Here is a 72,089-nt window from a genome sequence, read left to right as displayed (position 1 = left end):
TCTCGTTTGCATTTTGACTATTCCTGGATTGAGTTTTATTGTTGAAAGTTGAAACTTCCTGTGATAGACTAAAAACATGTTTTCACACTTCAAAGCTCTAAAAGTAATGGGGATCGCGCATATTTATAACCATCTGAAAATTAATTGACGGTCTGGATAATGTATTAGAAGTGGTATACAAAAAATTGACGGTCCCGGGTACCCTTGCCAAGCCAAGAAACTCGATAATGTATTAGAAGTAGTATACAAAAAATTGACGGGCCCGGGTACCTTGGCCAAGCCAAGTAACTCGACCACGTCCAGTATAGGACCTTTTGGCCCTGAACAAAAAATAGGATCGTATACAATGAGACCATTTAATTTTTATATAAGGTGGTTACAATTATGGACAACCATCCCATGTGAAATCCGGAACCATCCCATGTGAAATCTGGACCCTTGGGTGTATTGTAAAGTTTAATTTGGGGAATTTTTTCTTTGAAGTTTGAGCTTGGTCAATGGAATAAATGCTATCACCTAATTTCACATCTAATTTCACATCCAATAGTCAAGACAAGATTTTTTTCTTTGAAGTTTGAGCTTGGTCAATTGAATAAATGCAACCACTTAATTTCACATCCAATAGTCAAGATTATTTGTGACTAGTTGTAGCAAAGATAAATGTTCTCATTGAATATTTTTTCAAAAAATTAACTTTTTTTTTTTGATAAAATAATAAACATGTAGTAAAAAGAAATTAAAACTCACTTACAAAAGTTAAAACAAGCTTTTACAAATGTAGAGGAAAAATGAATTCGAGAAAAAACTAATTTATAATGTAAGATTACTATCATAAAATCTACGTTCAGATTCATGAAAAGATTTGATAAAGGTTTAGGTTGTTTATTTGCCTAATATAATCCGCTTCCTGGATTAAGGATTGGCATGATTGGCTAGAGGTCAACTAATGCGGAGTTTGACTTACGTTGTAAAATATTTAAAAAAAATTTTAAAAAAAAAGAAAATATAAATATAATGATAATGGCAAATGACACTCGTCAATCTTTACAAAATACATCTAAATCGTATAGAAAAGAGATTATAAAACATGCCAGCATTTTTTAAATTTTTTAAGAGCGTTTATGAATTTTTTTTATATCCCTCCGTTGTGCGCCCAACTCGGAGAGGGCGAGGCTGAGTTAAATACTTCGAAAAATATTTTCCTCGAGGGGTCTACCATATTAAAATATCCCTTTTTATAGCTTTTTAAGTACCACTCGGTTAGGGTTGGCACTTTGTATAAACTATAAACCTTTCCTTTTGATAACGGATGCCCCAAATGGCCATATGCCATACAGAACTCTTCGAATCTCTCTCTCTCTCTCTCTCTCTCTCTCTAAATTTAGCAACATTTAAACCTTACAATATGGGCATCACGATCGAAGCTCCACATTTTCTTAAGGCTGCTGTTTGTACAGAGCGGAGGTTCTAAACAACCATATGTAAAGCGCACATTCAAATAGTGTCCACGTGTAGTTTGTATAGAGCCAAGGCTCTAAACAATCAAAATAAATCGCACATTCAAATAGTATCGAGAAATATGGTTTTATTACTGAAAATCTTGGTGATAGCTTTAAAATGAATTTTCATCTCGAATTATAAAATTTAAAGCATAAAAAACAATGTAGATCGAGTAGATCTATGAAAGTTTGAAAATCTTGAAAATTGACGGCTCAAAAATGCATTACAAGATGTACCATTTCCAAAACTTGAAATCTATTTTTTTTCATATCTATGTATTATGAGGTCGAGATGGATCAATTTGAAGATATTTGAGCATCAAAAGAACCTCTTCTAGTGAAATTTTTGAGGTGTGCTATAATTTGATTGATTAGAGACTTGCACTTATATACATTTTTAGTTTTTTAAAGATAGAAAAGTTATCATGACTCATTAGAGATGAACAATTTGCACATTGCTTATATTTTTTTATTTATTTTTGAAACACCTAGAAAAAATATGATTTTGAGTTACATTAGTTGCAAATAGATAGAATGACAATTCATCTGTCAAGGGTATTTTGATAAATTTTCCCTTAAAAGATATATCTTTCTCGATTTAATAAGTTATTGTTTTAAAAGTGAGAATATGGACAAAACCCTTTGGACCCAAGGAGCCCATGAAATTAATTGATAAATAAGGGGAGTAATTTCATGCAACGGTTATATAGTAATAGAATAAATAATTTTCAAAAACACTTTGGAAAGATATAATTTTCCCTTAAAAGATATATCTTTCTCGATTTAATAAGTTATTGTTTTAAAAGTGAGAATATGGACAAAACACTTTGGACCCAAGGAGCCCATGAAATTAATTGATAAATAAGGGGAGTAATTTCATGCAATGGTTATATAGTAATATAATAAATAATTTTCAAAAACTATGTTAAGCTTATTTGTTTGGCCGCAAAAACAACCAAATTTGAAAATGTACCCCAAAGTGTTTTTAAACTATCTTAAAATAGGCTATCTATTTGGTGAGATGCTTAGTTCTAGGTTTTAAAAGTTCTTTTTTCTTTTTCAATTTTTTTAGATGGTTTTGTAATTTTGAGTTCTTAAAAGTATACATATTGAAATCCATCAAATGGATAATCAAGATTCATTGTTGAAAGAGGTTATCGTACAAAGCTATAAATTAACTTTTATTATTTGGAGCTGATTGTTGGGATAAAGAGAATGAAAAAGGTTCTATAAGGTAAAAACCTTATATTGTTGAAGTGAGGTGTACCTATAAAATGCTATACTTTTGAGTTGTTCGATATTGGAGAACCCTCTAATTTATCATTTCAGCCTCAAAATGGGTGGATATGAAGAAAGAAAAAAATTTCAAGCCCTAAAAATATTGCATATTGTCACAAATTATCTAGACCATCTATTTTCAAGATTTTTATGTGTTTATAGATTTAATCGATCTATATCATTTTTTGAAATTTTTTTTTTAAAAAAAAGATTTTGAAGCCATTATAGGGTTTATGACACCAAAATTATTTCTCCAAATAAATTTTAGATGTGCACTTTACTTTCTACAGTATAAAGATGGTGTCTTATACAAATCTTGCCTATAAAGAGAATGACTATACAAAATTTGGGGTCATACAAATACCACACATAATTTTCTAGAAGTGTGATTTCATTGTTTTGTAATGAAACGGTGACATGAAATCACTCCCCAATAAATAGTTGTGAAGAATCCCGTCTTATGGCGTGATATTCAACGGTATCAAAATTGGAGTTTCTGGTTTACTCGTCGTAATGTCAGCCATTGAAAGCCTTAAACCACAAGCTATGAAAGACCCATTTTTCTTCATTTCATCGATCTAGAGAGGCCAAACTCAATAATTGGGTGCGATCATTTTCATTCTAATGTTTGAAAGAGAGAGAGGCCAATTCAATAATTGGTTGAATTCGGTTTCTATTTTACGCTTCTCCTTTATGTAATTTAGAGTCATGTCTCTCTTTTACTGCCGGTGTCTCTCTTTTACTACCGGTGATTTTACATGTGACGATCTAAATGGATGACCCAAAATCAATAAAATGGATTACTCAAATTTATATTCATAGGATAACCTCAAAGGAGGAGTAATGTTCAATATAGGGCACCACGCTTTGCCTTCTAAAACCGGGCAATTTGTGATAAGGAATTTGCCCATTTGAATTAAGTTTTGGTGGGTGGCCAAATTTCTCCGCCTTCCAAGTTTTCCAATTTTATTTTATATTATTTTCTTAACGAAAAATTTCACATGTTCAACAAATAATGGGCTTTTGGATTTAACACGATTCAGGCAGGGAAATGGTTGAATTTACCAGTAGTGTGAAAGAAATAACGTTGAATCTTGAGAATAAGAATGCAAGTATTGTAGTCTTTTGATTGTGATACCGCTATTAAAGAAGGAGATATTGTCTAGTACACTGCTGTCATAAAGTTTCATTGTTTGTTCCGTCATCAACCCTATCTGTGTTTCTACAATGTCTTAAGAACACATTCATTCTTCAGCAGTAGAGAGATCGTCTTCTTTTCCCAGATTCCTCACCCCTCCTAGTACTTTGCCTAAAGTCCCCGAAGTCAAAGAAAGTGGTAGAAACAACAGTTGTGGGGGCAGAAAATCAGCAATCTTGTTGGCCCTTCTCGTATTTAATCACCAATTCAAACTCTTGCAGGAACTGAGCTCACTTCATATGATCTGCCTCTTGAAGCTTGGCCTGCGTCTGTAGAAACTAAGGGGGCTTGTGATAAAAGTGAACAATCATCTCCTTCTGGGCATGTTTGATATCGGTGAAAATAGTTTTGTGAATATTTTTTCACATTAAAGAACTCTCCCATGTAACTAGGTGTGGGAGTTTTTTCACAACATATATTCCAAATGCATTTTTTCCAGACAAATTAGCAGCCAATTGGTGTGAAAAAAAATCCTACACTTAACCACACGAGGGAATTCTTTGATGTGAAAATATTTTCATACATACCAAAAACTCCCACACCTAATCACATGAGGGAATTTTTTGATGTGAAAATATTTTCAGACAACATGAATAGTTTGTCAAGTCCGTATGAAAAAACTTCCATGAAAATTTTTTCATATGAAATAACTCTCCATGTCATGAGGCATGGAAGTTTTTTCACACCAATTGGTCCACAGTCGAAAAGTTCACTATGAAAATGGACTAATTGGTGTGAAAAATCTTCCATACCTCCTAACATGGAGAAGTTCTCTCATAAGAAAAATTTTCATGAAATAATTTTTATATGAACCAAACGTACCCTGAAATTCCTAATTGCCGAAGAATGATTTATTCCATGATTAGAGAGAATAATCAGAGGATAATACGTAAACTTGATTTCAAGAAAGGCTTATTATAGAGTCGATTGTATGTGTTGTTGTAGATGATGGTTATAGTGGGTTTTGGCGATAGATGGACGCTTGGATATGGGGATCTCTTTATAATAACCCATTTTTTATTCTTGCTAATGAGAGTCAGAAAGGTTTCTTTTAAGCTAGTAGAGGAGTTTGACATGAAAATCCTTTATCGCCCTCCTTATTTACTATCATGGCTAAAACTTTTACCAAAAATGCTGATATGTGTTGAAAATCAAGGTTCGTTTTCAAACGTTTTCTATTATAGACAAAGACTTAAAAGATTTTGCTTCTACAATATGTTGATTACACCCTTAGTGATTCTTACAAAATGAAAATTTGAAATCCAAGACATTTCCTAAAATTTTTAACGTCTCTGACTTGAAGGTAAATTTGGGTAAGACCAAGATGGTGGACATTGCTTGTGGCGAGGAGGAAGCCGGGAAGTCGGCAAATATTTTGGAGTATGGAGCTGATCAACTGCCAATTAGATATTTGGGTTTGCCTCTAAGCGAGAATTCCAAGAGTAATTAGAGACCCTTTCATTCAAAGATTTCGCGTCAAACTTGATATATGGAAGGCCAAATATTTGTCATTGGGAAGAAGAATAACTTATAATCAAACCCATTGTGGTCTACTTCATGTCCTTGTTTTACATAACTAGTGATATTGTGAAGAAGTTAGATGGTGATGATGAGGAAATTCCGTTGGGGTCGGAATGAAGATACGAACGGTTTTCATCTTGTTGTACACAAAGGTTTGTACATTCAAAAGATATGGAGATTTGGGTGCTAGAAAGTTGAAGTATACGAATACTTCGTTGAATGTCCAAAAAAGTATATGAATATTGCTTTGATGGCAAAATGGTGGTAATAGGGGATGAACTATGGAAGGAAGTGCTTATCAACAAGAATGGTTGGATAAGGATTCTCAGTTGATAGGTATGATCTCTTCTAATCCGAGCGTTTCACCATGATATAGGGGCATAGCCATTGTGGAGTGGTATACTTAGTGTTGTAAGTCGATATTTTTCGAAAAATTAGACGAAAGAGTGGGTAGGGGACTTCTATCATTTTTTGGCAGCAAAAGTGGATTGTTGATAGACCTTTACAGTTCAAAAGGGCACAAAATAGATATGCCAAGGTTGTGGCGACCATGAAATCCTCTTCTATGATAAGAATGAGATGGAATGATCTGCAAAGTCATGGAAATTGCCCGTCCCTCTTAAGTTCAAGCTTTTATGTGGATTTTATCTTCCAATAAGTGTTTTAACTGTTTATCTATTGAGGAAAAGGAGAATGATTGTCACTAATGTCTATTTGTTATGTAAACAAGATGAGGAAACGACAGACCATTTATTTGTTCACTATGAGCATATTCGGAACACCTAGGAATCGGCCATGAAATCTTTGGAGCTTAATTTAACCTTTCCAAATCATGCCTTTCAAATTCTCAACTCACTGTGGGTACATTTTTTGCCAAAGGCAGGTATGTGGAAAATTATAAGAGCTGCCTTGTTATGGGAAGTTAGGAAGGAGATCAATAGAAGGCCTTTTGAAAGTTGTTGTCTTGAAGGGGAACAGGTGAAGAATAGGATTCAAGTGCAGGTGCATCACAGAGGAGTGTTGGGGACTCTGGTGAATGGACCTTATGTGTAAACTAAATGAGGTAGCCACAGAGATTAGGTGGTTTGAACTTCACCTCCTAGTGGTTGCTTCAAATTGAACTTTAATGGCCTAGCAGGAATAAGGGGGATTGATTAGAGACTCTATTGGTAACATTTTTAGCAGCATTGCTGGACCGGGGGAGATCACGGCCAATGAGGCTGAGTTGAGAGCAATATTGTCACCTTCTTTTTTTCTTTTTATTATTATTATTTTTCTAAGTGTTTCAAGGTGAGTTTCTTTAAATGTTCTAAAATGGTGCAGAAGTGAACAAGGAAGTCCATGATTTTTGCAGTTCATTGTCAATGAGATCGAGGACTTGTGCTTTGGTAGAAACATATATTTTGTCTATATTTATTGAGATGCTAATCAAGAGGTGGATATGTTGGCAAGGGAGGTGGCCTTTTTATCTATTACATATAATTCAATTTGATTCATAACCTGGCTGCTTAGAATATCTTGTATTAATGGTAAGTTTAAATACAATATAAGAATTAATGATTTATTTTCATATTTTTCTATATGCAATTTGTCTATTTAAGACAAATTTGTATATTCATATTGATTATTAGACACGATGAGTCTTTTTAGAAAAACTTGAGACTTCTTCACATAATATCAGAGCTAGAACCCTTTTATCTGTTTTCTTCTTCGGATCCTTTCTCCGTAATTTCTCGAATCCTGAGATTGATTGTGTTTTTTCTCCGCTTCTCTCTCTGCGTCCACTAAAACCCATTGCCCTGTTTTTACTTTCCCCCGTCGTACAAAAAGTGAGTTTCTTTTTTTTTTACACCGTGTCAACTTAAATGCAAAAGTAGGAGTGACTTTTGTGAAAAGTTTTCTTTTAACTTGACCGGCCATGTCGTTGGCTTTACCTTGAAGGACCTTATTGTGCTAAATTGAGCCTTAGGTTTCTCTTCACCTCTTTCTAAAGGGGCTTTGTGCTTAGTTTAGGTTTATGTTATTGTAAGGGGTTATAGTTAGATTTGTGATGTTCTGGGTCTATATGTGAGTGTGAGTGCTTGCTTATCTCATTGCTTTATTTCTTTTTCTTTCCCTTTTGGCTCTTTCATGTAGAGTTTTACTTTGGAAGAAAGTTACATGTAGACGCATTACATTTCTGTGAAAAAAAAAACCCTCTGAAAATTTGTTCAAAAAAGAATTTTTTTTTTTTTAGTTCATCTTCACGTGTCTGTTCTTATTTGTATGATCGAGTTTTTTTGTTCTATTACTCAATCATGTTTGTCCTGGTCTGTGAGCTACTGAATCCTTCTCGGATCCACACCGAGTTCTGTTGGCTCTTCCAAGTGCCATTCTGTTTTCTCAGGTATCTCGACTGCTTTGTTTAGAATTTTTGTTTGATTGATCTAGCCTACTCTAATATGACCCTCAGTTCCTGAAGCCATCTATTCTTGAAGCTTGTTAATCCGTCGTTGCTTTCTCTATTTGTTGATCAAGCAATTTGAGCATGGCAACCATTGCATCTACTGGTCATGTTATACACCTAAAGTTCCAACTGCTCATTTCAACAATTAGTATTCAAACTCTAGTTGTTCTCTTTCATAGCATATTGAGTTTGGGGTTGAGTGTGAAAGGCTAATATATATTATCTACAAGATTAATACGCAAGGAGCATATTTTAATGAGAATGGTAGATACAATATCTTATATTTATGGTAAATATGGGTATAGAAATGTGTGATTCATTTTATGAACAATATTTCCTTCTTTTTATGTGTACCGATATTAAGAAGGTGGTTCATTACATATGTTAGTTTCTTTAGTAGTACATAATTTTGTAACTCTATAAATTAGGGTGTTCACATATTCGATAACTCGGTAGCTTCACTGATGTATTCGTTCGTCTTGCGGTACTTCTCTCTCATTAGTTTGGGCCTTTCGTTCAGGCCTTCAGTACAACTCTTTCTCTGTTCGATATCTTTATCTGATCTCTTTCTCTCTCAGATCTCTCTTAGGCCATATTTTCCCTCAAATCTATCTCTCTACTTATCTCAATCTATCTCTCCCTACTTTCTCTCTCTCTCTCGGACTCTTATCTCTTCTCTCTCTACTTATCTATCTCTCACGATCTCTCTCTCTTTTATTTCTTCGGGTGCTTGGACATGGTTGCCCTCTCTCCCTTATCCCTCTCGTCTCTTATCTCTCTAGACTTTTTACTCTCTTTCCATCTTATGTATTGGGTTTTAAGTCTCACTCATATAGAAATCTTGGGTATTAGGTTTTCTTCACAAATATTATAAAACCTCATAAATCTTGGATATTGGGTTTTACTTTCTCTGGCATAAAGATTGTAAAAACTCGGGGCCTTCAAAACGTCAAATATGCTTGACGATATCCTGTCCATCTAGTTTTGTCTCTACCCAACTGAACGACCTTTTATCTTTTTGGAGTTTCTCTTTCACAGAAGGGAGGTGGCCTTTTACTATGTTACTTGTAATCCAATTTGATTCATAATTTGGCTGCTTAGTAGCCAGGCCTTCTTGTATATTATTGAATTAGTACTATGCTGAAGTATAAAGGAAAAATATTTGGCATGGACATATGCATAAAATGGATTTCAAGTCCTTGAAATAATGTATCTTGCAATATATAAACACCAAGATCTGCACTATTTTTGGAGCATTAAATTTTACAATTAGGTGTGTGTGAAAAATGATTTTCATGCCATCATATAGGTTTTCAACACCATAATTACATCTTCTGGCTTGAGTTGGAGGTGCACTTGTAAACCATACCCTTATGAAAATATACCACAATTGGGTTATCATCCAAACATGGGAAAAGGTAAAATGGGGTTACCATTCACTTTTAAACCATACCCTTATGGAAATATACCACAATTGGGTAGTCATCCAAACATGGGAAAAGGTAAAATGGGGTTACTATTCACTTTTAAACCATACCCTTATGGAAATATACCACAATTGGCTAGTCATCCAAACATGGGAAAAGGTAAAATAGGGTTGCCATTTTAAAAGCAAAAGATTATTGGAGGTGCACTTGTAAACCATAAACCCTCATGAAAAAATACCACAATTTGGTAGTCATCCAAACATGGGAAAATGGAAAATACTATTTTAAAACCAAAAGATTATGTGCTTCTGCAGGAGCATATTTCAGATTTACAGCCTTAGCCAAAACCCCTACTTAGAGTCTTTTGAGGAACTCGAATTTTTGGAGATAACCACCTCAAGTAGCCACCAACCAAAAAGATAAGACAAAATTCCGTGTGTTATAGTGTGCTACTCGGTATAAATTTTGGAGGGCTATATTTAAGTGTTTAGGAACTTAAAAGTCAATTACTCTTGTATAAAAGCAGTCATTTGCATGTTTTTAAGTGGATTTCAAATTTTCGGTTGGAGAAAATCCTCCAAGATAGGTATTTTCCCTGGGGATAATATGCACAGTATGATCACGCATGAGCGTACATGTTATGCATTGCTCTCTAAAAAAGTGTGGTTTTTGTAGAGTGGTAGCCACGTTGCGGCTTTGGTCGTGTGGAATACTTTTCCTTAGAATATTGCATACTTAAGATTGTTACCCGCGCCCTTTTGGGAGAAAGTTAAATGTATTCATATTTAAATGCGGCCCCCTTTCATAAAAGTCTATTTTAAGGTGGATTTAGGAGGTGACATAAATTCTAAGGAACTCTAGATGCATTTTGGCTTTAGATCTATGATTTGTCACTAAACATTAGTGATATAAATGGTGAGAACGATAAAAAAATAGAATTTTGGATACTATAATTTGATATTTAAAATATATATTCTTTTGACATATTCGCGATTGTGATGGTCAGATTTGTGAACACAAAACATCCAGAATCCATATCTAAGATAAAGTTTTCAAATGGTGATCCCAAACTCATCCTGATTTTTCTCCCTTTTTGATTTCTCAATCTAGGGACCTTTTAGCGTGTAAGCCAAACGGCCCTTACCCATTTGTCCTTAGATTCCCATATTCAAGCCTTGTGATAAATCATGTTTGGGATTAACTTTATACGCTTAAGGACTCATACAATAATATATCTAAGCATATCTGATGGTCAATATTGTATTTTGTATTTACGTTTTAGTTTTTGTTTTTTTTATAAACGCAAATCACCTAAAATTTGGAGCCTTCTCATGATGGTGCAACTAATAAAAACATAAAAAAAAGAATCATAAAAACTAAATTGATCAAAATTCCCCTCAATCTTTTAGATGTAGTTTAGTCAATTTATTTTTGGTGAATTATTTTTAAAATAATTTTATTAGGTATGTAATTTTCAAGAGTAAACATCTCAAATTTCAAGTAATTTGCATTTGTATAAAAAAATAATAATTCAAAAATTAAAAAACGATTGTGACCACTTGATAAGCTCAAATTCAATCTAAGATGTTGGGCACAAACTATTGCATCAGCCCTCGGGATGACAAATACTTTTTCCTCATGTCTTATGGTATAAAATAATCATGTTATCCACCGATGCATTTCCAACAATGGATGATGGAGATCTAGCATACAAAACACAAGCCCATACTGCGCTCTATCATAAAAAACGGTAGTCTACCCTGTATCTATTATACACAACCAGTGGCATATCAATGTAATATATTCTTTACTTCATTTATCCCCCTAGATCTTTGCTGCATTTAATTAAACATTTCAAATTTTTGCTAATCTTTTCTTGTGCGGGATCAATGAATTTGGGATGTTTTGGGTATTAAATCAGGCAAGAACCAGGAAGGATATGTTGCACAAAATAGTTTCCATGTATGTTTGATGAGCGTACAATGTATATGAGAGGACAAGAATGGTGTATGATAAATACATAGGTTAGATAACTTTTAAGGCTCATGATTGCAAAGGTCGGGGTGATCGATTTGCCGAATTTGAGATTGTAAATCCATCACCAAGATGGATTTTGAACAGTGGAGCATGAATCCATAAAAGCACTAGGTTGGAGAATTGGTGGTTGAGGAGACGGCCGTCTCAACTCAACCTCCACTTTCATCATAACATCATCATCATCAAAGCTTTTTTTCAACTAAGTAGAGTCGGCTACTAAAATTCTTTTCCGACATTATGCTATATGAAGCCCATCTATCAAAAAAACAAAAAAAAAAAAAAATCCGTAAAAGCACCCTACCGTCACCTAAGCATATCAATTTGATTTACGGGTAGCGTTTTCGCCCGTCCAAACAAAGGCACTTTTTTTTTTTGAAATAAAAAAAAGGCACTTAATTTAATGAATCTACCTTTCCAAAATCCATCTTGAACGAGGAATGAGGATCCAAAACTTTATATATCCGTTATATCAATCGTCACCATTACGAATCTAAAAAAAAAAAAAAAATTACTTTTCTCATATGATCCATTTAAGTTATTTACATACATAAAATCAATACAATTTATTTAAGCTTCAAATTCATTGAGCGGAAATGGAAATCTACGATGCGTTTTGAACCTTGAAAACCCTTGAAAACCAGGACGGATGCATGAACAGGCAGGTTCACCAAAAACTTTTGGTTGATTAAAACATTCACTATAAAAAAAAAGATAAATAACATGCTTAAAAGCATATAATATGATTTTCTAACGAAAAAAAACTCTTATCAAGAAGCGCAACTTCCACAACAGATAAAATTTATAATTCCACCCAACATACTCTTTTGGTATAATCTCTCGTTTTCCTCAAACCACATGAATAATTTGCACGCAATCCCACTGATTGCGGTATAAGCACATATATATATATAGAGAGAGGTTTTACAGGGAAGGTTATATAAAATTCCAAACGAAGAGAGAGAGGCTTAACAGTATTTGAAATGGCGGTGAGCAAACAGAACATATAAATGCCTGGTGCGCATTCACGTCACCCAATAAACCCGGTTTTCAAGGCCATGTCATTCTCTACTCTCGTTGCTTCCTTTTTCTCGTATACACGACGGATACCCTTTGTTCGGTAGCTCCAGAAGCAGCACTCAGCTTTTTGTGTTCTTTCAAGGTCCTTCAGTTTTCTTCTAACCAGGTGAGAGAAATCTCTCTCTCTCTCTCTCTCTCCTTACTTGAACATCTGCAAATGCGTTCTTCGATTATAGATATAGAGTAGCTTAAAGATTTATGGGCTTCGTCTAATGTATCCTAGGTTTTTCGACTCTTCGGATTCATCTTCAATTTTTTTTACAAGCCAGAGGTTCAGAAATCATCTTTGATTTCAAGTAAGAGAAGTTGAGAATTCATATCTCTTGTATTTGCTGGATAACCGGCCCATATTTGTGTTTTTCGCATTAAAATCCATGAAAAGTGTGCGTTTAGTTGTATCCTCCGTTTCCAAATTATGGTTCTTGTGCATTTTCCTCTTTTTCCGAGTTTGGGGCATGTTTTCTTCTGATCGGAGATGAACACGCCTAATAAATTAATAAATGCAATTGTATTTCTCAAAAGTAAGCTACCATCCTCTCTAAACTTTTAAACTTTAGACTGCAATCTCTGAAATTTGCCCAAGCCTTATTCTACACCTTTAGCTCATTCTACTTTGTTATTTGCTTTTGGTTCTCCCTTTTTGATTCGTTCTGCTTTATCATTGACTAAAACCTTTCAAAGTGATGGGGCACTTGGCCAATTCTGAGAGTTTGAAATGACTTAATACCCTCTTAGAAATATGTGTTGAAATTGGTAAATGAAGATTTGAAAGGACTCAAAGTCTTTTCAAAACCTGCTTAAAGATTGCCAATGCCTTCATGTGTATCGTAATTACAGGAAGATATGTAAACATACATTAGGAGCCCAAAGTACAACATGGAATTGCATCATCAAAGCAACTGAGAGATTCACTTGCACTCATAAGTAACCTTACTAGCTCATATATACAGTAGTTTGGGATTTCTTTAATGCTTGACCACCATGAAAGATGAAGGTGAAGATTAAACATGATGCACTTCCTTTCATTCTGCTAATCGTTCCTTTTGTGTCTTTTTCTTAGTATTGTGGATTTTTGCTTATGTATTTCAAAAATGAGTAATTACGCCATGGCCGGTCATGCTAGTCCAGAGCCCGGATAAAGGACGAGGGTTGTGTTAGGCAGGACAGCCAGCGTAAAACTTTGCCACATCATTTTCATGAATCTTGAATATATGAATGGCGGAGTAGGATTCGTGTAGCCAACCTCGAATAGTTGGGATAAGGTTCGGATGATGATGATTGTAAAATTTGAGTATTTTGAGTTTATGGTGATGGTACCATCAGATTTAGCAGCATGGAATTGAGATTTGGAAATGATATTATTTTTTATTCTCTATGGTTGTTACATCTTATTGTTGGATTCTATAGGCGAATTCTTACGCGGGAACATAAAAACACATACGAAATCAAAAAGGTCTAATAGAGGTTACATACATTTTTCAAATTTGATTGCTATTTTTGTGGCTGTTTTGGGCCTCGAGGTCCATGCACGCGGTTATAATAATAGGAGTACAATCTCACAACATTGCTCTTGAACCTTGATGCACTGCCTGAGCGTTCTTGCTCATTACTAGGGTTTCAAATGATAGAGAGCAAGGATGGAAGATAGAGAATCATGGGCTATAGAAAGAGCGAAATTACACATGAGGTCGCCCAAAAACAAAAGCTCAATCTCTTTACAACTCTTTATGTTAAGGATCCCATATCTCTCCAAGGGGATTATCCTTTCCTAAATAGAATAGGATTCCCTATTCCACCTCTATCCTTATTTGGAAGTCCTTGTCACAAAGTATTCTAACCTTTTTTGGACTTTCTCTTTCTCTAGTCTAAACAATGCAACAAATAACAAATGGGTCCCCCCCCACAAGTGGTGGACCCAAGAAATCCAACATTAGAGAAATGAGATCATTTGTTGCTGATAATTGGATTGCCGCCATGACTTAAGAGATTAGTTCCATGGAGAAGAATCAAGTTTGGGAACTCATGAATCTTCCTCAAAGTAGAAAGGGCATTAAGAACAAGTGGGCCTAAAAACTTTAAGAGGAACGCTGATGGAGCTATATATGAGAACATGACCCGATTGATGGTGAAAGAGTTCACTCAATTGAGTATGTGGATTATGATGAGATGTTCTCCTTGGTGGTGAGAATGATCTCAATTTGCCTCACGTTTGCCAATATAATGATTTTGGCTTTGGATTTATTATGTAATATTTATCAAACTTCTTGGTCTAAGAAGGGTGATGACCTTAAACTTTCCCTTAACTCATCCCATGGCTGGGTAAAAGGGCATGATTTTGTTAGGTAGACAACTAACATAAAATTTTGCCAAAACTCATCAAGAATCCTGATAAGCTTATAGTATATGGAGACTTATGGCCTCACTGAAGATATGGCTTTTAATAGAACAGAATGGAGAACCATGATTCATGTAGCTGACCCCTATTAATTGGGAAAAAGCTAAAATGATGATGATGATGATTTATAAAAGTTCCATTTTATCAATTGCTTTTGCCTTCTTCTTAAATATAAGATAGCGTAACGTATATAATCATCATCCGAGCCTTTATTCTAACTATTTGGGGTCGACTGTAACATAATATAATATAAAATATATGCTATATGTATTTATATACACACACATAGGATAATATAATATAGTATAATAGTCTCAAGCCCAAATGAGAAAGGAGGAGTGTTTAATTAGGTTGGCAGCCAGCAGAAAACTTTTCCCACCTCCTTATCATGAAGTCGACCCCAAATAGTTGAGATAAGGTTCAGATGATGATGATAATGATAATTGAAGATTGATGATAGTAATAATAGTTTAGTACAAACTTCATTTTTCCCACGACAAAGACTGAAAATTTGGTGAACAATTATCCTAAATCTTATAAGGGCCTTTCCCTTGGTGGTCTTTCTGGGTTTATGTACTATTGATAAAGTAAATATATATATGTAATTTCTATTGACATCTAATTTAACCATATGGTTGTTTGAGATGACATTCCTTAACATGGATATGTCATCAATGATAGCTGGAGAGTATTATGATCTTTTGATTGCAGGATGATGAGATACTAATGGCAAGTTGATGATTAATGCTAGTTATGAGTGAATGTCCTCCAAATTTGGTGTAAAGGACATGAAAGAGGTGCATTATGTGTTTGATGTGTGATTGAGGACGATCATTCTAAGAGGCTCCTTAGTTTGTCTCAAGAGACTTACATTGTGGAAATCTTAGAACGATTCAAGGTGCATGATTGTGAGCCCATCGATATTTTTGTCAACAAGGGCAATGTTCTTAGCCTAAATCTCTGTTCTAAGATGGAGGCTAGAAAGAGAATTAATGATCCATATAGCCTTATTTGTATATAAAAGTGCAATCTTATGGATGCCATGTTCTATATGCGACTCCATGTGCTGTAGGACTCATAGGCCTCTACCAAAGGAACTTGGGTTCTTAACGTTGGCAGGCTGTCAAACTGATACTTTGATATCTGCCAGAAATCGCAGACTACTTACATATCTTTTTGGGAAATGATCTTCCGTTGTGAGGATAGAGAAAGTTCTATTGAATGGGTGATCTCGATGAGTGATGGAACACATCAAAATATGTTTTCAATTTAAGAGTGGGAGCAATTCTCTAGAGGAAATAGTTACATATATGCGGGGTATTATCTATAGTAGAATCAAAGTATGTAACTTGTTGTGTAGTATCACATGAGGGGATGTGGCTCAAGAGGAGCTTCCGAAGCTTAGGGATCCATTGAGTGTTGGAGAGCCCATGAGCATGCACAACTTTGTTGGCATTTGCCAATGATCTCGAGTATCACATTATGATGTAGTATGTAGAACTTATGTATCACTATGTGGCGAGATGACACGAAGAGGGAAGAGGCAGGCACGACTCACTTGTCACATGCAAGATGGTAGCAGATTTCATGAGTAAGTCTACAACGTAACAAAAGTGTGGCACTCATGTCCAGGGATTCGAACCTGGGAGCCCTTAATTGGCTTTTTGGATTGGCGTTTACCAATTATTTGAAAGATTTATGGCATTTTGGTTTGTCAGATGCATGTATACATAGTTTGGATGCACATTCACACTTGTGCACTTGGATGCTTGTTCATTGTGAGATAAATTGTGGCAGGCAAGGTTTACTTTTCATGTGGCATTGACCGCCCTCAGTATTAGGGACCTCTAAGAATTAGATACATATGGGGTATGTGAGTATCGTCTTGATGAGAGATCAATATGAGATTTGGGAAGCAACATGATACACATGACATTCTAGCAGATTGTCAGCGTATATGATAGTCTGGTATGATCATCAAGGATGCTCAGGTTAGTTGCTTGAGTGCAACCGTGGGGCACATTGGTTGCAAAGGTATGCATAAATGTGATTGAAATAAGACCTACATGGTATAAATCATAGTACTTACCAGTGTTTTAAAATGCGGCCAAAAGCGTTAGGGGGGCTGATACGGCGATGCCGCTCGATGCGGTCTAGATGTGGGTGCATCGCGACGATACAGTTAATAAATATAAAAAAATTCTAAAAAAATAGGTTAATGCATAGAAAAAAATATGAAGATGATATATGCGATAGTAGATATTTAGATTATTCATTAACTCCGAAAGTATTAATTGTCGTAGATTTTGTATCCACTATCCTCTGATAGAAACTAAAAACTTGAAACTAGCTTCATAAAACATTCAACAATCAATAACCATAAGCACAAATCTGCCACCAAAAACTTTAAAATTACAAATTTTATAAATTCTTTAATCTTGAAAAGAATCCATGAAGTTCTTTGATTCGATTTGTATACTTTTTATAAACTTTATAAATTTATAAAAATGTTGTAACTTTACGATATTAGAGCATTTATGAAGATCAATAAATTTTATAAACTCATTAATTTGTAACTTTATTGTATTAGTCCATGAAACTCTTTAAAGTTACAAATTTTATTTGAAAAGTATTGGGAAAAGTTCTTTGATTTGTAACTTTTAGTTTGTAGTATCTCGTATTACAAATCAAAGAACTTCAACAAATCAAATTTCCGCCCAAATTTTTTTTGATTGAATCAATCCAATAAAAGCCACAGATGTGGCTGAAAAATGTTGTTTGGGTGGTTTAATATCTCCCCCCCCCCCCTCCCCCCCAAAAAACCCTTTCCCCCCATTTTCAAAGGTCAAAATGACCTTGTTGCCCTTGCCCGAGGGGTGCAATTTTGAAAAAAATGGTGGACAGATTATGCGGTCTGATGTGGTCGATGCGGGATTCGGCTATGATGTAGAGGGATGCAGCTTTGATGCAGGCACATCTCTGCAAACCGCATATGTGGGAAAGTGCGATGCGCTGGGTGGCGCATAGCGCCTATTGTGGCCGCATTTTAAAACATTGGTACTTACACTATTTTGACTATGGTATATGACTCATACCACATGTTCTTAGCGAAACCACTATTAGGTGATAGGATATTCTATTTTCCCTATTATATTGTGTGAGATTAAGTGACTCTGAGTATCCTCATTAACTTGATACTATATTAGGAAGTGGAGTTACTTTAGCGGTCCATCCCCATGGTCATGTATGATTTGGCCATGTTGGAAGTAGAGCTAGGAAAGCATCAAATCAAAATGGGAAAATAATAGGACTAGGGGAAGACTATTGGCATCATACTGGTTGGCTCTCGAAGAACCAATACAGACATGAAACTCTTCAGCCATGGCAATAGGAAAGTTTTTACTGAGAATTTTCTTTTGCAAAATTGTATTGGAAAAACCATAACATAATATATTATATTGTTTGCAAATGAATTTCTTGGGGCAATAGGAAAGTTTTTACCGAGAATTTTCTTTTGCAAAATCGTATTGGAAAAACTATAATATAATATATTATTTGCAAATGAATTTCTTGGCATGCACGAGAATGATGCTTTATTGAATGAGTGGAAGTGATCATAAGAGTTGAGTTGTATCTGAAGCATATAAAGCTCATGAGGGTTTAGTTAAGATACTCAATCTGGTGGGTTGAATATCTAGGGTAGGCTGAAGCAATTTTATATAGAGAGAAGATATATTCCACATTAGTTAGATAAAACTTAATGTGGTTTTCTCTACAGGTGCATTGCTTGTTGAGGTTTTATGGTATATTTCCTGTTAGAGTATTAGAAAGTTCTTGCACTATGGTGTATCATCAAGTGATGATGGGATACTGGCATCTTTATGTGCACCCATTGCAGGAATGTCGGATTTGTTGACTTGATACTATATTAGGAAGTGGAGCTACTTTAGCGGTCCATCCCCATGGGCCAGGTTGGAAGTAGAGCTAGGTTGGAAGTAGACCTACTTTGGCCAGGTTGGAAGTAGAATTAGGAAAGCATCAAGTGAAAAAGGAAAAATAATAGGTCTAGGGGAAGACCATTGGCATCACACTGGTTGCCGCTTCGAGAATTTTCTTTTGCAAAATTGTATTGGAAAAACTATAATATAATATATTATTTATTTGCAAATGAATTTCTTGGCTTGCACGAGAATGATGCCTTATTGTATGAGTGGAAGTGATCATAAGAGTTGAGTTGTATCATGAGCATATAAAGCTCATGAGGGATTAGTTAAGATACCCAATCTGGTGGGTTAAATGTCTAGGGTAGGTTGAAGCAATTATTTATAGAGAGAAGAGGTATTCCACGTTAGTTAGATGAAACTTAATGTGGTTCTCTTTGCAGATGCGTTGCTCCTTTAGGTTTTATGGTATATTTTCTGGTAGATTATAAGAGAGTTCTTGTACTATTATGTATCAGCAAGTGATGATGGGGTACTGGCGTCGTTGTGTGCACGCACTGCAGGAATGTTGGATTTGTTGGATTGGTTTCTTGTGGATGGGACCTATTTGTCATTTGTTGTATTGTCTACGTTATAAAGATAAAGTTGGAAAAAGGTTGGAATCCTTTATGTTTAGGATTTCCAAATAATAATGATAGAGGTGGTGTAGCAAATCCTATCCTATTTAAGAAAGGGTATCCACCTCGGAGAGATATGGGATCCTCTGTATAAGGAGTTGTAGAGAGAGAGAGCATTGTAGTCTTTTTTTGGGTGAACCCGCGTGCAATTTTTCCCTCTCTATAGAACCCATGTTTCTCTCTTTGCCATCTTTGTCCTCTCTCCCCTGAAAACCTAGTTAAAAAAATGGACCCCTTGAAGAAAAAACTCTTGAACTGTCCACAAGCTTGCGATTTGCATTGTAAAATTGTACTTCAGCTTCTAATCACGAGGCCAAATTGAGCATGCGAGTATCGAACTGTCAACCTAGAGTAGCCATGTGCATATTAAGAAAAAGGAGATCCACACCAACTGCGAAAAGGGCGATCAAACTCGACAATGGTATATAACCTCTTTTAGATCCTTATAAGTTTGTGAATGTTTTTGTGTTTCCGCTTAAAGGTTTGCCTACAGAATCCAACACTTACACATGTGAATTTTGATTCAACATTTACCTAGTTACTTTCAAACTCTAGATTTCTCGTTTTTAAATTGTTGATGTTCAATTGATTATACACATACTTTATATAAAGTATAAAATTTATTATATTTTACATGCATATATTTTAGATGCAATATAGGCATCTATTTTTATGTCCTGTATGTATGTATGTATGTATGTATGTATGTATATATGTTTTGGGTCTCAAGCCCACTTGGGCAGCTAGTCTCCTTGGCCACCTAGGAACCATCTAGAGGTTTTTAAAACATTGGCTGCAATAGCTTCAAGTGGATTTGATAGAAAAGGCTGCTTGCATGAAGATTTAACTGTAAATGTCAACAATCCATTCCCTTGGACAATTTATCGTGGACACTTGTAATTTAGAATCACAGAGAGTCAGTATTTTGGAATGCTGAATATAAGAATAAGATACATATTGTCATCTTCGTGAGAATGAGTCTTGCTTCAGAATATGTGAGGTTTTGGAAAATTGATATGGTTTATTTTGTTTTTGACTATATAGGATGAAGAATCTTGGGAGATTTACTCATTACATGCAGAAGATTATCACTGACAATGTCCCTTTATCATTGCTTGAAAAAGGCCAAAATCGTGTAATAGATGCTTCTCTTACTCTTATTCGTGAAAGGGCTAGATTAAAGGTATGATATCATGTGATGTTGATCAATTTCATTGTAATTCCACAAATCAGATCCAAGGGGACCTTTTATATACCCCTATGTACACACACTTGAGATTTATTCAAGTGACAAAACTCTCTTCCATATATTCATGTCTATCAAGCTTTCCGTTTCAATGTCCTTGTTAATTGATATAGATGGTCCCACCCACCGAGTAGTACTGGTGGTTGCATACAATTGGAATGTCAAACCTGCAGTATGATTGTTGTAATGTTAACAATGGGATTATCTAAATCTGATACATAATTTGTTGATCGTATTAGTGTTTATTAGAATCATATGGGTTCTTTTCTTTTACTGTTGAGTTACATGTTTTTATTTTTTGCTTATTTTCTTCATTTACATCACACCAAATGGCCCATTTGGAATATGCTTCCCTTCTTTTCCTATATAAAATGCCAATTACTTACCTCTTTGTTGTTCTCTAAGTTCTGTTATCAAACTATTATTTTATTAACCAGGGGGAGCTTTTGCGTGCTTTGGGAGGTTGTGTAGCATCATCTTCACTTCTTGGAGTTCCAGTTGGACACAACTCATCTTTCCTTCAAGGACCAGCATTTGCTCCTCCTCGTATTAGAGAAGCAATCTGGTGTGGTAGCACGAACTCCACCACTGAAACTGGTATGATATGATTGATTTTTCTATTCTCTCTCAGTAGACCTGTTCATCATGCAAAGATTATGTAATAGGACATAGCATTATATCCGTGTGTGGTTTCATTTTCCCTTACATATCTTGAAAGGCTTCTCATCCCATTTGCTCATCTTATTCTAACTTAAGGATATGATGTCAGGGTCCAATCATATGACCTGTGATTTAGGTTTGTAGATCAAAATGGGTGGTTACACATCCCATCCTACCCTAATTCACTTCAGCAAAGACAAACGCTCTTATACTCATAGTTCTTTATTGTCCTGTATTAGGTGAGAAATCATTGTCTCTTTGGGAAAACTGATCTTAGAGTTTGCACTATATTGCTCATCTCCTTTTATATTCTTCATGAATATCTCCTAGAGAAATTGGGAATGGTGAAATGAGTCAATTCCAATGCATATGAATAGAACCTGAAATCTAACCGATCCCAAACAACAATAGAAAAAAGTTCAATAAATAGTAATTCCTATATGTATGTATCAGATGAAAGACAAGAATATTAAAAGAGAATCACCATCTCGGTAGTGCTTGGGGTTCTTGATGCCTATTGTTCAACATGAAAATCATAATAACAAATGAATGACCTCATGAAAAGAAATAAACTCAAGAACCAAACTGCTTTGCATTTCTGATGAGCTGAAAATGAATAGATGAGGAAACTGTCCATAGTCCTACATAACTTGCTTCAGAGAACAAATAATAAGGCCTTGTTGTGTCAGGAATCCAATAATAAGTCTAGTGCACCTATAATAGGATGAGTCTGTTTGTCTGAGACTGCTGTTAGGTTATGTTTAGAAGAGCTTCTATGAATCCATTGGTTAAGGTATCATCAATGTCGTGGTGACCAAAATGATGGTCTAGTGTTCCAGTGTGTCTTCTTTTTTTCGAATTATTACCTCCAATGCATAACTGTGAATTAATTCTAAAAGATGCTCCTATTTTGAAAGTTGCGCATAAGATGTTTATGGTTTCAATTTTATGTGTTATTGGAAGAATACATGGTGGAGGGCTGATTTGGTTTTAGGTTAAATGGCTCAGTTGTTGGACCTAAGAAATTTGCAAAACGAATTGGATATACCACACGGCACTCATATGATGTCTATTGATGATGGATATATTACGTCCATGGCATTTATTATGATGGCATAATGTGATATATCTGTCTAGTTCAATATCTTCTCCCTTTGACATTTGAGTAGTCTATCTAATGAACCACACTACTTATTTTCCTATGTTTGCTCTTGCACTTTTTTATTCCTTTTACCACAAGTCATGGCATTGCAGGAAAAGAGTTGAAAGATCCACGAGTATTAACTGATGTTGGTGATGTTCCGGTTCAAGAAATCCGTGATTGTGGAGTTGACGATGATAGATTGATGAACACTATAACTGACTCCGTGAAGTTGGTGATGGATGAAGTATAAACCCTTGTACTACTTTTTGTAATAATAATTGATAGAGTATATGAAGAAGTGTGTGATTTATGTCTACTTGTGGGATGCCTATATAATAATCTCAACTATATAATATTATATTTAGATTATTTTGATGTTATTGTGGTTGTCAATTTGATTGCTTTATTGGGTCCTTCTGTAGAGAGCAAGGATGATTTGTGTACCTTGAGAGTTGTCTTTTCTAAAGCAGGAACTGATATATTTTTTTTCCTTTAATGTATACTTACTTATTATTATACTTATTGTTATTTCTTTGCTAACTAAGATTATGAACCATTCGAAATTGCCCATTATACCCTGTTTTCATTCAATTGAATTGGTTTTTTGACAAAATTTGCAATATAATTTTCTTTCTTTTTACAGTTATTAGACTTTGAAGTTTGAAACCTACTTCCATTATTCAGGGGAGACTTTGGTTTTCTATTTTATTTAAAATATAAAATTATAGTACAAGTAATAAAAATTAAGTAAATTTAAGGAATATAGAATAATATTTCTGAAATAAAACTATCCACACATGCAATTAATTAGTTTTAGTCACACAACAGTTTCATTTAAATTGTCACTGGTCACTTGTCATTACCTTGTATCATTGTGTGTATCAGCTGATTGTTGTCTCTGCCCTGCCAAGTCACATTTGCCACTGTTTATAGTTAAGGGGATTCCTTCACATTTGCGACTGTTTACAGTCAAGGGGATTCCTTTGTCATTTATTTATCTTTCCCTTTTATATGGTAGATGTGTAGATCACTTGAAGGCTACAGAAGCAAGTTAATGAACCATAAAACCTCATCTTCTATAAACTGCCATCTCCACTCCATATACATGGTAACAAAGCAAGACGAGCCCTAAACACACTCTTAGAATGTGTCATAAACATGTAATAGAAAAACTATTCCTTGAAAGAAGATCAGAGTACCCTCGTGAAAATATATGCGAGCATAGCCTAGGATATTTTCTAGGGAAAATTGCATAAAACCCCCAAAAATGAACTTTTTAAGCAATTTACCCCCAACCTAACTTTTCCTAGCAACTTTTTCCCCAAAACCATGTTTCCTAGCAAATATCCCCCCAACTCAAAAAAAAAAAAAAGAGACTAAAATACCCCTCCCTTATCTCACACGTTGACTATAGCCGTTTGGCACTTCGCCATGGCAGTCCGGCATTTGAAAGAGGCGGTTCGGCACTTAAGTCATTGATTTGGAACGGTCCGGCACTTCACCATGGCGGTCCGGCACTTCATCATGGCAGTCCGGAGTTTGGAAGAGGCTGTCCAGCATTTGTTTATGGATTAATGAATAGTCCGGCATTTGTGAGCTACGGTCTGGCAAAATTGAAAATTGTGTCTGGAATAGGCAGCCTGGCAGTGTACAGTTCCAGTCCAGCAGAATGGATGGGTCTGGCAATATACAACCGCGGTCCGACGTTTCCTTTTATTGGGATCCGAAAATGATTGTTATGTACTGCCTGTTGATACACTCACACATGTGCACGCGTGTTTCATTACACACTTGCTTGCACACACCGACCGAGGATCTCGTATCCAGCGTAACGCTGTGAGGGGCACCTAGCCTCGAGAGTTGGGGCGGGTGGGGATTGCGTAGCTCTAACTACAGAGCACCCCTCTGTAATCCTCGGACTCAAAGCAAACCCACACATAGTAGGACCCAAAACAAGCCTCCAACAAGGCATCCAGGAAGGGTATTTTCGTCAAAATGATGAACTTTTTGTTTTGGGGGGGTATTTGCTATGAAACTTGATTTTTGGAAAAAATATGCTAAGAAAAATTAGGGTGGGGGTAAAGTGTCTAGAAAGTCTATTTTTGGGGGTTTTATGCAGGTTTCCCTATTTTCTATGTCTGGTGTGGTGTTATGTTTCTTAGAGAATGATGGTTCATTTCTTTATATTATCTGATAACAAAGGATGAGTGTTGTATTTGTTAGTGATATGTACTTCTATTCCTTAGGCTCCGCTGCGCCCACTTGTATTGGGTGGTGACCACTCAATATCATTTCCAGTAGTAAGGGCTGTGGCAGAAAAACTTGGTGGGCCCGTAGATGTTCTTCATTTAGATGCCCATCCAGATATATATCAATCTTTTGAAGGCAACAAATATTCTCATGCTTCTTCATTTGCAAGAATTATGGAGGGTGGCTATGCTCGAAGGCTTCTGCAAGTAAGTTCATTTACTCTGTTTTCTTTTTTTGCATCTAAAACCTTTCGTTCTGTGTGTTCCTGATCTGGATCTAAACCTTGGACATTCATTCTGTGGCCCTTACAACCTACCTACTTGGCCAATGGACCAGCACAAATTTACTCTCTTTTTACCTTATTCCTTTCAAGAAATTTTACATTAACGGTTAGTGATGCATCAACAGTATATTGAAAGGGAAGTGTACATAATCAGTGAACTATGGACAACCTCCAGTCTATATTGGATCATTACTGTCCATTAAATAATGGGTGCTGTGAGGATACATAGTCCCCGATTAGGTTGTCCTTTTCTGAAGGGTTCCACTCTCTGACCATCACTGTACATTTCATGTGATGGTGATGACCTAATGAACTTCGATTTCTCTCAAGAGTCCATTTGATTGCAGTATACTATGAAGATTACTCAATACTAATCACCTCAGATCTGTCCTCTATAAAAGAAGGGTAACCCGTGTATCCATTGGATCCATGATTTTCAGCATTTATTGTCAGTGTCAAGCTCTAATAATATCATAAACTATACGAGAAAAATGAAAACATCGTTGCACAACTGAAGTGCCATTGTGAATTTCACATAATAACTCTCGTGTGCAAGAGAGAGTTTTCTAGTGTTGTACCTATGGGAAAGTCTCAGCTTGCTGGAACTTACTATTTACCACCTGATGTTATGCAGAGTCATGTCTTCTGTATGGATAGGTTTATGGTATATCTATTTTCAATTTATTTTCTTCTTTCTTTTTTTTCTGTGAAGAGATTTCTGCTTGGATTCAATATATATATCCATGAATATAAAATTGAGTAGTGTATTTAGCTTGACAATTAAAATGCCTGGTTTGAGAATAAAGGGCTGTACCGTTGCTGGTCTCGCCTAAGCAAGGTCCCAGGAGGGGTGGGCTGGAAACGGTCCTAACTTTTGGCTTATGCAACAAAGTGGCCGCTCCCAAGACTCGAACCCTCGCTCTTGTGTGGCTCCCTGAGCCTTTTACTAGCACACCAAGTGACAGCCCTTTATACTAGATAACGACCCAAGAGCATGACAATGTTCTTGTTTTTCAGGTAGGTCTTAGGTCAATAACAAAAGAGGGGCATGAGCAAGGGAAGAAGTTTGGTGTGGAGCAATTCGAAATGCAAACTTTCTCAAGAGATCGTGATCTGTTGGAGAATTTGGTCTCTCTCTCTCTCTCTCTCTCTCTCTCTCTTCATGGCGATGCTTATTTGTTTGTTCTATTTTCTTGGATGCAGAAACTAGGTGAAGGTGCAAAGGGAGTGTATATTTCAATAGATGTGGATTGTCTTGATCCAGCATTTGCCCCTGGTGTCTCTCACATTGAGCCAGGGGGCCTCTCATTCCGAGACGTCCTCAACATTCTTCATAACCTCCAAGGCGATGTGGTTGCTGCCGATGTTGTGGAGTTCAATCCTCAACGTGACACTGTTGATGGCATGACCGCCATGGTTGCCGCCAAGCTCGTTAGAGAACTAGCAGCAAAGATGTCCAAATGACACCCCCCACTACCCTCCGTACCGGCCCCACTATAATTGCCTGAAACCATACCTAAATCCTCATAAGCAATTCTTTTCTTCTCCAGTTTATTGTGTACTTCTAGAATATCTTCTTCTACCATCAGTGCGATGCATGTGCTTTTATCTAGTACTTAGACAGGCACACACATTCACCAAAGATCTGAAAATTAATTGCTGAAGAACTTTCATAAGGATGAAGAAAAAGAGAACATCCATGAATACATTCGAAGTATCAATAAATGAATTCAGTAATGGTCACTCTAAATCGTAAAGCATACTAATGTGTTATCATAGTTTGGAGTGAGTTGTGTCGTAGTAAATTTTTTTTGGCTTGGGCTAGTTTGGTTTGTGATATTTGCTGTTTAAATCTTTTAGGCTAAGTTCACTAATAAATGATTAAACAAGTCTGTCTGCAAAGGTGCATGACACAGGGTTTTTTTCACCTATAGTTTGATGTAAGGAAGAGTTGTTAACTGTCGCAATGAGAAATATCCTTTTGTTCCAATAAGAATATTTTTCAGGTTTTATTCTCTACCCTTTCCGTTCCTTTCCTCGCTCTCTTTTCATCACCTCCCATCTCTTCTACGTGCTGAACAGTCCCGTCCAACACCTGTTAACCCCACTTTACGTCCAAGGTTACCTGCTCCACTGGAGCAAATTGTAAACTTACTTCTCGGGTTTGCATCTCTTTCATCCATCTCAGCGATTAAAGTAGAAAAAAGAGAGGTCTTTACTTCATCTCTTCAACTAGAAGAAGAAAGAAGAAAGAGGAGGAAGAGAAGAAGAGTTGAAACCATAAAAATGAAAAACAACTGTTTCATGCGGGGCTGGATTGGACTGCATTTGTATAATATGCGGTCAAGAGGTATAAAGCATCCATCTTAAAGATGGACGCAAATAGGTTGTCTATCTAAAAACAATGGTAACTAACAGTCTAAATGTTTTTTAAATATAATTATTATTTTTAGCTTTCATTTTTTTTTTTTTTTTTCATATTCATGTTCTCCATGTTAAAGATTATGTATTATTTGAAAATTAGGATCAAGTTATATTTAAAATATATATTTATTGCCAAACCTGCATTTTTACATGTGCAGGCTTGTCTGCATGTTAATCGCGTTGGAAGTTGTGATACTTGGTAATCCCGCAATTATTTTACTAATTTTACCTTTGCCAGTCCCAAGCCTAGATTCGAAAGGAGGGTTGCGTTAAGTCAGCAACCATCATAAAACTTCTTCAACATCTCTATAATGAATCTCAATGGTGAAACATGATTCATAAAGCTTAACTCTAAATAATTAAGCTAAAGATCGAATGATTGAATGAAGAACCTTCCATTAAGTCTCTCTACTAAATTACCCACTTGCCGTTGGCCCACCAAAAGCAACCTTAGCTTAGACGTTCCCCCAAGAAACTTTATTTTTTTGCAGTGGTCCCACTTGATTAAATACGTCAACATGGTTAGGTAGCATTCCTTTAATACGGGAGGGTCATGCGTCGTAGGTGGACGCCACAATCACATCATGTACGACGTCTTTCCGTTTCAAAGTAGGCTTCGCTTTGTTTTCTTAGGGAGGTGCCTGGCAAATTTAGAGGACGACAAAAGCCACTAAGGTTTCTAATCAATTACAGTACTAAAGATTAGGAAGCTTCCCTTCCTTTTTGCCCTTCCAACATCTCCAAAATATCCCTATACATAGGGATTAATTTAGACCAAGGTTTTAAAAATTGGTGATCAAGAATGGAATTAGCCAGTCTTGATCCCACAAAATATCGGGCCGGTTCGCCTTATGAACTGATCGGTTCTATAGAGAATAGGTTTTATTTTATTTTTTAATATTGGTTCGCCTTATGAACTGATCGGTTTTATAGAGAATAGGTTTTATTTTATTTTTTAATATTTTTTTTAAATTTTTTTATTATCTATTTTTTAAAGTTTTTACTCCCTGGTTCATTAGGCCAAATCGCCCGATCCGGATCAATTTTTTGGAGAAGCTATCCAGGTCATCAAACCATATTTTTAAACCCCAAATTAGACCGCAAATCTCCTCTCTCTTCTAGTTGATTTCTTGTTTTCTTGGAACATGTACTACTATATTCCAAACATGCAATGTACCCACCATTTTCGGTAAACAACTAGGCACTTTCGTAATTTTCCAAGCACTAGTGGTAATTTCCAACCACCCCCATCTGTACATATATTGCTCAAATTCTTTGCCCCTAAGTGGATCTGATGCCTTACATTTCTCATGGGTTCCTCGCTCAAGTTTTCCATAGCGATCTTAGCCATAATTCTCCTAAGTGGTTTTCCGGTCAAAGGTAAGACCTCATTTCCCTCACTAAGCATTACCTAAATCTCAATTTTGGTACTAGACCACCTTAGAAATTGTGAGAAAATGGTTTTCCGGCCTTATTTCTTCCAATTTCTCATATATTGTATTACTGGTTACTATACTAACATGTTTTATTCTTTGTGAAGTACTTGGTGGATATGGGAGAGATGTACATCAACATAAAGCCTCTCACATGACCGGAAATTTTGGCCGGAAAGTTGGGGCATACCATCATTTTCCAATGGACTCTGTGATTTTAGGACGAGGTGTTGGTTGTTGCCCGCGTTCACCCGTTGCCAATCGACCGAGATCGTGGTTTGTACTGACACCACCACCACCGCCTTTAGAGTAACTTAAATGTTTCTTTGTAGGAAATCATATTGTTAGGTTTTATGATTACATTTCGACTGTTTAATGAGAGTCAAGCCTATGTTAGTTTGTGATTATATGTTAACTAACGATACTTATATGATTAAGGCTTTTTTTATGTTTTGGCATAAGTTTTCTAATTATTAATCGAAAATCTTCTCAATGTTAACTGAAATAAAGAGATATTTCAAGATCCAGGTTTATGAGATAGGTCCAATTTCGACAGTTCTGGTTTATACCATTGAAACAGAGAGAGGGAGAGAGAAATGGCCATGGACTTTGTCAAGATCATATTTGGAATCAATCCATATGGACATTCGAAGAAAAGGTTGAATGTGGTTTGGCATTTTAAGTTGGTAATTAGAAGAATGCACAGATTTGAACTTTTAAAAGGAGTCTAAGCATCTTCCTAATCTCCCTTTGAAGGGTCTTCTAAATCGAGTTTCAATCAATCAATCTTATTAATGGAGATATTTGTATTAATGACAGTAGCAGCCTTTCTTCTAATAACTTTAAATCCCCTAAGCTAATATCAAAGTTATGATAAATTGTTTCCTTGGTATAGTGCAATATGTCATTGAGAGATTTCGACTTTCGCCAGTGCTTTTGATATTCCTAAATTCTTTTCAAACCATCAAACCATAACCTAATTTGTCTGATATTAGGGGTCCTAGACCATTTTAGGGGAGGGGGGGGGGTGGGGGTTGAGAACATGCAGTTCTTCTATGCTAGATGCAGACCAAATGATATATCAAGATTATGATTTAATGGGGTTCCTGATGTTGATAGGGAGGGTTGGGAGAATGCAATCATAAGTGATTTTCAAAAAGCATTTTCTTGTGAACACTCCTTTGGGTTATACATGAATGGTGTTCCTTGTAAATGTCTTAGGGAGCATGATGTTCTTGATTTGGAAAGGCCGATCACCACAGAAGAATTGAAGTCAGTGGTGTTTTCGTTACCTAGGGATAAGGTACCGGGGCTTGATGGGTTTCCCTTAGTTCTCTTTCAAAAACTTTGACGGGGCTCTCTCTTTCTCTCTTATTATCATCATCATCATCAGAACCTTCAAAAACTATGTTAGAGGCATTTATATGAGTCCTATTTTAACATATTGTTTACACTCGATTTCAAGGCGACCGACACTTTGAATGCTCGACCTTGATCTCAAACATAAACAGAGTCACTCAAAGATAGATATGAGGTTTTGTCAAATTGTGATTCACAAGAGAGGTGAGCCATGGGGCTACTCCCTTATGGATCACCGGCAGTATCGGCTTGTGAATGCGTTAAAGCCGAAACCCACTAAAGTAAGTTTAGAAGATGAAAATTTTAGGGGAAAGGGGAGGAAAAAGTTCAGTTAAATTGTACTAAACATGCAAATATAACAAAACTAAGAGAAGAGAAGGAGAACTTACTTGGAAGCCAGGCCCACATGCTTGGCACTCGAAATTGGTGGCCCGGCTCAGATATGAAGTTGTTGCGCTGAACTCTTTCACTTCTTGGAGTTCACCGGATGGAATTAAATAGATTTGATATTGAGCTTTGTCTTTCGTAGTAGTTTGAATTGAGTGTAGATGATCTGAACCTACGGTCTAAGCGTGGAATCAAGGTTCCATGGGTGAGGCTTAGGATTTTTAAGGGGCTCAGAGTGGGCTCATAGGACTGCAGAAGGTGGGAAATAAGGCTTTGGTTCTAGGGTTTCTAAAGATTCAGGGTCAAGTGTGTAGTGCAGCAAGGCTTCTCCTATTTTTGCTATGTCAGGGTCCCTCAAAACTGTACATGAAGGGCCTATTTATAGGCAAATGTTCTTGAAAACTAATCCATCAAATAGAGATTCAATCTAGGCCGTCGATCTTCTACGAAATATTTTAAATCACAAGCATAAAAGATTTATCCGCTAGCATCAAAGGATATTACGCATAAGACGTTGGACCATACGATTCAGCAGTTTCATGCCACATATCCATTGTATCATTTAGAGCGTTTTAGCACGTTAAGGTAGTTGTTGTGGGTGCATTTTAGTGGGATTGTGGCTTTAAAGTGGGTTTAAGAGGATTAAAGTTAGGTCCAAATTTAGGGTTTAGTGGGCTATGGTGTCATAAGGGTTTGACATATGATTCAGGGTGGTGCTGGCACAAGTTCAAGCAATATGAGGCAAGTTTCAGGTGAGTCTAGATCATTTAGGTCAGTTGGGACCTATTTTGGAAGGTTTTAAGGAGGGTTAAACCTAAATAAAAAACTTTAACGAGGTGTAAGGTCATTTTAGGAAGGTGTAAGTGAACTAGGGCTTAGTTTAGTTTTAACTAAAGTACGTTGGTAATTAATGGTTTAGGTGCATGGTAAATGGACTATGGAGGATATTTGTAGGGTGTAGTGTGGTCCCTATTGGGTTTTAGGCTAGGAAATAACCAGGTGAGCCCTAGGATTTTGGTTCAGGTTTGGTCTAGGAAGGGTCTAGGCCTATATTCTAAGTTTTCCTGGGTTTTGGCTACATGGAATTCCTTCAATCTAGAAATGGGTATCTACACATACACTTTTTCCATTATGATGAACAATCTCAGAAAAGTGAAATTGGAACATGCACCATAAAAAGTGTTTTTTTTTTTTTTAACCCAATGAATGCCGGTAGTCCATTTGAATTCGAAAATTAAATCTAGGTTTAATAGGAATTTCTTTATCCCAAATTCTGTAGATGGGCTTATGCTTATCAGATGAATGATTTTAAAAAGGAAAACTTCATTTTAAGTTCTCAAAGGCATGGATCTCAAAATCTATGAAATAGACAGCCTAGATTTATTCTTGAAGAGGGACGGATTTTTTTCTTTTTTATGGTGCAAATTCAGTTTTTCGGGATTGATTGTTGGTTGAAGAAAATACGTGTAAAGAATTTGGGATTATACAAGTGCTACAAGCATGGTTTATTAGAAAAATTTTATTATATTCAGCATTGAAAAAAATCATTGATTTAGACTGGGAATTGCCAGTGATTCGACACTAGTAGATTATTGTGTACTATATTTAGATTTTTTGATAAATGGGTTAAGAGATCTTATTGGAAGACCTCGTGCCTTCTGATCCATTTCTCGGGTTGGGCTGTTAGGATTTTAGAACCCTCTTATATACGAAAACAGGACCCCCTGAAATTGGGTCCCATGAGGACCGTGCACTTAACCAGCTAGAAACAAAATCAGCAAGAGTACGAAGTATATTATGAGAATTAATACATAAAAGCATACGCCACAAGAAAACTAAAATATATGTGGTTCATCTCAAAGGATTATATCTATGGGTACGACAAATTAAAATTCTGGCTGAGAGTTATATCAAATATTTTAAGACACAAAGGATGTCTTATATGCCATTCTTCCTTCTCTTTAATTATTATTGAAAAGAGTAGCTAAAGATGCAAAAGCAATGAGAAACTCTCTTTACAAAGGGGAACCACTTGCCTACAAGATACATTTCTCTCTCCACACGAGACATGGGCATTATTGTTTCTCTCACTAGAAGCTAACTTCTCTCTCTAAAGGCTTTTTCTTTATGCAGGAGGCCCTTGCCTCACTCTAAAGTGAAGTCCACCTTTCTTATAACATGACCCAAATAAGGGACACATATTATTTCTTCTCTCATTGTATATATATGAGGTTATGAATCTCATAACTTATAATAATTTCATAGACGTCCCATATATCTTAAATTTAAGATATAACCAAATGTTTGAATCTAGTTAGACTTCAATAGGTTTACCAACAAACTTAGAAAACTTGTCAATGTCAATCCCTTGTAAAGTTGAATTTCTTTATAAAAAGGTTGATTTTGGATATCACCGTAACCAAGCCAAAGATGGTCCTCCTATGGTTAGCAGACAGTGTTCATAAAAATTTAAAACTTTTTCTCTCTTTCTCTCTCTCTCTCTCTTATTCTTAGAAAGAAAAAGCAATTGTATGTAAGTGTGGGACCGGGACGGGCCAAGCTAGCCTTGGCCCTGGCCCGAGCTTTGTCTCCATTGGGCTAGGCCAAAAAGAATGGAAGACAAACTAAAATAAAACAAAAAAAAAAGAGGGTTGAGAAGGGCCGAACCGTGCCGACACTAGGACTAGCTTGGCCCTCAAGCCACATTTTATGGCCCAGACACTACTTTTTTAGGGCCGGGCTGCCCGGCCCATTGCCAGGCCTAATTGTATGGTGCTCTATGATTCATGATGTTCATGCCTAGTTGAACTAATAAAATCATTCCTTTTTTCTATTTCATTGTACCCCTAACTCACAATTTAAAATATTTTACATCACATTTAATTGGACCATCAGAGGACAAATGGTATCTTGAGACAGCGTATTTGAAGGACGATCATTCAGTCATTTTCGCTATCATTTTATCAGGGACAAATTACAGTCATTTTCCAAAAATTAGCGAGTCTATCAAATTTGCCCATATTTCATCCAACAACAAAATCCAACACCTACAAATCTAAAAATGAAAAGAAGACATCAGGTAACATCTATGATCTCCCAACATCTGTTCGGGCCCCAAAGCCTCTGCTCCTCGATGTAAACCAAGGCACGTGCGAAGGAAGAGGTTTCTCTTCTAATTTTTTGCTTATCTTGCATGTGTTTAACATTAATGAGGTGTCATTGAAAAGTATATATAATGTTGTAATTTTATTTGTAGAAATAAAGTTGCAAGAAAAAGGTTAGATTGGGGCATGTTTGCTTGAACATAAGAATGTTTAATTCAATCTTGATTGATAGCCCAAAGAAGAAAAAGTATCATCTTGACACCCAAGCTATGAGATGGAGGAGCTGGAGGAAGGAGAGATTTTTGAAGATGACATTGTTTATTCTACTGATTGTCCTTTTTTCACTATTGATCTTTCTTTGGTTGCTGATTTACTATCAAAGGTTAGGTATATTGTGGTGGGATCTTTCTCACCTCCCTTTAACCATATTTTGGTTTGGGAGACTGGGTGAGGCGAGGTTGAGGCATTTCTTATGATCAGAGGTCAAGGTAATAGGCATGAATAAGGTTGCTTTCTTGCTGCGTGAGGAAATGGAGGTTGGCAGAGCTCTGCACAATAGGGTCCCAAGGGTGATGGGTAAATTGCTCTTTTCGTACCGTTGGTCTCCAAAAGTTCATAGCTCCTTTGCTCAGGAGGAGGTTCAATGGATAAATCTTATTGGAATCATATTTCGTGCTTGGAGTTTAAAGATAATAAAAAAGATTGCTAATATTTGTGGTGACTATTGTGATGTAGGTTGAGAATCATTTTTGGAAAAGGACTGAACTTCTATCAGAGTTAAGATCTGGTGTATTAAGGGTCGTGAATTCCAAAGGTAGTGCGACTGCAGATTGGTAAACAATCTTTCTTAATCTTTGTAAAGATTGAATAAGGTATTTTGCCTCCAAAGAAGGTAGTAGTTGTTAATAAGACCATACTGCTAAAATCTAATAACCAGGTGCAGCAACCAAGAGACTTTGCAACCAGGTTATGAAATGATAGACCAAAAAAGAGAGAAGAATGGAATTTTTGGCCTCTCATCAAAAAATTCCTACAAAATTGTCGGAAAGTAGCCTCCCGACCATCGGATTTGAAGGGGAAGAGGAATAGGCATAACCGAAATTGGAGACGGTTACAAATTTTAAAAATTTGAATAAGAGGTGGATTCCGGTGGGAAGATTTCTTGAAACGACCATCAGATTTTTGGATTTGCATGTGCTTTTAAGGGGGATCTTTTATCATCATCTGGGGTAAGGACACGTGTAGGAGTTGACGTTCCCGTTTTAGTGAAGGACCATTCCGATGGTGGTGATCGTGCAGACATTCCTTTAGGTAACTTCGTGAAACTTTCCCCGAGATGCAAGGCTGTGGAAAACGGTGCGAATGATGACTTTCCTTAAGAAAATCCATCGCCCCCTTACGTGGCATGTATGCAGGTAGACGTTTCTGTAAGTGAATCTTCCTCATATCCTCCTTTTGAGAAGGGGAAGATGAAGGGGTTTTTGGGCTCCGTTATGTGGTTTCTATTACTGCAAAATTTGGTGGCATCAGTTTCTTTTCCAAGATGATGGAGCAAATTTTGCCCCCTTACGTGGCATGTATGCAGGTAGACGTTTCTGTAAGTGAATCTTCCTCATATCCTCCGTTTGAGAAAGGGAAGATGAAGGGGTTTTTGGGCTCCATAATGAGGTTTCTATTACTGTAAAATTTGGTGGCATCGGTTTCTTTTCAAAGATGATGGAGCAAATTTTGGTGAGTGTTTCTTGTGTATGTCAAGCTCAGGATGTATCCACTGCTTGCTAGGGGAGCTGCTATAAGGGGTCAGGTGAGCCGTCCTCACTCTCGTTTTGATCCCCTCTTGTTGGAACGCTAGCCATTGTAGCTATAGACCATGTTAAAGAGGAAGTTCCTTTGCAGATTCAGATAGACCAAGAGCAACAGGCTCAAGGGATCGTGGGAGATGTTAATGATTTTGATCCCACTTATGCGGTGGTGAAGGGTGTTGTTGGGGAGCCTTTGGCTATGGTGGCTCAGCCGGTGCCTTCAAATCTTTTACTTACATTCTTCTCTATCTATGAAAGTGATGACTCCATGGTAGCTGAGCCACCTGCGCATGGGGGCAATTCTTCAGACACCTCAAAGAACAAACATAAGGAAGCAAAGCATGAGGAGGTGGATGAGTTGGAAATAGAGAGCAGAAAGGTGATGGATATGTTCGATGATATGAGAGCCGATTTCAATGTCCTTATAGCTGTTATACTAGATGAGATGAAAGTTAAAAAGAGAGAAGAAAGAGCTAAGGTTGCCTTGGAAGTGGCTTAGAATAAGAAGAGTAAAGCAAAGATGGAGCAAACCCCAATTAAGAAGGCCGAGAAGAAGAAAAAAGAAGGAACAAAGACATCGAGGTCCTCTACTCATATTGCAACAAGGTTTGGATTCTTTGATGGGCTTCAATCGCAAGCAATTCAGATGGAGGAACCAGACTTAGTAGAACTCAGTAGTGAGATCACTACTTATGAAGCCACCATCTCGGAAGACGAGGATGCGGCTTTGCAAGAAGCTCTTATGCTTGATGAAGCCTATTTTGGACCTTGCATCAATGGTCTAGGTTCTTCTTTTCACCCACCTCTTTAAATGAATATAATTTCTTGGAATGTTGGCGGTTTGGGAGATCCTAGGAGAAAAAGAGATGTCCGATTTTTTGTGCCTAAATATAAACTTGTTGTTTTGATGCTTCAGGAAACCAAATTGTCTATCCCCACTGTTGAAGGGGTCAAGGATATTTGAGGTAATGAAGCAGTTGACTTTATGGGTGTTGATTCTGTGGGAGCCTTTGGGGGTCTGTGGATGTTGTGGGACCCTCAAGTTTTGCAAATTTTTTGTTCTAGTATTAGGGATAGAATTGTGTTATTACGTTTTTGTGGTCCTGCAGTTGATTTTTCCTAGGGTTTGCTAAATTACTATGGTCATAATTTAAGTGCTTCTAAAGAGTTGTTTATTAATGATCTCTTTGATGTTTTGAATGACTTTCTTTATCCTGTTTGTCTTGGAGGGGATTTCAATTTGTTCCGATGGCCAGAAGATTTTTCTTACGGGACGCCATTGAATGGGGCCATGCGTATGTTAAATTACTTTATTGAAATCATGCTCTGGTGGCTTTACCTATTGTTGGAACTATTTATACATGGTCGAACAATAACACTTCTAAGTTTTGAATGTCTAAGATCAACATATTTTTGGTTTCAGGGGAGTGGTTGGAGGCCTTTCCATTAGCCTTATTGCGAGCACTTCTTCGGATCATACCCCATTATTACTTTCTAGCAAGGTTGTGGCTTTGGGTCCCAAGTCCTTTCGTTTGCAGATAGGGTGGAGATAGAGAAGTAGTTGACATTATCAGGAGTACTTGGGAAAACTCTATTGTTGTGGGTTCTTTAGAATTTCAGTTACATACGAAGCTGATTAGTATTAAGCATAAGCTAATTGTATGAAAAAAGGAAAATAGATTCTAGGTTCAACGGAAGATAGATGAAATCCTATCTGAAATAGAATTGTTGTATTTTATTAGCCAATAGAGAGGTTCTCTTTCTGATGAGCAAAAGATTGAAAGAGATAGTAAAATCAAATCTCTCAGTGAACTCCGTAGGATTGAGATCAAGAATCAAATGGGTAAAGGAATGAGATAGAAACACAAGATTCTTTATTGCCATTGCCAGCTCTAGAAGAATGCATAATGATATCTCGGGGTTATCTATTTAAGGAGTTGATAAGGAACATAGGTTGGCGATGGGGTATGCGGTGGTAGCTCACTTTAAGAAAGTCTTTTCTTCTGAAGTTAGATTTTCACCCAAGCTAGACCGAGTGACTTTCTCTTCACTTTCTCCTTCTGTTGTTGGAAAGTTGAAAAGGGATCTAACAACGGAGGAGCTTAAAAGCACGATTTTTGCGTTGCCAGGAGATAAAGCCTCGGGACCGGATGGTTTCTATTTAGTCTTCTTCCAAAAGTTTTGGAATTTGATCAAAGGGAAGCTCCAAGAGATGGTCAAAGGGTTTCTTCTTCGTGGTGAGCTTTTCAAAAGGGTGAATTCGGCTTATATCACGCTGATTCCCAAGAAAAGCACTATTGCTGATTTGTTTGACATTAGACCGATAAGCTTGCTTACAAGCCTCTACAAAATAGTGACAAAGGTTTTGGCTGAGAGACTGACAGTGGTACTATCTCATATTATATCTGGGTCTCAATCTGCCTTTATTCAAGATAGGCTTATTATGGATAATGCTTTGGTGGCCCAGGAGTGCATTCACTCTAGGTGCTTAAATCAGACACCGAGGGTTATCATCAAGCTTGATATGGAGAAGGCATATGACAAAGTTGAATATGATGTTCTTTCGGAGATCATGAGAAGGATGGGTTTGGGGAGAGACGACGAAATTTGATCTTCGATTATTTGCCTTCAGCGCACTTCTCGGTGCTATTTTAGGGTAGCCCTACCAGTTTTTTTAAAGCATCTAGGGGATTAAGACAGGGAGATCCCTTATCTCCTTTCATGTTCACTCTATATGCAGATTGTTTTAATTTGATGCTTAGGAATGTGGTTGATCGAGGTAACTTCTCTGCATTTGAAATTGGTAGCAAGGGCCTTAGAGTGTTGCATCTTCAATATGTTGATGACATTTTCATTTTATGTGGGGTAGAGGTGGAGCAAGTGCAGAATGTTGCTACTTTCTTGATGTGTTGTGAAGTTGTGATGGGTCTAAAGGTCAATATAAGGAAGACATCAATGATAGGTATATATTGTGATGAGGAAAGCCCTCTTGGATCTAGCAGTGGTTCTTAATTGCAGAACAAAATCATTCCCAATCACTTATTTAGGTCTACCTATTTCGGATAGGAGTCTACCCATCTCCGTCTGGGATAAGGTGTTACAACAAGTTCAAGTAAAGCTAGACTGTAAACGTATAAGTACTTATCGTCGAGTGGTAGGGTCACCCTTCTATAGTTGTGCCCAATTGTTTAAAAACCGGATCGGTGACCCTGATCGGGCTTTCAAAAACCGATCCGGATCGGCGAATCGGCGATCCGAATCGGGAATCGGGTGAATCGGTCAGAATAAAGCTTCAAAAAAATTCGAAAAAATTATTAAAATTCATTATAAATATTGTTTTTTAGGAATTCAATAAGAAATGAGGGTACTCCATTAAGAATTTTCATGTTTTTGAATGAATATGCGAATATTGATATGTTTTTTCCCTGCATGAACCGCCATTCAACATTTAATTTACATCACACAGAAGGATAAACATAGAATTATCATGGAATAAGTATATCAACATACATGGACTACAATAAAGCATAAAATTAGTAACATACGATCTAAAAATAAAATGATAGACGACGTTGTTGTTCTTCTTGGTCACGCTGGTGCCATTGATTGAATTCTTTTGACAATTCATTGATTCGATCTAAAAACGAATCATCGATATTAGCGAGCGTCTAACTATTCCCAAATCCCTGAGTGTTAGTGTTTTGTTGTGTTCCCAATCCAAAATCCCCGAATCACAAATTTTCTAAAAATTCGATCATGGATTACAAAAAATTCGATCATGGATTACAAAAAATTCGATCATGGATTACATAAAATTCGATCATGGATTACAAAAAAAAAAAAAAACATAAAAAAACAAAAAATTCGATCGTGGATTACAAGAACAGAAAAAAACAATTCGATCATGGATTACAAAAAATTCAATCATGGGTTACAAAAAAAAAAAAAAAAACAAAAAATTTGATCATGGATTACAAAAAATTCGATCATGGATTACATAAAATTCGATCATGGATTACATAAAATTCGATCATGGATTACAAATAAAAAATAAAAAATAAAAAAACAAAAAATTCGATCGTGGATTACAAGAACAGAAAAAAACAATTCGATCATGGATTACAAAAAATTCAATCATGGGTTACAAAAAAAACAAAAAAACAAAAAATTCGATCATGGATTACAAGTAAAAAAAACAAACATTTCGATCATGGATTACAAAAAAAAAAAAAAAAAAAAAACAAAAAATTTGATCGTGGATTACAAAAAAAGAAAAAAACAATTACATCATGGATAACAAAAAAATTCAATCATGGATTACAAAAAACTCTATCATGGGTTACATAAAAAACAAAAAACAAAAAATTCGATCATGGATTACAAAAAAAAACAAACATTTCGATCATGGATTACAAAACATTCGATCATGGATTACAAAAAATTCTATCATGGGTTACAAAAATAAAAAATAAAAAATAAAATTCGATCATGGATTACAAGAAAAAAAAAACAAACATTTCAATCATGGATTACAAAAAATTCGATCATGGATTACAAAAAATTCTATCATGGGCTACAAAAAAAAAATAAATAAATAAAATAAAATAAAAAATTTCTGTTCTTCACAGAGTCGTTTTGCATAAGCGATTTTAACTAAAAAATTCACCTCTAAGTGAATAAATTACATCCAATTGAGTATATTTTCTGATAAACAACAATATAAGGAATCAAAACCCTAAATTTTTAACACATTATTTCTAATATATCATGAAAACAAAATCAAAAGGCGGAAAAAAAAAAAAAAAACAGCGGAATTTGGTTCCGCAGACATCTCACTGTTCATATCAAATTTCTTGCTGTAATTGACCAGATTACATAAAATTGAAAATTTTAAATCATACTAGACACAATAAAGATTAAAAACCCTAATTATTGAACTCGTTATGTTCAAAATATGCCGTGAAATAAATCAAATGGCGGAAAAAAAAAAAACCCAAAGTTCTTACCTGATTTTGTGAACCGAAGCCTTCAATCTCCAAAAAACTTTGTTTTTCTCAACGATTATCACAAATTAGTAACAAAAGGTTTTGATTCACAGCTTTAAGATCAAAATGCCTATAAATTTTGAAAGATTCATGCCCTATTTGGCATGAAATTTCAGAAAAGGCGGAAACCCTAAACACCGAATTTTTCGTGATCCAAAAACAACAAATTTTTCCACCATTTAATCCTTGAAAAAGCTGAATAAAGCTGTTTACAGCCTGCAAATCAGATCACATGCCAAAAAAAACAAGAAAAATGATCAAAAAATGACAAATTTCAAAGAATCCCGTGAAGAACACTGTGCAACCTGTGTTCTTCACGGACTCGCCGATTCCGCACAGTGAATCGGCGAGTCACTGTGCGGAATCGTCCGGTTCTCTCTAGAATCGGACGATTTCCGATTTTTTAACCGATCCGAGTCAAACCGGGAGAGTCCGGTTCGACTCGGCGTTTTTTAAAACGCTGGTTGTGCCCATCAAACTTTCCTATTTACCAAATGTCTATTTATCAAATCCCTACAGTTATAACAAAGAAGCTAAAAAGATGATGTATGACTTCCTGTGGGGCTCTGCTTGAGAGGCTAAAAAGCATCATTTAATTAAGTGGAATCATGTTTGTACGCCTAAAAATGAAGTAGGGTTGGGCTTTCCTAAGTTAAAGTTGGTCAATTAACTCTCTTATGCAAATGGTGGTGGCATAGCTTCACTCTGAGGCACCATCTTTGGTTTAAAATTTTGGAGGCAAAGTATGGGTTGGGTAGTTAAGGGATGTAGATTGGGAGTGGGAGAGGTTATAGTGCTTCTAATGTTTTGAAAGCTATTATCTTTTGCAGCCTTTTCATCTCTAGAAACCTTAAATGGTTAGTCGGTAATGGGAAACATATTTCTTTTCGGCATCATAGGTGGTTGGAGGAGTATCCTTTAAGGTTAAGCTATCCATAAGTTTTTCAGAGGGTAACAGATTAACATGCGAAAGTAGGGGATACATTCCAAGGGAGCGGTGATAATGTTACGTGCAATGTGACCTTATCTTCTGACCTAATTAATGGGACCACCTATGACCAGTTATGTGCTCTTTTAGAATATTTGGATAAGGTCTACATTCCATCAAATCTAGAAGATAATTTAATTTGGGATTTGGATGCCGATGGTATTTACTCAGTAAAATCTTGTTAACGAATTTTATTCCATGACAGGTGATGCTGGTCTTTGTCTCAAGTGTCTAAAATATGGAAGTGGCCCATCCCAAACAAAATTCAGTTTTTCCTATGGTTAGCCTCTCAAAACAAAATTCTTACCATCGACAATCTGGTTAAGAGGGGTAAGATTTTGCTTAATGTCTGTTTGTTATGCAAGGAAGATGCAGAATCCGTCTCCCATTTGCTTCTTCATTGTTCCTTTGCTTTTTGGATTTGGGGTCACTTGTTCCTTATTCTTGGGTTTCATTTGACCATGCCTTAAGATGTGTAATGGGTGATCTCTGGACTCTCAATGCCGGACTAGCCTAAAGTGGGCAAAGTAATCTGGAAGATTTTGAGAGATATAGTGGTATGGGACATTTGGAAAGAAATGAACGGTTGTACTTTTGAAGGGGTAAGTCGGTCGAGTGAGAGAGTTATGGAGGCAATTTTTCATTTCTTGTGGTCGATCCTAGCAGTAACAAATGAAGGAAAAGGGACTTTGGAAATTGATAGAAGGTTGAATCTTCATAATCTGATGGCAATGAATGTGGTGAAAAGTCAACCTGTTAGCTTTTGGTCTCTTCCGATGCAAGGTTCTTTCAAACTCAATTTTGATGGTAGTTCGCTAGCAATCCAGGGCCTGCAAGGATTGAGGGTGTTTGTAGGGATTGGAGAGGGAATATTTTGTTTAGCTACGTTGGACTAGTGGGGATAGCCTTAGCCAACCAAGCTGAGAAGCTTACGTTTTTTGCAAGGTCTAAAAATTGTCAAGATTAGTAACTTGACTAGATGTTGCTTGGTGGAAGGAGATTCCCTAAATACTATCTAATGTGTATGAAGGATAGGCATATTCTTTGAAAATTAGCTTCTATTTGGTCGCAGATCGTGGATCTTATTTACTTGTTGCCTATGTCCTTTAATCATATTTTTAGAGAAGCTAATTCTTTAGCTAAGGTGGGTTCTTCTTTGCCAGCTGTTACTATTTCTGATGATGTAATACCGTTTGGGTAGTTTTATCAATAAAATTTCTTAACATTGGTCCAAAACAAAAAAAAAAAGTTGCAATAATTTACGCCGTCTATTTTATTGGACGTAGATTGGATATATCTAAAAAAATGTGACATGTATTGACATTGTCTTAAAAAATGTGTCAGATCTACACCGTCTAAATAAAATAGACGATGTAGAGTGTCACAACCTTATTCTCTAAATAAGTTTGCAACTTTATGCAAACTGCACCCTTGAGAGAATGAAAAAAGAAATAAAAGAAAAGACAAAGAAAATGAAAGAAAATGGTGAAGATGTTATAGCCTCAGAGAAAGCGGGACAACATGGCTACGGTCCCCACGGGGTCATTGGAGCAGTTAAGAAGATGACTTAAGCACCATTGGCTTTGGGAAAGGAGCTGGGGTTGTGGTGATAGCACCCCCACACTCTAGTCACCATGTTGTGGTTTCTATTGCTACTAACACCACCTCACTAAACATCCAACAAAAACACCACCCCACTAACATCTTAAAAAAAAACTAACTCCTAAACTATTTGAAAAAAACGGGTAGAGGTAAGTTGACGCGCCCCAAGAATTTACAATACTGATATTCCTGAGATGTGACAGTCAAAACATATATACGTCTCTTGATAGGACAAATTTACAGTGGCGAATTCTTACAAAGTAACAAAAAAAAGTTCAAGCACAACTAAAGTATCTTCCAAAGTTGATCCTGACGAGCACTCAAAATGAAACTGCACTTATCCTGAAAAAAATTACCATAATTTAATGAGTTTGGCTACTCAATAAGTGATCATCATAATCCTAAAAATAATCATGATTGAAAGATATCAATATTTTTAAAAAGAGATCTATTAACAGAAATGCATTAACAGTTTCACTTTAAAAAATGCATAATTAGCTATAATCCGAATAAATGAAATGCATATAACATTTTAACGGCAGTGCATAATTCAAAAGATTTCACAAATTACCCTACTGGCGTCCCAAGTAGGTCACTTATATACCCCATCAGCGTCCTGATGGGTCCACTTAATCCCTATCGGCGTCCCAGATAGGTCCACTTATACCTCACCGGCGTACCGGATGAGTCCACTTAATCCCTATCGGCATCCCAGATAGGTCCACTTATACCTCACCGACGAACCGGATGAGTCCACTTGCATACGTAAAGTATTTCAAAATCTCTTTAAACATTCGAAAGCAGCAATACCATGTACTCAACATATCACTAAAATTATTAATATGAATTTCACTTATACCATTAATAACAGTCACTTTCAATAACATTTCAAAAATAACCAATCAAATATTTTGAGCTCAAATTTAGAAAGGTAGCAGTTCGTAAAGACATTCTAGTATAATTACCAATCTAATATATATAAAAAAACTCTTATAGAAATTCAATAATACGGAATTATCACAATTTATGGGATTTCAATTCGCAAATAAACATTTCACAGACAATGCTATAATCAATTCCAAAAATATCAGTTTCCAAATAATAAGACAGTAAATTGCACATGAATTTTACAATGTCTAAATATTCAAAAACAGTAGAAAGAAAAGAAAGAAATCTCACAATTTTACCAAAAGCAGAAATATCACATTTATTTATAAAAATTTTATAGTATCTAAAATTTTCTAACAATAGACAAGTAAAATAAATCAATTTATTTCTAAGAATTTATAGCATTTAAAATTTCTAACATATATAAAATATCACAATTTTATTAAAAAAATTATTTTTTAAAATAATGAGGTTGCTTGTGCATAAAATTTATCGCGCCTAAAATTCATGATAATAAGCGGAAATAATTATTTCATTTCATTTTTAAAAAGAACGGATTATTTTTCAAGATAATGAAGTCACTTATTTAAAATATTTGAGAGGAAGCTTCCGATAAAAATTCGGCTAGAGAGAGAAAGAGCTCACGGCGTTTCGACTAGAGGAGAGATCTCAAAATTTTCTAGGGTGGGAGTCATCACTTCTCCTATTTAAATTCTTACGACACCTTATTATATTCTTTTATTAAGTTACACTTCACACATGAGGTGTAACAGTTATATTACATCTTAAACGCTTAAAGCCCACATCCACTAAAGGACTTGGTAAGAGAAATAGCTTAAACCAGGTAAAAGCTTTTGAAAGTAGTGATGGTCCCTAACGACCATCATGTTCATACGAACCATCACTTATATAAAAGTTTTTTTTTTTTTTTTTTTAAAAAAAATTTAGGATTATTACATTCTCCCCCCCTTAAAGAAATTTAGTCCTCTAAATTTGTGTACCTGATTACTGAAAAAGATAGGGATATTTTTTTCAGATATCGTCTTCTCGTTCCCCAGTCGACTCCTCTCTGGAATGATACTGCCATTAGATACGGACCAAAGGAATCTCCTTGTTGCGCAACACTTGTACCCTTCTATCCAGTATCAAAATTGGCTGCTCAATGAAGGATAGATCCTTTCTGATAGGTAGAGGTTCATATTTCAAGATATGGGATGGGTCGGGCTGATATTTTCGTAGTGATGATACATTGAAGACATTATGGACGTTTGCCAATTCGGGTGGTAAAACAAGTCTATAAGCGACACCTCCGATTCTTTCTAGGATTTCAAATGGTCCGATGTAACGTGGGTTCAACTTTCCTTTCTTGTCGAATCTCATAATGCCTTTTATTGGTGAGATCTTTAAAAAAACTCGATCACCTTCCTCAAATTCAAGATCTCTCCGTCGGTTATCGGCATAACTCTTTTACCGACTCTGAGCTGTCCTGAGCCTTTCTTGAATTAATGCTATCTTATATGTGGTTACCTGAACAATTTCTTGCCCCAAAATCTTTCTTTCACCAACCTCGTCCCAACAGATGGGTGACCTGCATTTTCTTCTATATAGGGCTTCATATAGTACCATCTGAATACTGGCTTGAAAGCTATTATTATAAGCAAACTCAATCAAGGGTAAATGATCATCCCAGTGTCCTGTAAAGTCAATGGCACTAGCCCTTAGCATATCTTCCAAAGTTTGGATGGTCCTCTCCGATTGTCCATCAGTTTGGGGGTGAAAGGCAGTGCCCAGCCCAAAATTTAGAAGTAAACCGAGTATCCCTGTCCGATACAATACTGACCGAAACTCCATGCAACCGCACTATTTCTTTAATGTACAACTAGGCCAGTTGATCCAAAGTGTACGTCGTGCGAATGTTAAACACTTAGACACAAATAATGCTACCTCTTTTTTCATATTATTCCACCAAACGGTTTTCTTCATGTCCTGATATGTTTTAATACTTCCGGAATGTATCGTATAACGAGAGTGATGTGCTTCTTCCAAGATAGCTTTCTTCACACTCTCATTATTCGAGACACAAACCCGACCTTTGAATCTTAGCAAATCCTCACTATATATAGAGAATTCGTCTCTTTTTCCCAGCTTCACCTCTTCTACAATTGTTATAAGTTGAGGTTCTTTCTTTTGTGCCGATCGAATCTGTTGGATTAATTAGGGTTCTGCCTTAATGTTGGCAATCATACTTACCACACCATTAATGGACGGAGTCGGATGCCAATCCACTATTTCCTCTGACAATCTTATTTCTTGGATCATTAGATGAGCTAAGACTCCCGTAGATTTTCTACTTAGAGCGTCGGCCACAATGTTAGCTTTTCCTGAATGATAATGGATTGTACAATCATAATCTTTTAAGAAATTCATCTATCTTATCTGCCGCATATTTAAATCCTTCTGAGAGAAGAGGTATTTCAAGCTCTTATGATCCGTGTATATTTCGAATTGCTCACCATATAGATAATGCCTCCACATTTTCAAAGCGAATACTATTGCAGCCAGCTCCAAGTCATGAATTGGATATTTTTTCTCATATTCTTTAAACTGTCTAGATGCATATGCACTACTTTTCCATATTACATTAATACACAGCCCAAGCCTTTATGTGAAACATCACTATAAATCACAAATCCCCCACTCTCCTCAGGAATAGTTAAAATAGGTGCTGAAGTTAATCGAACTTTTAGTTCTTGAAAACTCTCCTCACATTCACTTGTCCACTCAAATTTGACATTTTTCTATGTCAATGGGGTTGCGATTCGAGAAAATTCTTCTACAAATTTTCTGCAATATCCTGCCAATCCCAAAAAGCTTCGAACTTCAATCACATTACTTGGTTGTTTCCAATTAACAACGGCTTCAACCTTTGAAGGATGAACTGATAGATCTTCCTTTGATATGACATGTCCTAAAAATGTCACTTGTTCAAGCCAAAATTCACATTTACTAAGTTTGGCATACAATTTTTTTTCTCTTAATATTTGCAATACCATTCTTACATGCTGCTCATGTTCTTTCTTATTTTTGGAATAAATTAAAATATCATCGATGAATACTACAATAAATTTATCCAAAAAAGGCTTAATGACCCAATTCATCAAATCCATAAATCCAACCGGTGCATTGGTTAATCCAAAAGGCATGACTAAAAATTCATAATGGTCATACCTTGTTCTGAAAGCTGTCTTAGGAACATCTTCACTTTTAATCTTAAGCTGATGTTATCCAAAACTAAGATTATTGTTTGAAAACAATTGTGATCCTTGTAATTGATCAAATAAATCATGAATTATAGGTAATGGATACTTATTTTTAACTCACTTGGTTCAACTGTCTATAATCGATACACAATCTCATGGTCCCATCTTTCTTTTTAACAAACAATACCGGAGCACCCCAAGGTGACACACTGGGCCTGATAAAACCTTTATCTAATAATTCTTCCAATTTTTGTTTAAGTTCCTTAAGTTCTGGAGGTGCCATTCTGTAAGGTGCCTTAGAAATTGGGGCTACCCCTGGCAATAATTCAATAGAGAATTCAAATTCCCTGTCAGACGGTAATCTTGGCAATTCTTCAAGAAAAATGTCGGGAAATTCTCGGATAACTGGAGTGGTATCCAAATTTATCTCTTCCTTCCTATTTTCTTTGATATAGGCAAGAAAACCTTGACACCCTTTTCAAATGAGGTGATTAGCTCGAATACAGCAGATTAAATATGATGGGGAGTCTTCTTTGGTACCATTGAAGTAAAATACTGATTGATTCGAAATACTAAAGGTAACAAGTTTCTTACAACAATCAATACTTGCATGATATGCAGAAAGCCAATCCATGTCTAAGATTACATCAAAATCTTGAATTTCTAAGAGTATTAAATCAACCAACAGTTCTTTTTCTTCTGTCTTCATTACACAAGATTTGTACACTATATTGGTGTCACTTGAATTTCCCATTGGTGCAGCTACCTCTAAAATGTAATCTAATTGTTCTGGTTCTACCTTTAAGTGACATGCAAAGTGTGGTGACACAAATGAATGAGTAGATCCAGGATCAATCAAAACATGAGCTACTTTTTAGAAGATAATAAGAACACCTTGTATCACTGATTTTGAGGCCTGAGCGTCTTGCTGAGTGATCGCAAATACTCTTCCCTTCATCTGAGGCTTTTGAGCTATCTCTCCTTGCTTTGGAAGCTGTTGCATCTGTAAGCTAAGACATTCTCTAGTCTGGTGCCCCAATTTTCCACATTTAAAACAAGCTCCAGTATTCCAATAATAAGGGATCGATCCATGCTTTTTCTCACATTTTTTACATGGTTCTATTGGGCTTTGAAGTGGCAAGGGCCTTGGCTTCTTGTTTGCCCTTTCAAACTGTTGTCGATTAGATGGTGTGGGTCTAACTTGACTTTTCTGATTTTTCATCTTTTGGTAATCTTCGAAATTTTTTTCGACAATTTGGACTCGATCCACTATTTCAGCATAAGTTCTCAATTTTAAGACTGATATTCTGCTTCTAATAGCTGGCCTGAGACCCCTTTCAAATTTTTTCACGTTTCTTGCCTCATTGTTAATCATATGTGGTACAAACCTGGCCAATTCAGTAAACTTGGCCTAGTACTGTGCTACTGTCCGGTTTCTTTGGATTAATTCCAAAAATTTCATTTCTTTTTGGTCTCGAATAAAATCAGAGAAATATTTTTCATTAAATGCCTCTATAAATACTTCCCAAGTCAATGGTTTATTTTCTTTAATCAATCTTTTGCCATTCGCCACCAATGTTGTGTTTCACCTTCTAACATAAAAATTGTCAAGGCCACCTGCTTATCATCAGGACATTCCATTACCTCGAATATTTTCTCCAATTGCATAATCTATCCCTCGGCTTCTAGTGGGTTTACAACACCCTTAAAAGAAGGTAGGTTCAATTTATTAAATTGTTCGATATTACTCCCACTATTTACGTAACTGATTGCCTGAGTGGATTGTTGTTTTCCATCTGATGTTGCATTAGAGCAACCATATTTTCCAAAGCTTTATGAATTCCTTCTATATCAGCTTCAGCTATTCTGGATCTTGACTTCGTCCCAGTCTATACACGCAATAAATGTGATTTTAAGTACATTCTTTTTAAATTTCCTAATAATTTTAAACATATTGCTCTGATACCATAATTTGACGCGCCCCAACAATTTACTGTACTGATATTCATGAGATGTGACCGTGAAAACATATATACATCTCTTGATAGGACAAATTTACAGTGGCGAATTCTTATAAAGTAACAAAAGAAAGTTTAAGCACAACTACAGTATCTTCCAAAGTTGATCCTGACGAGCACTCAAAATGAAACCGCAGTTATTCTGAAAAAAAATGTTTACCATAATTTGATGAGTTTGGCTACTCAGTAAGTGATCATCATAATCCAAAAAATAATCATGATTGAAAGCTATCAATATTTTAAAAAAAAGATCTATTAACAGAAATGCATTAATAGTTTCTCTTTCAAAAATGCATAATTAACTATAATCCGAATAATTGAAATGCATATAACATTTTAACGGCAGTGCATAATTCAAAAGATTTCACAAATTAACCTACTGGCATCCCAAGTAGGTCACCTATATACCCCATCAGCGTCTTAATGGGTCCACGTAATCCCTATCGGTGTCCTAGATAGGTCCACTTAATCCCTGCAGGTCCACTTATACCTCACCGACGTACCAGATGAGTCCACTTAATCTCTACCGGCGTCCCAGATAGGTTCACTTATACCTCACCGACGAACCGGATGAGTCCAATTGCATACTTAAAATATTTCTAAATCTCTTTAAACATTCGAAAGCAGCAATATCATGTACTCAACATATCACTAAAATTATTAATATGAATTTCACTAACACTATTAATAATAGTCACTTTCAATAACATTTCAAAAATAACCAGTCAAATATTTTGGGCTCAAATTTAGAAAGGTAGTAGTTCGTAAAGACATTCTAGCATAATTACAAATCTAATATATATAGAAAAACTCTTATAGAAATTCAAGAATACGAAATTATCACAATTTATGGGATTTCAATTCGCAAATAAACATTTCACAGACAATGCTATAATCAATTGCAAAAATATCAATTTTCAAATAATAAGACAGTCATTTGCACATGAATTTTACAATGTCTAAATATTCAAAAACAGTAGAAAGAAATCTCACAACTTTACTAAAAACAGAAATATCACATTTATTTCTAATAATTTTACAGTATTTAAAATTTTCTAATAATAGACAAGAAAAATAAAAAATTTTATTTCTAAGAATTTACAGCATTTAAAATTTCTAACATATATAAAATATCACAATTTTATTAAAAAGATTATTTTTCAAAATAATGAGGTCGCTTACGCATAAAATTTATTGTGCCTAAAATTCATGATAATAAGCAGAAATAATTATTTCATTTCATTTTAAAAAAAAACGGATTATTTTTCAAGATAATGAAGTCGCTTACCTAAAATATTTGAGAGGAAGCCTCCGATAAAAATTCAGTTAGAGAGAGAAAGAGCTCACTGCGTTTCAATTAGAGAGAGAGATCTCAAACTTTTTTACAATGGGAGTCATCACTTCTCCTATTTAAATTTTTATGACACCCTATTATATTCTTTTATTAAGTTACACATCACACATGAGGTGTAACAGTTATATTACATCTTAACGGCTTAAAGCCCACGCCCATGTCCACTAAAAGACGAGGGCAACAGCAAAAGCTTAAAATAAAAAAAAGCTTTTGAAAGTAGTGATGGTCCCTAAGGACGATCATGTTCATACGAACTATCACTTATTTAAAAAAAATTTCTTTTTTTTTTAATTTTTTTTTTTTAAGATTATTACATATGTCTTCCCACTTAATTACTCAAAATAGAAAGAAAAAAAAAAACAAAATGGTGGTCTCTTTAGCAAGCTTGTCCCTCTCCCTATCGCGTTCCCTGTGCACGTGGCTCGTCCTTACGGGCTAAATAATATCTCATCAATGCCACGCGTTATCATCCATGTTTCCTACATGGTTTGGTTGTCTTTCAGTATAACGTGGCAAAAAAAAATAGGAACATTGATTCTTTTTTGCGTTTAGCGATTGGATTTGTACTTGACACGTAACGAAAATAAGAAAGGAATGAAGCACAATCACACTCGCAAATTAGAAATAAACTTTAGGAATTGGGTGCAATTTGTATAAAGCCGAGGCTCTAAACAATCAAAGTAAATCGCACATTCAAATAGTATCAAAAAATATTTTTTTAATACTAGAAGTTTTAGTGATAGCCTTAATTTTTTTCTTTAATTATAAAATTTAAAGCTTAAAAAATATAATAGACCTAGTAGATCTATGAAAATTCAAAAATCTTAAAAATTGACGGTCCAAACTACATTATAAGATGCATTAGATCCAAAACTTGAAATATATTTTTTCTCATATCGAGATGATCAATTAGAGGATATTTAAGCATCAAAACAATATTTTCTAGTTAACTATTTGAGGTAGGTTGTAATTTGATTGTTTAGAGATAAACTTTTTCCTTATGAATTTGGAATGGCAACATTAGTTTATTTAATTTATTTATTATAATTTGACCCTCTCTTTAGTGCTCCAAGCTGCAAGACTACGATAACCAAAATATCCCCATATTTGAGGCATCATGTAAAACAAGAGTGTCTATTGTGCTCGTGCAAGAGCGGAATGTATACTTGTTCCTACAGGGAATTGATCCATTTTCTAGGGGAATCTCTTTTCTTTTCTTTTTTTGAAATTTTGAGATCCACTTTAGAATTGTTATGCAAATATCGTAAGAGAAAGAAGAACAAAGAAAAATATTGATTTCAACATCCCAAAGATCTAAAAACACCAATGATCCCTATATAAACTTGAGGTCAGTATGATGAGATTCGCCTCGGCCAAGGAGAGCCAAGGGACTTGTCCCTTGGCCGAGGTCCACAGGATTCAGCCGAGTTTTACACGGGGCAAAAAACCCCTAAAACTTGAGGAAAACGAAAAATTTTGTTAAAAAAAAAATTTAAAAGTAAAATAAAACCAAAATGAAGTTTTTATAAGTTGAAAAAAAAACTTAAAAGTAAAGAAAATGGATTAAAAAAAAAATTGATTTATAGTTTGAGAAATTTAAAAAAAATTCAAAGAAAGAAAACATAAAAATAGAGATTGTGGGGAAAAGAACTCTAAAAACATTTAAATCATATGTAGCTTTTTATATATATATATATATATATATATATATATATATATATATATAAAGCTACCTCACATTTTTTAAAAAAAATTATGGGCCCGGTTGCTCGCCCTTGCACTTGGGAGAGTCACGGGCTGACGGCACACTTGCTTAGGGCAATGATGTTTGTCAGCAGATGTAAGGCGCATATTTTCTCTCTCTATTTTATCACTCTGACAGGGTGGTTTTATGCTCCAGGGGGAGCGATGTGCATTTGTTTTATCTGTCAAAACCCTAATCATATTTTGACCCCAAATTTTAGGGATGGAAGCTATCCGGGCAATAAAGATGATAATATATTTTATATTCAAACTGTTAAGGTTTTTTATATAGAAAAAGTTTACATATGGTGTCAACTCTATATTGTGAAAATAAAGTGCATCGTAAAATCCCACCAAAAGGTGTTTGTTTTGATGTTAAAAAAAACTTAAAAAAATATAAAGTCATGAAAATAGTACATATTGTAATATTTTTTAAATTTTTGAATAGTTATAACATTCTTAAGATTTAAATGTCATAATCTTGAATGTTCTATAGCATTTATAAATCTGCTTGAACTACGTCATTCTTAAAGATTTAAATTTCATAATCTTGAATGCTCCGTATCTTCTACTCTATTAAGTCAGCATCGCTTCTCACTTTCTAAGTCTAATAAATATGGGCCCCATAAATTCAATAGAGACCCCTTTTTCTCAAGTTTGAGTCGCGCTCGTGTGAAAGGATAACTTGGTGTGGAAAAATTCAGGGAAATTTGTCTCATGCGGCCTGGCCCGCATAACTACGTATGTTGTCTCCATTTACAAACAATTGAAATTAACGATCCAAATGTTTTTTTACGATAATTATTATTTTTAGTTTTAAAATTTTATTTATTTTTTCATATTTATGATCTTCGTGTTGGAGATTATATGTCCTTAAAAAAAAAAAACGTCCAGAAATATATCTCAAAAATACATTAATTAATAGGCCCATAGTTCTACATGCAGCATAGAAACCGGATCCAAAATTCAACCCACTTTCTTCCTCCATATTTTATGAAAGGCATGTTTTTCTTTGTGTTCCTGAACTCATATGTATTAAATGTGGCCCATATGTAGAAATGCAGCCCATCTTCATAATCTATTTTTGAAATGAATTTTGGCCGTTATTTTTAGAGAGTATATAACATGGAGATCATTAATATGTAAAAATAAATTTAAAAGAAATATTTGGACCATTGATTTTAATCTTTTTTTTTGGAGGGACCACCATTTGGTTTATGCCTAGGGGGATGTAAATGTTGGAATGCGTCCCCCGAGGCCTACAGCACTTTTATCTTTTTTAAATAATTTCATTCCTGCCAGGAAATAAACCCAACACAAATAAAACAACATAACAAACAACTTTTATTTGAAGAAATACTTTCTCCTTAAAATATGAAAAAAGAATTCATTTCTTTTTTTGAAGGATAAGATAAGAGTATAATTTAGGGGCAAGATCCAAAAGTTTTACGCCTCGTTATCCCTGGCTTGTCCGTCTCACTTTCCCTCCATCCATAGAGTACGTAAATTATATATTTCTAAATTATATATTCCTTACAAATAACATTTTCTTTAAGAAGAAGATAGATAAAAAAAGTGGCCATTTAGGGCAAGCAGCAAATATTACATACAAAAAAAAAAGGGTAAAAAAAAGCGTGAATAAAAACTTAAAAAGTTTGTATAATAATTTTTCCTAAAACAATTATATGAATCTTCAAATTCAAGGCAAGAAGCCAGGATTAATTGAAAATGAGAGAAAGGACGAACATCTCAAGTTCTATGCTCTCAAGTGCGCTCTTATCTACAAATGATTTTATAATTAAAATTAAAAAAAATTACATAAATATCTATTTTAGTTTAAGTTATTACCAAAATATACTGATATGTCACTTCATAACAATTTTTTTAAAAAAAAAAAAAAAATTTTTTAAAAAACCAAAATCACGTCAATTTCGGTTTTTGAAAAACCAAAAATTTTTATTCAACTGAATTTTTTTTTTCTCTCTTGTGTATTCTTTTTCGACCTCTCTCTCTACATTACAGGATAAACATGGTTTTTTTTTTTAACTCTCTCCCGGATTTTTTTGGGTAAGTTTCACCTAGCATATTGATAGAGGAACTCGGCCTGTACAAGTCAAAATGGAATCATATTGAGAGGGCCTATCAAAACCAATCTAAAGTGAGAGCATAGAAGGTCTATAATGGCATTTTGCTGCGGATTGGCCTTTGAACCAGGCCAAGAGAGCATCGTTGGAAGCAAAAGTGTTGGGACATTGAGTTGGGGCAGGATGGGGTAGTTGCAAAAGTTTTGAGAGATTGAGTTGGAGCAAGATTGGGTGGTTGCAGAAGTGTTGGGAGATTGAGTTTATAACTTGGAAGGAAAGGGAGGGGACTGAGACGAAGGCCATTTCCCGTAATGGGGGAGTAGAGAGCGAAGTTGTAAGAGAGAGAAAAGATGAGAGAGAGGAGCCTACGTTGCAGGGTAGAGAAAGAAAAAGGAAGCTGTTTCAGGATCTCTAATCTCATAATTTTTGAGATTTTTTTTAAATTTAGGGGCTTTGTTCCCCTAATTTTATCGGATAATTATGACTTTTGAGAGGTAGAGAGAGAATATGCCACAATAGAGAGAAAATATTTTTCAATTATTGAAGAAATAAAAATTTTAAATTCTTGGTTTCTCAAAAATAGAAATGGTCTAATTTAGTAATAACGGAAAGTATTTGGTATTTTAGTAATAACATAAACTAAAATAGATATTTATATAATTTTTTTAAAAAATTATAAGATAATTTTTAAATTAAAAAATAAATTAAATTTCCATATTTCTAAAAATAAAAGTTGTTAATTTTAAGGCAAGAGTCAAAATAAATAGCACATAGTTTTTATGAGTCCACGTAGAAATGAGTTATTTTTGAAAAATTTATTTTTGAGATAGATTTTTTGATTTAATTTTTAAGGATTGTTAGTACGAAAAATAAATAAATTTTAAAAATTACAAATAATAATTATAAAAACATATTTGAACTATTAGTTTCAATTGTGTTTAAATGGACCACCTATTTGCATCCATATTCTTTGTAACTTGGGAGGGCATGTCATAAAAATGCGGTCAAGCAAGCGTGAAACAATTTTTCAAATAAATATAAACAGTATGGAAATGTTTTTAAAAAAAACGGTATTTTAAAAATGAGAAATGATATTATAGGACCTTCTTTCATTTATTTACGTAAGACTTCAAAAGATCACCATTAATATTAAGTACGGATCTCTTAAAAAATCAAGTTTCGTACTTATATAACAATTTTTCTAATGACTCGTGACAATTTTAATAGTGATTTTTTGGGATCCAACTCACATGATTGTCTTATGAGATCATTATTTTTTAAATATTAAAATTTTTATTTTTGTTGTTGATCATCTTGACCGTCCCTAAAATTTTGGATTAACAATGCATCTTTAAGATGAATTCGAGAAGGAACCGCATATTCATCATCATCTTACCGTCTCTCTCTTTTCTTCATATCCCATGTCTCCTTTGCATTGCGTGTGGCCACGAGAGAATGCGCCGCCTTCGTACGGTAATCATTGAACGCTTTTTCCGAGTTGTCCCACGTGCGAGACATTACACATGTCATATGCGAATATTCCCTCCCCTCCGTTACAAATGCGAGCGATATCAACGTATGGCCGCGCTTTGCAGATAATATTCCCTCCTTCCTTTCCAATCCTCTTCTCCCTCTCTCATTTCTTCTTTGCAGAACATCGACGGCTGCGATGGAGGTCGTTGGCGCGAGTCCCAATCTGGGCCGTCGGATTCAGACCAGGATGGCTATTTAAGCGGCCTTGTGTAATTTTTTTAGAGAGAGAGAGAGAGATGGAGATGGAGGTGGAGACGAGTTTTGGAGAGAAGGCGAATGTGGGTTCTGGTTTTCCATTGAAGATTTGGGAGGTGGTGGCTGCTTTCACCATTGTTTTGGTGTTTAGTTTGGGGCTTTTTTGTGTTTATTTGACGATGCCTGCTTCTGATTATAGCTTCCTTAAATTGCCTCAGAGCCTTGAAGATCTCCAGGTGCTCAGGTGCGCATTTAAATTTCTAATTTTCTGTCCAAAATTTTCACTCCGAATTTTTTGAAATTTTTCAATTTTTTTTTTTTGGAGTTCGTGGGTTTGTTGTGCAATGTTGGTTGGTTGATTTGCTTTTGCCTTAGTTTTTTTTGTTTACTTTTTTCTATAATTATTAGCTATTTGATTATGGATATGGGATGCATTGTATCGATTTATAAACTCAAGATTGGGATTGGATGGATTGAAGTGACTGAATGATTGAACCTAGTTTTGGTGTTGAAGGGGAATGCTTTCAATTTCATTAAGTTTGGTTATTGATATCAAATTCATTTGAAGGGAATAATAATAGGAAAACTTCAGAACATAGACTTGTTGTGTGATGTTCTGTGATGTTTTAATATGATTCAAGGGAATGTGATGAGTTCATGATTCATGAAATTAACAGAGTATGCACAAATTTTCTTTCCCCATATTTTTACTGTTAATCAATCTCTTTCCCCTTTTTTTTTGTTTGATTTTGCATTATTTTTGTTGAGATCATTGAGTCACCCAATTAGCTTTTGCCCATCATTACCAAAAGGAATATAACATTGAGCGACTAAACTGGTATTGGAGGTACAATTTCTAATAAGATAAGAATCTGCTTTGCCAATTTTCATTGATACCAACTTGTACACATGGATCCACATCAAAAGCAAAGAATTTAACAATTTGGGAGACAATTCCTCTTCTTCAAAGGTTACATAAAATAGAAATTGTGAATTTTTTTTTGTTCCTTATGTACAACTCAGTGAGTCCCAAGTGGGACTGATCAACTCTTGGACCAACTGGTCAAGACTTGGCCAGAATGTGGCAGACTCAGGCAAGAGTTGGGCAAGACTCCTGTTACCCGAGTTCGGGTCATTCAGTACCGATAGAGTGCTGGTCCCAAGTGACTGGGGAGAGACTGAGTTGGACTCAACGAGTTTTTAAACACTCCCCCCACACACACAGATAAATGCAGCGAAATGGAGAAACTATACCCACAAACCTTTGTTTGAGGGTTTCTCTTTCACCCTTGTTGATGATTTCATATGCTTTCTCTGTTCTCTTCTTTTCCTCTGTTGAAATTCTATTGTATCATGGTTCAACGCAATCCCTATTGCTCAAGTTTGTTAACATCTACATTGGCCTTTCTGATATTCTCTTTCCGTCTTGCTTATTTGCAGGGGTCACCTCGAGACCTATACAAGAGACTACACAGCACAAGTGCTTGTGGGCTACTGTGCGGTGTATATTTTCATGCAAACATTCATGATCCCAGGGACTGTGTTTATGTCATTGCTTGCTGGAGCCCTTTTCGGGGTCCTAAAAGGTGTGGCCTTGGTTGTTTTTACAGCCACTGCTGGTGCATCTTCATGCTTTTTCTTGTCAAAGCTCGTTGGGAGGCCACTTGTCTTCTCCCTATGGCCAGATAAACTAAGTTTCTTTCAAGCCCAGGTATAAACCCTGCCTACCAATATTATAGAAGGTAGAGTAAAGTAAGACCCAGTGGACTATGGAAAAACTATAACATATTGGATCATCACCATCCAGTGGAGAAATCACGGGCTGTAATGGAGAGAGCGGGATCCATTGGGGACGTGTATTATTCAAGCAAGCCAACTCTGTCTTCATCCCCGTCCACCATTACATTCCATGGTGATCATCCAAAATACTTGGGTTTTTTTATAGCCTCAAATCAATGAATTAGAGCTTGTCTCGAGTCGGAAAACTTGCTGTGAGTCAGCTCGACTCATCCAATGAGCAAGTTTATGAATGAAAACTTGGAATGTACATGATTTTTACCCTCCTTCTATAAGATTCTTCTCAAAAAATATGAAACGAACACCGAGTTTTCCCAAGTTTACTATTTGACTCGGCAAGTGGATGCTGTTCTGGCAGTGACTGAGCTGGCCACCGAGTTCAAATTTTCAGACATTGCTTGTAGTTACCTTTTCCCGCTTTGTGTTTTTCAGGTGGCTAAAAGAAAACATAAGTTGTTAAACTACATGCTATTCTTGAGGGTGACCCCCACTCTGCCAAACACATTCATAAATGTGGCTTCCCCAATAGTTGACGTGCCCTACCATATATTCTTCTTGGCCACTTTCATCGGATTGATTCCAGCTGCTTATGTCACAGTCAGGGTGAGTTTCGTACCTGTTCATTCATAAGCATACATGTTTCTATGGACACATTGGAGCATGTTTGCATGTTTACATCTTACGTAAACAAATATACATTTTCATGAATATGTAGACAGTGGTCATTGTATCATGCAATTTGTAGGTAGACATACATGTTACTATGGCACACACTCGTAAAACCGTATGGTTGAGGTGAATGCTATCATTGAACTGTTCCAATTTGTATTTATGTTTATGTGGTTGGGTTTTCAGGCCGGACTTGCTCTTGGGGAGCTGAGATCGTTGGGGGATTTGTATGATTTCCAGTCAATTGCCACATTGTTCTTCATTGGAGTAGTATCAGTGACACCAACACTTGTCGGCAAGAATAAAGAAGCATAGATATTCATATGCATGGGAGGGCAATTAAGACGATCATACCCACGTGATTAAGATAATCATGCCCATGCAATTAAGCTTATTATGCCCCCTTATAGTTTTTTAGGAAAGATAGTACAGAACTTCCCGTGTTGATTTTATTGGATTGGTACCAATACAAAGATTGTGTGCTCGGGTTAAGGCGAGAGAAACACATTGTTGCTGCAATGATTGTGGAGCCATTTCTGTCTTCCTGTGCATAGTAGCAAAGTTTAGTAATTGTTAGTTTGAAAGGCAGGCATCCTTAATGTAAAGTATCACTCCATGGCAATCTCTTCCTGTACAGACATGATAGCCATAAGTGGGAAAAATTCAATTGTTTCAACTCTGATAACTTTTCGAGATTCCACCACTTCACTTGTTATCTTCCTTTATAACAGGAAGAACGGTATTCTGGATCAATTGAAATTCAAAAGAATAAGTGTAACAATTGGATGTCGTTGTATCAAGTTTCTAGCTTTAATTGTCATAGATAATCTTTCAAAGTCTCGTACTTGATTTGTTAATTTATGAGAGAGAGTCCAAAACAATTCCCATTACAGTCAAATGTCTTTGAAATGCTTTAATTATGTATTGCATTTCAAATTTCTCTTGTACGATTTGTTAATGTGTTTGTATGTGTTTGTATGTGTGAGTCTCAATCTCTAAGAGAGAGAGAGAGGGAGAGGGAGGAGGTGCGTGATGGGCTAACGCATGAACACGCATACCGCTCTTCAAAACCAGCTTTCAATGGTCAAGGAATTGGAGAATTGTATGAGAAAATGTGAAACTTTTGGGCCCTTTTTTCGAGTCCATTGCTTAGTTTCTCACCTTTTTTTAGTGATTCTTGATTTCAGTGTTTTTAGCAGGGCTCTGTTGTGATTTGTCTTAGATTTTGGGATCTTCCTCTCAAAGCTCGAAATCGGGGTAGAGAAGGTTGTTGAAAATGGGTTTTGGCTCAGTTTATGAGGCTTTAAAATAAAACTTTTTCTTTTGATTCCAGTGTCTTTCACGTGGGCTTCTATTGAAGTGGCCAAACTCTCTCCTAAATGTCGAGCTCTCACTCTACTCTTGAATGGCCCATTGTTTCTCTCAATTGAATAAGCATCTTAAAATAGTGTAGGACCAGTCTTTCAGGCTTCAAATTGAAACTCTTTTCTTGTTTACAGTGTCTTTCACACTTTCACACTTTCAGGCTTCATTGAAACTCTCTTCTTGATTAAAGTGTCCTTCACATAGCAAATACTTAAATTATCCTCTCTTTCTGAGCATGGCTCATCTGCCCCTTCCATCAATGAGGAGCATCATTTCCAAAAAATTATATAGTTCTCCCCGAGGGCAGTAGTATCTTTTCTATAAATAAAAAATAAAAATAAAATAAAAAGAAAAGAAAAGAAAAAAGGGCATGTGTGAAGCACGTTTATATTAGTCTGATTACAAACTCGAAAAGATAAAAATGCAACACTTTATTAAAGAATGGAGTTTCTAAACTAAGGGAACCTTTGTACAAGCTGTCAACCTTATGCTACAAAAGAACGGCGCACCTCAAAGACTCAAAAACACCTCAAAATCTATGGATGTGAGACCCCTTATGCTACAAAAGAACGGCGCACCTCAAAGACTCAAAAAACCTCAAAATCTATGGATGTGAGACCCAAAAGGACTTCGAATCCTAAAAATAGTTTGTGATGCATTATTTAGATCATCTATTTTCAAGATTTTTAAGTGTTTATAGATCTGGTTCTATATTTTTTTCAAGCTTTAAATCTTATAATTAGAGATGCAAATATATTTCCACAACATCAGAGGGATTTCTAGTTCTGACTACATTATTTGACCTTTTACTTTGATCGTTTAGGGTGCCAATCTTATACAAGCACCACCCATTAAATATTAGGTTTACTTTGAAATGGCAAAAATGAATAACTTAAAAAAAATCAAAATACATAAATTTGGAAATTATGGTTTCAACGAGGGTTAATAATCTTTAGAATACGAGAGAATCCTCTCCATACCCATCGCTTAATATTTGTCTATAAGAAAAGGAAAAAGTTTATATAAAGTTGACATAGAGATGTATGGATATGGAAAAAAAAAAAAGATTTCAAGTCTTATAAATAGTACATCTTACAACACAGTATCTAAACCGTCCATTTTTTAGATTTTCAGTAGATCTACTTTATTTGAATAGTTTTTAGTTTAAAATTTCATATTAGAAATGAAAATAAATTCTCGAGCTATTCTAAAAATTTTCAACTCTAATTGCATCTTATGACTTTTAGAGGTGCGCCTTGTTTAAGCTTGGAGGAAGAGAATCTCTCTTTGCATACCATATGCTCCCCTAGGAGCAAAAAATCCATTTTACCCTTAGGCAAACTACCTAATTAGGAAGATTCTTTTATCTAAAGTTTTGAGATTCACTTTAAAATAAACGATGGATTGTCTACAAAGAGACTATTTATATTTGGAAAATTTTTATATAAGATTACAACTTCAAAATATAAAATCAAAGATGCACATAAAAAATCCATCATGTTTGGATGTTGGAAAACCCTCTAATTGTTCATCTCGATATCATGATGTATGAATACGAAAAGAAAAAATGCTTTCGAATCCACAAAATAGTGTATCTTGCAACACACTATCTGAACCATCTATTTTCAATATTTTCATGTGTTTCTAGATCTACTTGATTTGAACCATTTTTAGAGTTTAAAAATTTATAATTAAATATGAAAATAGATTATCAAGTCATCCAAAAAATTTCTTATATCAAAATTACATTTGAGATAAAATTTAGAGATGCACCTTATCCTTGTGCAAATCACACCTTTTATCTTTTGTACATGGAAGTCACAATCATTTCTACTCATTCAATGTCAAATTAGATGGCTTGTAGTAAGTCATGAAATCCGATAATTTTTTTTTGAGAATTTTGTGTCTATTCAATAACATTCTTATAACCATCCATTTTGAAATTTAAGGGACAAGATTGATTGTGACCTACTCGTACAAAATGTAAATTTCTTTGCAGTAAAAATAATGTGTAGCTTTTAGAAATCCTTTTTGAGCATCTCAACAACATGATCGACCATCCAAGAAAAGATGACCAGTGCACAATCCTCAGGCATCATTTTTCTCAAGATGATATAACCAGCTTCAAGTATTATTCGAAGTTGTCACTGGTTGTGCGGGTCATTTCCCTAAAATTCTGGATCCTAAAATTATCCATTTTGCTCCCAAAGGAACATATGAACTTCTCAGATCTATTCAAGGAATACTCCCTTTCGCTCATTAGATTTCTTATACCGCATTTTCAAGCAAATTACGAATATACAAGAAGAGATACGAATTAAATTAGATTAGAAAGTAAGATACCTAGAACTCCTACTTTGTAAGGGACACCTTAAAAAACTTACTCCAATCTTTCTCTCTCCATAGGGTACTTAAATGCCATATGTTCATGCTATTAACCATGGAAATGAATATAGCCCTACTATTTACTTCAATTCAGGTATAAGTGGATACAATCGTTATTGACTATTGGATGTGAACGGGGAATTGGGGATGTACTATTGATGAAATCAACTAGTTGGGGATGTATCATTAAGTCGGCACAAAGTTTAAAATAAAATTTTTAAAATTTTATAACACTTCAACCTGTCGGATTTCATATCCAATAGCCTAGAGTTACTGGGACCTCGTACCAAAAATGAATGGTCTTAAATAGTAATACAATCCCATTAACTACGACTTAATGTTTGTAAATTAGATGATACATATAAATTATCGAAGGAAAGTTTCATTTTTCCAATAAGATTTCTTATTATATATTTTCAATTAAATTCCCAATGAAGAGATAGGTATTGAATAAGATTACGAGGAAGGTTACCTAAACTTCCACTTCGTAGGCCCCTTATTAGGTCCCCAGAATCTATCTGCCCATGCGGTCCCATTCTAGTTATGTGCCACATAAAGGTCGATAAATAGATAGATGGATATATGATACTTCTATTTTTAGAAAAAAGAAATGAAAAAATAAAAACTTGAAATTTCATAAAACAAGTGTAATTGCAAGGTTCATTGGAAAGCGTTGGTGTCCAAGAGGATGATGCATCTGGGTCCCCCCCAATTCAGTTCTTCATATCAAGCATAGACAAATGATTTGTCTTATTTTTCTATTGCTCTCAATTACTTCTTTTTTAATATTACATTACAAAACAACAAAAGGACACATAATTGAAGCATACCCGACGTCAAGAAACAGTTAATGTATCCGCCAAGAACATCAAAAGAATATTACCAAACAACATTCACCGAGATTTCCTTGTTTTCTAATATTTAAGCGGCTTGTTGTTCCTTTCTGCTTTTCTCTTTCCCAGTTCATGCAATTGCTTTGCTTTTCTTGCTGCAACTGCTGGTCTTTTGAATTGCCGCAGTTTTGGTTCCTTTGCTGCCATTTTCTTTGAGTTGGGTGTCTTCAATTTAATAGATTCAGGCAAAGAAATGGGAGTTTTTCGAGGAGGGCGGTCTGATTGGCTTGCACGAAGACCTTGGTAGGAGAGAGAGGCAGCCTTTTCCTTTTTATCTTTCTTCTTCTCTCCATCAGGGGGCTCATCACCAGAGACCTTTGACCTTCTCATGTCTGAGTTGTTATGAATCTGTCTTGGATTATTTTCTTGCTTCTTGAGATTTGATTCGGGTCGTGCATGGTAAACCCTCAGGCTACGATTCCTCAGCATGTAATTTTTTCTCTTTATGGCCATCTTAGCCGCATCCTGAATGTTTTTTTTCTCATGTTATGATGCTAGCTATCCATGATATAATGTAAGATTACAACATATTTAATAATATATTTCTCATATAGCAAGAAGATGAACTAAAACAAGCCCCCATAAACAAAATGAATCACACACCACACACATCCTGGTCTTGCTTAAAAAATACAATACAGATAGTTTTACATGTCCATCAGTTTCAACTCTCGCTGAAACTGCATCATAAATGTATGGCATAAAGATTGCAACCAATTGTATTTATTGGAAATGAAGATAAAGAGTATATGATGATTAGAATTGCTTATCATTCAACCAACAGCAGGATGCATATGGTATTCATGGATTTGAGGGCCGAAAGAAAGAACCATAAACTAAATCAGAAGTTTGACAGAAACAATAGTATAGCAATAATACCAAATAGTTAGCATCTTAGAAATCGATAAGTTATTTGTCAAAAAACAAAATAAAAAACTTACAAATGTTTTAAACATGACATAGGCAATGCCTTTTCCCACACTTAAGTGGGGATCTCTAACAACTCGCACGGCTTCCAAACTGGATTCCAGTTGTTTGATCCCAGAAAACAACTCATACAATTCCTCATCCTGGAGAAATGAGAAAACTTGCACACAAGATTAGCAAATATTCATCAGAAAATAATCCCTGCTAGGGAAATCCAATCAAAAGTAATGATTTCTCTCTTTTTTCCCCCCTTTAATATGGCGAATAAAAAATATTTGTTCTATTATAGTAAAGATGATTACCTTCACATCAAAAGGAAGATTGCCAACAAAAACAGTTCTTCTGTTATCATAAACGGAGGGATTCTGTCCTTCCAGTTTACCACGAGGAGGGCACGCCTTATCCACACGAATGTGATTGTCTCCTACCTGCATATAGATGATGAGATAGAAAAATTTCGAAAAATAAAAACTTCTATATATGGAAGATGGAAGAACATGGGTTATCTGTTTTACTCAACAACCATAAAGATTTCCCAAAGAAAAACAAAAGCAGCAAAATAAGACTTTCATGAAAATTATCATCAATCATCTCTGATACCTTTGCCATGTTATGTGACAAGGCAGCCTTTGCTGATTGCTCATCTTTGAAAACAATGTACGCATGGACACTGCAAAAAAAAATGGATATTACAAACCCATATTACATAGAAACAAACACGCGTGTTTATTTGTGACACGGATGCGAGTGTCAGAAACATGAATCCAAACAAATAACATCTAGACATGAAACGTCAATATAATATATGGGTGTCTACATATATGCGCATGTCTATACATATATTGAAATTCATGAGTAATTCAACTGTGTATGACTGCATTTACATATTCAACAATTCATACGTTATGTCATAACAATAGTAAAGTATCACAGAAAAAATTAAATAAATAAATAGTCCAAAAAATGTTACTTTGTGAATCATAATTTTATTCATCAAAAATTTCTTTTAGTCCAATGCAAGGTTTTGCCAAAACAACATAGAAAAAAGCTAAAAACTATTAGCTAATTATTAATTCAAAATGTAGCACCCTTATTGCATGACTATTAAATAAGGTCTTAATGTATTCATCCAAAACCATATGATCACACCAGTTCCACCCACAGTAGAAAATAAAAATAAAAAGTATTTTTATTCTGAACTTTTATTATTCTAAAATATTTTGTATTTTTAAAATAAAATATTATAAATTAAGTAATGAAATTTCTAAACAAAGAAACGCCAAAGTCGAAAAATAAAAAGTGTCCAAAAAAGGGACACACCATTAGACACTTTATAAAAGTGTCTTATGCAATATTGGAAGTGTCAACATGCGTGTCTGTATCCACTAAGTGTCAACACGTGGTTAGACCCTCAAACACGTGTTTCTATGTTTCATGGTTCCAAAGCCCCAAACAATTACTATATTGATGTGCTGCACAGTTGTAAACTATTAAATTGGAAAAACAAATTACCACTAACATTCTACTTATTTAATAACTCCTCCTTAGACTAATCAGGTACATATTAATGGCTTTCAGCAAAATCATCTCCACTTGACCAAAAAGGTTACCATTCAGGAAACAAAACGCAACGCACTTTGGGTTAAATGCACTCGCTTTAATAAATAAATCTGGAGAAAATGCAGCCCAATTTGATGCATTAACTGTTTGGATATAGGAATACAAATATTTAAATAGTCTAATGTCCCCCTCCGTATGATCAAGCATCTAATGATCGGCGAGAATTGATAGAAGAATTGATCCAAAGTTCTAGTCAAATTGGCAAAGAAAATTATATAAAAGGAATAAATTGGAGTTCAGTTTAACAATTCGAAGTTGCCTTCCTTTACATGCCTCAAAATTATATAAAAAAATTTCTCACACACACATGCACAAACACACGCTCCTGAGGGTGCACACACACACACACCATCAACTTACCTCAAAAAAATAAAAAATTATATAGAAGGAAAAACTTAAACAAATCAAAGTTTTTTCATCTATAAAACTCGTCCACTCTATGAGTAATCTTGGTTGAGTGTTTCCTACATGAAACAAGATCTTATCCACTGCTTCTGAAGATCAAAGAGTTTTAGGGAGGAGATAAGAACAATGCCAGACTCCAGAGGACCATTGGCATAAGAAGAATTCCTTGATCAACAATCCCATCATTTTTTTAGAACCACTTAAAGTAAGGGAATTCCTAAGAAGTATTGGTTTAATCAAGTTAAGGAAGTATGGTGTGCAATCATCCATTTAAGACAATACCAGATATTGCATGCAATATACATAACAATACATTGTTACAATCATGTTCACCTTGCTAGAAACAAGTTTCCAAATGATATAGTTTGTATGTGTTATACGAGATAATGTATTTTCATTAATGCATGTTGATAACATAAATAGAGTAGGTATGTGAATATGTGTGCACATTTATATAATTTATTTTTTTTGGGTGATTCAGTGGGGAAGACAAGCCCCATTTTTTCAAATAGTTTAAGACTTTTTTTTAAGGTGTTAGTGGGGTGGTATCAATGGGAATAGAAAACACAACGTAGTGACTATAGTGTGGGGGTGCTACCACCACCACCCCATGCCCTTTCCCAGATTTATATAAGTTTAATAATAATAAGAGTAGAAAAGAGGAAGTAGTTAAGATTGACGGCCAAGAAATACCAAAAAGAGCACATTTTATAAATTTTGGGTCAATAATACAAGAAAATGGAGATATTGAAAAAATATGTCGTACATAGAATTAGAGCTGGGTAGGTGAAGCGAAGATGTGCAACCAGAGTTTTATGTGATCACCGCATACCAATGAAGCCGAAGGGGAAATTCTGTAGAACAGCTATGAGATAAGCTCCACTTTATGGGGTAGAATGTTGGGCAGTCAATAAAAAAAATATGTCCATAGAATGAGCGTAGCTGAGATGAGGAAGTTGAGATGAATGAGTGGCAAGAGAAGAAGGGATAGAATTTGAAATGAATACATTAGATAGAAATTAGGTGTGGCTCCAATAGGTGATAAGATGAGAGAAAGCAGTCTTAGGTAAAGCTTGCCATATGCAGCGCATACACAATACAACAGTTGTTAGGAAGTGCGAATTGGTTCAAGTAGAAGACTCAAAAAAGACAAGGGGTAGACCCAAAAAGACATGGTTGAAAGTAGTGCAAAAAGATATAGGGACTCATAGGTATAGCCCTAGAGCAAAATGGCGGACCATAATTCCTGTAGTTGACCCCAAATAGTTCGAAAAAGGCTTTCATAATGATGATGATGATGAAGACCCTACTCACACATAAGACTTCCTATATTAAGAAACAAACACCTAAAGCAATGTTTATCAACTCCTCACATTAAGCTAAGACCAAGAGCCTTAAGATTGTGCTTTTTATCCCAAAGTACTATATTGACAAAAAGCAATAAAGCTTTAGAAAAGCATCGTATGTGTCAAGTGTAAACTTGTCAATGTGTTTGTAAATGTATGCATGTGTAGAAGTTATGCGGTAAAAAATACTGATAAAATCATTCGGGTGGTTAACCTCCTTGTTCTCTTCTTCGCTCTCTTTCTTTTCTTTTAGTTAATTCAAGTGGTTTCCTTAATAGAGAAAACAGGCTCTCAAAGAAGAGGACATGGTTTTGGATTTCAAATCTGTGCAAAGACCAAAAACTAAGATTCGTTTCAGGCTTTTTCAAACAAAAAGAGCATAAGCATCACCTTGTATTAAAAAACATAAAACCAATACTTAAAGTTTGAACTTCTATAATCCCAAGAGAAACAAAGAGATGAAAATCCACTTCAAGCACATATATGATGCAAGAGTTCTCCATCAACTAGCACAAGTTAAAGCAACCCTTTGTAAAAGTTCAAAATCCATCATCAACTCTCGATGTAGGTTGTGTGAACAAAGAGATGAAAATCCACTTCAAGCACATATATGATGCAAGAGTTCTCCATCAACTAGCACAAGTTAAAGCAACCCTTGGTAAAAGTTCAAAATACATCATCAACTCTCGATATAGGTTGTGTGAACAAAGAGATGAAAATCTACTTCAAGCACATATATGATGCAAGCGTTCTCCATCAACTAGCACAAGTTAAAGCAACCCTATGCAAAAGTTCAAAATCCATCATCAACTCTGGATATAGGTTGTGTGAACATATACCTATCAACGGCATCATTAATCTTCCCCTTGAGTATTGCACTCTTTCTAGGTAGCTTGCTCTGCTCAATAGAACAAGGCAAATGAATTAAAAATCCCTTCAATAAATACCAGTCCCTCACTAAAAAAACTTAAAATTTCAAATGAAATTATCCACATATATCTTAATATACATATTCACAAGAAATTGAAAAATAAATGCACATAACACTCACATCTACTAATGGCACAGAACGAATTCTAACTGATTCCACCTCCCCAAACTGAGAGAATTCTTTCAAAAGAGCTTTCTTCTTCAACTTCAATGGTAAGTTCCCAACAAAAACAGTCCTCTGAAGCTTATCATTGTCATCAAATGATTCCTTCGAAACAGCGGGATCTGTGGATTTATCACCCTTCATTGCTTTCCTCTTCTCATCCACTTTACTACCATCTTCATTAGATCCCTCCAGAATACTGGATTGGGATGATTTATCCTTCAATGCAATACTTTTCTTGCCAGCCTTAACACCACCTTCTTCGTCCTCTTTTTTCCCTGTAGTTTTATGAAGCTCTCCAAAATGTCTTTTCTTGTACTCCTCTTCAATCACGACTGGTTTCTTACTCTTCTTTTTAGTTTCTACGACTTCATCAGCTTTCTCTCTCTTCTTCTCCTTCATCATGGTTTCAATAACTTCATCAATCTTCTCTCTCTTCTTCTTCTTTTTCGTAGTAGTACGGTCATTCTCTTCACTAACATTATTCTCCAACTCTTTTACTTGTGTAGATTCATCAAGTCTCTTCTCTCTCTTCTTCTTCTTTTTCAGCGTAGTACCATCATTCTCTTCACTAACATTATTCTCCAACTCTTTTACTTGTGTAGATTCTTCATCAAAAACTTGAGCCCCAATTTGATCGAATTTGGGTTTATCGCCCTTATCCTTCTTCTTCTTCTTTTTCTCCACATCAGCAATATCATCTTCACTAATTTGAGATAGTTTACGCTTATCACCATTATTGGGTTGGTTTTGATTATCAAATTCAACAAAACCAGAATTCGATTTCCTTCGAAAGGGGTTATCAGAAAACAGGGAAAGGCCACCTTGCTCTGAGCTTCCAAAAAGGGTTTTGAATATATCAGATGAATCAGTATCATCCTTTGCGCTCTTCCCCATTGTCGATGCCAGGTTTTTATGTGAACGACGACTCCAAGTTATACAAAACTAAAACCAGAGATGAGAAAGAGAGTCTGTGTGCTAGGATCACTGGTTACCCAAGTTATGGAAAAATCAAGCAACGATGATCGAGAAACTGTACATTAACATTGTTAAATCAAGTTTTGGAAAGGCCCAACAAGGATTAGCGAAAATCTAGCAACAAATATCGTCAGACTGTGTTAGCTCTCCAAGATTCAAATGAGCTTGAAAGAGAATGTGTGTTACTAAACAGAGTTTCTTGCGATAAGAAAAACAAACAAGGATGAGAGAGAAACTATAAAGTGGGTACCTCTGATTCCCAAAGTTATGAAAAACCAAGCAAAGAAGAGGGAGAAAGTGCACCACTAGGATTACCTCCTGCTGTTCGCTGTCACGTTTCGGCAGCAATGGTGAGTAAGGGTTATCGTTTTTTATATGCAGCAGCTTTGAGCTTTACTTTGTGGTAAGTAACCAGCCCCTAGCGATTTCTAAACTCGGACCGGTGCGTCGATCCGGTGACCCTACCCGTCCCGAGTCTACCTGTGGGATCTCTTGACATTGAGGAATATAGAGAGTATTGTATAGATATAGATTGAAAATATTATGACATAAAAAGGTTTTAGAGAAATTTAGGCGGAGATACCCCATATTTTCCGATATTTGAAAATTCTCCCACCATTATTTTGTTATTACATCCTATCATTTTTTTCTTTTTTCGTTTTTTTTTTTTTTATCAAATTGCCCCGATTTTGGACTTTGAAAATTGGGACATTTTCAAGTTGAAGTTTGAGACACTTCGAGAGTTTGAAGTTGTTCGACCAAATTCGAATCCTTTTTGAGTGGTTTTTCTCCTTGAAATAATTTGGACTTTGAAGGTCCGAAATTGACAACTTCATTCCAAGGGTCCTCAATCGACAACTTTACTTTTTAAAGGCCAAAAGTTGTCGAGAACTTAAAACTCAACTTCGAACCTTTACGGCATGTTTATTTCTTTTGAACAATATTATGAACTTTCATTTATGGTTTGCTTAAAAAGCATATTGATTACATAGCTGGGATCAAAGCACCAAATATAGACAAGAGACTTCATGTTTAGCTAAGCCATCCGCTAAAGCATTGGCAACACGAAAAAAATGAGAGAAAGAAACTTGAAGCCCACAAAAATCAATGATTTTCAGCCAAAAAGTATGAAGAGTCCAACGGATCTTTTGCTAAACAAACATCAATTTATGACATTAACAGATTATCCTTTAACAAAGATAATTCCCAAAATTACTAGATTGACAATGGTTTGCAAACCATGGAGGAGATAAACTATCTCAGCCTGGTTAACCGTGGTGGACCCACAAGGTCAAAATGAGAAGATAACAGACCCGCTATGATTTTTGAGAATACCTCCAACTTCAACTGATCCCAAATTTCCTAAAGAACTGCCATGGAAATTTAATTTGGAAGAACCTTCAAGAGGAGGCATCCAGAGACCAACTTATTTTTAGGCACAAATGAGAGAGCAAAAACTTTCAAATTAACAAAAATATCCGCTCTCCAAACCCCATGCCCTTCCTTAAAAAGCATTGCAAAATCTTATCTTTAATACTATATATGTCCAAAAAACATTCTATCAAAAGTTCTTCTATTTCTTTCTAGCCACATCTACCAGATAATGCCACTTTTAAAAATCTTCCAATTAATAAGATCTTTAAAAGGCAAGGAAGGGATATGAAGATGATTAATAATTAAAATTAAATTGATAGGTAGCGTCCAAGTGAAACCAAGCAAATAAAAGACCCCATTTCCATATTGAATCAGCAAAAGGACAGTATAAAAAGAGATGAGAACCAATCTCTTCCATATTCTTATACATAAAGCAAACATTAGGCACAATTTTACCCCGAATGCGAAGATTGTCTAGAGTAAGATACTTTTTTGTCTCGAGAATGGGGTTGGGGCCATGGTGGTATCACCACTTGTGCCCTAGCTAAGATCTATACTTCTATTCTTATCTAATACATTAAAAAAACACTGATGATTTTTAAAAATGGGTAGGGGCTCGTCATCCCCACTTAATTACCCAAAAAAAAAGGAAAAAGGCACTTTTATTGAAGGGTCACCCATAGGAAGGATTGAATTTTCATTGGGATAGGCCATTGCTAGATAGCATTAATGCCCTCCAAGGACCATCTAACTCGATCATGAAAGAAAAGTCTATAGGCTGATTTGACTGAAAAAAAACCATCACTCTCACTTTTCCAAACTACCTTATCTTCTCTATTTATCTTATTTATTTTGTGTGAAAGTATTTTATGAGAAACATTATCATGTGAAAGAATCCCCTCATGTGGTTAGGTGTGGAAATATTTTCACACCAATTAG

The 72,089-nt window shown here is 35.5% G+C and overlaps 4 protein-coding genes across 10 annotated transcripts; 3 read left to right on the top strand and 1 right to left on the bottom strand.

Annotated features, from left to right (window-relative positions):
* Window positions 1-12,168: 12,168 nt before the first annotated feature.
* LOC18429261 (arginase 1, mitochondrial) lies at window positions 12,169-29,394 on the top strand. Of its 6 annotated transcripts, XM_011623229.3 has the most exons (9): window positions 12,276-12,589; window positions 12,707-12,779; window positions 20,541-20,679; window positions 21,180-21,339; window positions 22,657-22,790; window positions 24,793-25,002; window positions 26,097-26,207; window positions 26,283-28,883; window positions 29,044-29,394. In XM_011623229.3, exons 3-8 carry the CDS (start codon window positions 20,542-20,544, stop codon window positions 26,541-26,543), a joined length of 1,014 nt encoding a protein of 337 aa, XP_011621531.1. In that variant the 5' UTR covers window positions 12,276-12,589; window positions 12,707-12,779; window position 20,541; the 3' UTR covers window positions 26,544-28,883; window positions 29,044-29,394. The 6 variants fall into 6 exon arrangements, with proteins under 6 accessions (XP_006838611.1, XP_088717386.1, XP_011621531.1 ...); XM_006838548.4 differs by lacking the exon at window positions 12,707-12,779 and having other exon boundaries at window positions 12,169-12,589; XM_020664555.2 differs by lacking the exon at window positions 26,097-26,207.
* A 4,879-nt stretch (window positions 29,395-34,273) lies between these two features.
* LOC18429260 (uncharacterized) lies at window positions 34,274-36,767 on the top strand. The gene is made up of 4 exons (XM_088861263.1): window positions 34,274-34,362; window positions 34,522-34,600; window positions 34,724-35,590; window positions 35,683-36,767. Exons 3-4 carry the CDS (start codon window positions 35,549-35,551, stop codon window positions 36,085-36,087), a joined length of 447 nt encoding a protein of 148 aa, XP_088717389.1. The 5' UTR covers window positions 34,274-34,362; window positions 34,522-34,600; window positions 34,724-35,548; the 3' UTR covers window positions 36,088-36,767.
* Window positions 36,768-56,228: 19,461 nt separating this feature from the next.
* On the top strand, window positions 56,229-59,600 carry LOC18429258 (SNARE associated Golgi protein family). The gene is made up of 4 exons (XM_006838545.4): window positions 56,229-56,542; window positions 57,739-58,009; window positions 58,528-58,698; window positions 58,951-59,600. Exons 1-4 carry the CDS (start codon window positions 56,340-56,342, stop codon window positions 59,077-59,079), a joined length of 774 nt encoding a protein of 257 aa, XP_006838608.1. The 5' UTR covers window positions 56,229-56,339; the 3' UTR covers window positions 59,080-59,600.
* Window positions 59,601-63,249: 3,649 nt separating this feature from the next.
* LOC18429257 (RNA-binding (RRM/RBD/RNP motifs) family protein) lies at window positions 63,250-70,119 on the bottom strand. 2 transcript variants are annotated; one of them, XM_088861259.1, is made up of 7 exons: window positions 70,027-70,119; window positions 68,757-69,890; window positions 68,545-68,603; window positions 64,935-65,004; window positions 64,637-64,762; window positions 64,349-64,477; window positions 63,250-63,872 (listed from the first exon to the last, which is right to left on the bottom strand). In XM_088861259.1, exons 2-7 carry the CDS (start codon window positions 69,693-69,695, stop codon window positions 63,429-63,431), a joined length of 1,767 nt encoding a protein of 588 aa, XP_088717385.1. In that variant the 5' UTR covers window positions 69,696-69,890; window positions 70,027-70,119; the 3' UTR covers window positions 63,250-63,428. The 2 variants fall into 2 exon arrangements, with proteins under 2 accessions (XP_088717385.1, XP_006838607.1); XM_006838544.4 differs by having other exon boundaries at window positions 68,757-70,119.
* Between the last annotated feature and the right edge of the window lie 1,970 nt (window positions 70,120-72,089).

Source organism: Amborella trichopoda, chromosome 3 (genome assembly GCF_054954075.1).
Source record: "Amborella trichopoda isolate Santa Cruz 75 chromosome 3, AtrichopodaSantaCruz75HAP2 v2.0, whole genome shotgun sequence".
In the NCBI taxonomy this organism is placed as follows: Eukaryota; Viridiplantae; Streptophyta; class Magnoliopsida; order Amborellales; family Amborellaceae; genus Amborella; species Amborella trichopoda.
The sequence above is the reverse complement of the archived record's forward strand: the minus strand, read 5'-3'. Positions and strand labels throughout refer to the sequence as shown.

Coding starts and splice junctions, on each gene's coding strand:
- LOC18429261 (XM_006838548.4), top strand. CDS start 20,542: ATGAAGAATCTTGGGAGATTTACTCATTACATGCAGAAGATTATCACT. Junction 20,680..21,179: donor GTGAAAGGGCTAGATTAAAG/GTATGATATCAT, acceptor TTTATTAACCAG/GGGGAGCTTTTGCGTGCTTT. Junction 26,208..26,282: donor GTGATCTGTTGGAGAATTTG/GTCTCTCTCTCT, acceptor TCTTGGATGCAG/AAACTAGGTGAAGGTGCAAA.
- LOC18429260 (XM_088861263.1), top strand. CDS start 35,549: ATGTATCCACTGCTTGCTAGGGGAGCTGCTATAAGGGGTCAG. Junction 35,591..35,682: donor GAGCTGCTATAAGGGGTCAG/GTGAGCCGTCCT, acceptor GTTCCTTTGCAG/ATTCAGATAGACCAAGAGCA.
- LOC18429257 (XM_006838544.4), bottom strand. CDS start 69,695: ATGGGGAAGAGCGCAAAGGATGATACTGATTCATCTGATATATTCAAA. Junction 64,763..64,934: donor TGTCACATAACATGGCAAAG/GTATCAGAGATG, acceptor ATCTATATGCAG/GTAGGAGACAATCACATTCG. Junction 64,478..64,636: donor ATCTTCCTTTTGATGTGAAG/GTAATCATCTTT, acceptor TCATTTCTCCAG/GATGAGGAATTGTATGAGTT.
- LOC18429258 (XM_006838545.4), top strand. CDS start 56,340: ATGGAGATGGAGGTGGAGACGAGTTTTGGAGAGAAGGCGAATGTGGGT. Junction 56,543..57,738: donor GAAGATCTCCAGGTGCTCAG/GTGCGCATTTAA, acceptor GCTTATTTGCAG/GGGTCACCTCGAGACCTATA. Junction 58,699..58,950: donor CTGCTTATGTCACAGTCAGG/GTGAGTTTCGTA, acceptor TTGGGTTTTCAG/GCCGGACTTGCTCTTGGGGA.